The following is a 72,089-nucleotide window of genomic DNA, read 5'->3' on the forward strand; positions in this document are numbered from 1 at the left end:
AGTGCTGGCTTCAACTGCTTTACTAAGATGGCACCTTGCGCTAAACATGGGCTAAACTGGCATTGCAGCTTAAGACCCCATCTTGGCCAGATCTTTACCTCTTTAGTGCCTAAAGTATTTGGCAAAAAATCACCGCCCCCTCCCCCTGGAGTTCATCACATTCAGGACAGTGGAGACAATTGGAAATCTTCAAATGGTGTTTTGATATTGCTTGTGTTTGTCCAATCCATCTTTAAAACTGAACATGTTCAGTGTATTAGTGAAAAACAGCACAAATCGGGTCTCAATGTGCTAAGAATTTATTTTTTTAAAACACTTAATTACATTTTTACGTACTATATAAAACGGCATAAACTGCAGCAAAGATTTTTGGAACAGTATTAACTTTTTAGGTGCATGCTCTACTTTATAAATATGCAGAAACATTGAAATGAAACATCAGAAAATTGCGACTCTACATAGCAATTGGCTTCACTAGTTTCCAGATCAAAATTTATTCTGTTGAATAAATGAAAACTCCAATTAGCATAACAAATGGTGTGCTGGGCTTTGTTGGGGGTGCGGGGTCGTAGCTTTTATTGTCATGGGTCAGATAGGTATGTACCGTGGTGCATCAGGGCCCATTTCTACAAGAGAAATCATGTTCCCATTATTTTGCATATACCTTAAGTCACTGTTACTAACAGATCTTCGTGTCCTCATGTTGGATTTATCCACTCATGAAACAACAGTGCTAAAAACAACCCTTTCCAAAGCCTACAACCAACACAAGATAAATCAGTAAAAAATCTAAGCGCAAATACGATTGAGTTGCCTGTGCCTTGACGAGTGGATTGTAAGGGCTCGGGCCACAGATTGGACACCCTTAGTTTAAGTAATATATAATTAGCGGGGTAAACTCCCATGGGGATTCTCACGATCCGCCTCCATTTCTATTGCAAAAAACACTGGCCCGGATTTTATGGGGCCTATGACAGGGTACACGGTCGTAAGTGCCCCGCAAGTTCAGCTTGACAGATCATCCGCATGCGCAGGAAATGGACATTCGCTGGCGGAGAGTTGGGCTATTTGCCCAACTACTGCCCAGCGAATGCCCACGAAACCCTTAGGCCTGGTAAAAGCAGGCATAGGGCCGCCTTTTGCCAGAATAAGGGTGAAAATAAATATTAAAATAATTTTTTTAAAATCCTGTTAAACATTCAAAAATCTTTAAAATTAGTTTAGGTTATTTTTGGTTCCTTTAAAAATGTTAATTTTTGTTTCAAATGTTTAATTAAATTGTATTTTTATTCATTTTAAACATGTGATTTATTTTAATTTAGGTTATGTGAAAGTGTGTTTTTTTTTTATGTCATTCCTATTATCCTTATGGGGATTCCGTACATAAATGGAATCCCATAAGCATAATGGGAATCCTCCTTTGTGGTTGGTTGGGCCGGCCCACGTGGTGCCAAGGATGTTTGTGAGCTACATGCGACCCTGAGATAGGTCAGCCTTTACGCCGGCCCAGGACTGCAAGGATCCGAAGGTACGGAGGCACCAGGTAGGTGCGTACCTTTCTTGTGGATCAGAGGCATTCGCCCGCAGGAAGCCTCCGACTACGATTTCGGGTCCACTGTTATTCTTTTCTGAATCATCAGAAGATTAAATTTGCATTGATGGCAAGAATTACAATAGCAATTAATGGACACTGATTAATGTTCTCAATCCAAAACTGATAAATTACAATATATAAAATAACATACAGAATAGTGATCTGAATGCTTTATTAAGGTAATCTTGAGGTTTAGATGGCATGTAAAAATAATTCACCATCCTGTCCTGTTTAAAACATTCACTGTACCCTTTGATTGATTTACACCCTGCTAACTCATGTCCAAGTATGGTATGCTATTTCCCTGTACTGTGCAGTGAAATGAAACCCAGTATTATTGCAGTTCAGTTACCTTTTACATGACACCAAGATTTGAGCCAGCTTTAGTATGAAGGCCTCCAAACTTTTGAATTAAAACTGCAATTGTGTGTATGATCAAATAATGATGGGCAGGAGCAATAGAGATAAAGGGAGTAATCCAATCCTAGGGTTCTTGTGACTAGAAGTAATTGTTTAATTTGACGTCATCTAAATCCCTCAATTGTATTACAGTCTTGTATTTTCCTCACAACTATCCATATTCTATATTTATCTGACAACAATGGCCCCAGGGATCACTGAGGTCTACTGAAAGCAACGAGAATCAGGACTACTTAAAAGACATAACCTGCACAAAACAATGGCAGGGCTTCTAACTGAATCACTTAGCACTGTCAGATACTGCTGTGCTGTGCCTCCACAGAGTGAAATGCTAACTTTTTTTTTAAAGAGGTGCTGCAAATGCATGTTTGCAGTTGAAGCTCCAGGGCCTGGTTTTGGTGCCGAGCTACTAAGACATTAGGCTAAAGAAAGGAAAGTCATATTTTGATGAGTGGTGTCCATGATTATAAAAGATGGCCTCTCATCTGGTTCTGGGGAAGGAGGTGAGTCAAGTGGAGCAAGTGTCAGTAGGGGAACATTTAGGGAACAGTGATCATAGGGTTTAGATTAGCTATGGAAAAGGACCGGGAGAAATCTAGAGTAAAAATACTTAATTGGAGGAAGGCAATTTTCAGTGGGTCGAGAACAGATTTCGCCCGGGTAAATTGAAATTAAAGATTGGCAGGCAAAACTGTATACGAACAATAGGCTGCCTTTAAAGAGATGGTTCGGGTACAGTCGAGGTACATTCCCACGAGGGGGAAAGGTAGGGCAACTAAAGACAGAGCTCCCTGGATGACGAAAGAGATAGAGAGTAAGATAAAGCAGAAAAAGAGCATGTATGACAGGTTGAGAATACAAGTGAGAATCAGGCTGAATATAGAAAGTTCAAAGGGGCCGGTTAGGGACCAAAAAGGAGACCTACGCATGGAGGCAGAGGGTATCATCGCTGAGGTACTAAATGAGTACTTTGCATCTGTCTTCACCAAGGAAGAAGATGCTGCCAAAGTCATACTAAAAGAGGAGGTAGTGGCGATTACTGGATGAGATAAAAATTGATAAAGAGGAGGTACCAGAAAGGCTGTCTGTAGTTAAAGTTGATAAGTCACCAGGACCAGATGGGATGCATCCTAGGATGCTGAGGGAAGTTAAGGAGGAAATTGCAGAGGTATTGGCCATAATCTTCCAATCCACCTTAGATATGGGGGTGGTGCCTGAGGACTAGAGAATTACAAATGTTACACCCTTGTTCAAAAATTAGTGTAAGGATAAACCCAGCAACTACAGGCCAGTCAGTTTAACATCAGTAGTGGGAAGCTTTTAAAAACGATAATCAGGGACAAAGTTAACAGTCACTTGGGCAAGTGTGGATTAATTAGGAAAAGCCAGCACGGATTTGTTAAAGGCAAATTGTGTTGAACTAACTTGATTGAGTTTTTTGATGAGATAACAGAGAGGGTTGATGAGGGCCTCAACTGGAATATTGTGTCCAATTCTGGGCACTGCACTTTAGGAAGGATGTGAAGGCTGAATGGCCTCCTTCTGTGCTGTTGTAACCATTCTATGATTTGATGAAAAGGGTCATTTAATTTTGTGATGAAGCCAGACTAAGATTATTGTTTCAACTGCATTTAAGGGGAACTTTTCTGACGGGCAATCTTTTAGTACTCTTAGCAAATTCATGCCAGTGACTGTTAGTGACTGTTCAATCACTGGGGTGAAAACAGCACAACTCAGCCCTAACTTCATCCAACATTTGCACATGGGCAATATCTCCAGCAGCAGATCATTTGATTGTAACCATCAGCAGGAACCTTGGCTGCTCAGCTACAATCTTTTGAACGCTAATGAATTTGCTACTGAGTCCTTGATTTGCCCTGAATTGTTGTCCAAAATCCAAAAGAATAAAAATAGGCAACAGCAGATGGATTCTAAATATGTTACTTAGTCGATTCAAAATCACATATTTACACAACATAATGACATAACTTGACTGTGGTTTGAGGTAATTTAAAGCAATTGTGTTGAAAGCAATTGGCCATGCAGCTTCACAACCTATTTAATGTGCTATGGGCAAAATTGTAATGCAGTTTCACAATGATTCTTTTTAACCCTTTTTACTGTAAACTGGGTCCCTGGAACTCTCCAACTAAACTCTGGCATTAAAATGTAGATTTTGCATCAGGTCTAACTCATTTCAATGGCACATTATTAAGTGTTCCTAAACTTATTTCTGCATTAAAAATGTAAGGGCTATTTTTATTGAATAAAATACCATTAAAAATGTTACTTCAATTATAATAATCAAGCATTAATTGAACCATTATTGTAATGCAAAAAGTATATATAGCAGCAATTTTAATTTGGAAAAACTCGGAAACCTACAAAGAAGATAAAATTACTGTTTAAACACAAATTCCCTTCCTCAGGAAAAAAAATAAAACAAATAAGTTAGATTCAATAAAAATATCGATTAAAGATAGTATTAAACAATGTATTAAATTAAACCACATGAAACTGCTAAACAACCAAATGAACTAACCTTAAAATTAAAAAAAACAAGCTGGTGCTACAGGTTATTCTCGGCTCACATTGAAGTCCTCCAGAGTAATGCTATGTATAATGGAGGTGCAGTACACTTGATGAAGGGGCCCTTTAAAGTAAATTGGCCAACACTAATCGGAAAGTAATTTATTTTAAGTGAAGTGCTTTGAGATGCTTCTCAAAGATGCGATAAGGTTGTATATAAATGCATGTTCTTACTTTCTAAGTGCTGGTCAGAAATTTTTTTAAAATGGGGCAGAGACCTGACAAAACCGCTGAGCTGCTGAGGTGAAGGATAACCGAAAAAACATTCTTTCAGTACAATAAGAGTAAGGGGGCAGTCAGAAAGGAGGTGACATCCATAAATACAATGAAATTGACTTGAATCTGAGGATAAGCACAAATCAGTAAATATTCTGAATGATTATTTCCTCCAAGTAGTCACAAGGGAAGACACAAGCAACATGCTTGCTCCAAACAAAAATATCCCCAGGGATAGATGGTAGTTATCCCAGTGTGCTGAGAGACTAGGGAGATCTGTGAAGCACTGACAATGATTAAGATAGAGTCAATGGACACTGGGGTGGTAGCAGTAGGTTGGAAATAGGCTATGCAGTGCCAATATTCAAAAAAAGTGACAAAATAGGCACAGGCAACTACTGACACAGTCGTTATTTTTCAATAATTCTACATGGGTTACTGTTGGTTTTTGCTAAGTTAGAACACAAAGCAATTTGCCCCAAAACGATGTGAATGAAAGGATTTCTGCATTTGGGTAGTTCCAGTGTGTTAACTCAAGAACTAATCAGAGATTTGATGTATATCCTGCAGTCTATCTGGCTTATTTTCAAGAATACTTGGCTGCTCGCACATCAATAGGTCATCTTCAGTCAGGGAGGAGCTTTGATCTGAGCTCACAAAGTTTGGGATGTTGAATTTGCTCAGGCAGTTCACTGAATCATCTGAGTTGTCACTTTTTTCGCCTCTTTCTTGAGTGGGAAGGTCACTGTTCCCTGGTCCAGACGCTTTGCTTACCAATTGTTGCCTTTCCAATAGTCCAACCTCATTAACATAGCAATGAAAGAGAGACCTGGACCCTTCACTTGCATGGTGGGAAAAGGCTTTGTCTGTTTTGGACATGACATAATTAACAGCAAAGCTGTTCATTCTGTGTTGTTTTGTAGGAAGGTCATTATTCCTGCTAAAAGATATTGCACTTTTAGAACAAACATTTCTCAGATGAATGTACACATACTAAAGAAACTTTACTTTGGCTAAACATTAATTGGAATTCTAGATAAACTGAAATACCAGTTAGCTATTTGTCCATGCTGCTGAAATTGGAAATTGCACATGGCAAGTAGCTTTTTTTAATAATGATGATCAAAGTATATCCATTATGCAATGTTGTCTCTGCTGAGTGCAGATAACTACTTGCTACGAGCAATTTCCACTTCCAACATCATTTCTCTGCTGGATAATTAACTGTAACTGTATTTCATTGTCTCTGTAAAAGGAAAGCACAAACTAAACACTAATAAGACTCCATGGATGAATAATGCCATAAGGGAACAATTGAGGGTAAGGAAAGAGGCATACATTAAGTACATAGACAGCAGGGGAGTACGTGATGAGAGAATGAAGAGATTAGGACAGAAGTCAAAAAAACAATTAGGAAGGCAAAGAGGAACTATGAAATTAAATTATCAAGGAACATAAAACAAAATAGTAAAATATTTTACAGGCACATCAATAAAAAAGGAAGGTTGGGATGGGAACAGGATCATTAAGTAGACAGGATAATACCACAGGTAATGATAGAGAGATGGCAGAAATATTAAATAATTATTTTGCTTTAGTATTTACCAGATAGAACAGGTGGACATGACATTGGGTGATGAGTAATGAGATAAGTGCATTTAAAATAAAAAGGGGATATATTAAATAAACTAATCAAACTCAAAGAGGATAAAGACCCTGGTCCAGATGGATTGCACCCACGCATTTTAAAAGAATCTAGGGAAGAGATAGCAGAGGCATTACTACACATATTTAATAATTCATTAGGAAAAGGTGTAGTGCCAGAGGATGGGCGAATAGCTAATATAATACCGATATTTAAGAAGGGGGATAGAACATATGGGAATTATAGACCGGTCAGCTTAACATCGGTGGCAGGAAAAATAATGGAATCCCTACTAAAGGAGAAAATAGAAGAACATCTAGAAACCAAAAATATAATAAGGAATAGTCAGCATAGATTTCAAAAGGGAAAGTTTTGCTTGACCAACCTCAATGAATTTTTTGAAGAGGTAACAGAGAGAGTAGACAATGGTAATGCAGTATATGTAATTTATCTAGATTTTCAAAAGGCCTTCGATAAGGTACCCCATAATAGACTGATGAACAAGGTCAGAGAATGTGGAGTCGGGACAAGTAGCAGAATGGATAGCTAGCTGGCTTCAAGACAGAAAGCAGAGAGTAGGGGTAAAAGGTAGGTAGTCAGAGTGGCAGAAGGTGGGTAATGGTGTTCCACAAGGATCAGTGTTATTCGTAATTTATATTAACGATTTAGACTTTGGAATCAAAAACACAATTTCTAAATTTGCGGATGACACCAAATTGGGGGGGATAGTCAATACTGAGGAGGACTGCAACAAGTTACAAGAGGGCATTAATAAACTTGCAGAAAGGGCATATAATTAGCAAATGAAGTTCAACACAGATAAATGTGAGGTATTACATTTTGGTACGAAGAATAGGGAGGGCACTTATTACTTGCAGGGTGCGAGTCTAGGTGGGGTAGAGGAACAAAGGGATCTCGGAGTACAAATACACAAATTACTAAAAGTTGCGATACAGGTTAGCAAGGCCATAAAAAAAGCAAACCAAGCACTAGGGTTTATTTCTAGAGGGATAGAATTGAAAAGTAGGGAAGTTATTCTAAACCTGCAACGAACCTTGGTTAGACCGCACTTGGAGTACTGCGTACAGTTCTGGTCGCCATATTATAAAAAGGATATAGAGGCACTGGAGAGGGTGCAGAGAAGATTTACAAGGATGATACCAGAAATGCGAGGGTATACATATCAGGAAAGGATGAACAGACTGGGTCTCTCTTTCTCTTGAAAAAAGAAGGCTGAGGGGTGACCTAATAGAGGTCTTTAAAATTATGAAAGGTTTTGATAGAGTGGATACAGAGAGAATGGGCAGGATTTTCATTGGGCCGTGGAGTCGGCATTGGAGGCATGCGGGGGGTTAAAATCCCGAAATCAGGGGTCCCGACCCCATCCCGCACCCAAACCCGCCTCCATGCCAGTTTCAAAGGAGGCGGGTACCCGCCCCGCACTGGGACCCGCCTACCTGAGGTGGGGAAGGGATTAGTGCCAATTAACTGCCTGTTAACAGGCAGTTTTTAGCCTAATCCCTATTTTTAAGGTTGAAGTGTGGGAATCCCGACGGCTCCAGACCACGCCAAATTAGAGGAGGTGGGCCGTCGGGTTGAAGGACTTGGAGGGGTCGAGATGTCGGTGTTCAGGCGAGTGATGTGTGCATGATTGCAAAGGTAAGTGTGTTTGGTGTGATTAAATAAGTTTTAAATACCTTTTCTTACCTTTACAGCCTTCCTTTCTTTAGGTCTTGGGAGTCCCTCATCTCACCGGCACAGAAAGCAGAATGGCTGTGAACTGTCAAAAGTGACAGCCTGCAGCTTTCTGTGCAGGAGAGATTTCTAACTGAGTCTGTGGAGAAGGACTCATGTTAGAAGTAAGACTGTCAGTGTTTGACAGCTTCAAACAGCTTTCAAACACTGATATTTCATCTGTCAAAACCTCTTGACAGATGAAATTTCAGTCTGTGACATCACCTGTTGCCGGGTGGCCCTTGATTGGCCTGCTGAGCCCACTGGGCAGGCTCAACAAGGTCAATCAAGTTAAAATTGCATGGATTGGCCGCATCTCGATGGAGGCGGGACTACAACCCTGAAAGTTGTAATCCTGCCCAATGTCTCCACTTGTGGGGAAGAGCATAACTAGAGACCATCAATATAAGATAGTCACCAAGAAATCCACTAGGGAATTCAGAAGAAACTTCTTTACCCAGAGAATGGTGAGAATGTGGAACTCTCTACCACAGGGTGTGGTTGAAGCGAAAAGTATGGATGCATTTAAGGGGAGGCTGGACAAGCATATAAGGGAAAAGGGAATAGAGGGTTATGCTGATAGATTTAGATGAGGAAAGACAGGAGGAGGCTCGAGTGGAGCATAAACACCGGCATGGACTGGTTGGGCCAAATGGCCTGTTTCTGTGCCATATATCCTATGTAAAGTTTAATATAATAGCCACTTTGGCCACTTAGAGTTTAATTTATATGCATAAGTGTTCAAAAAAATTGCCGTCTGCATGTAAGACACCACACAAAGAGCCCCCTACCTTGGCTTTTTAAAGAATGATCTTATAAGATGTAAGTTAATAAATCCATTTGGTCGGCCATAATTCAATCTAAAAGAAGCTGGTGTGCTGATACTCATTACCTAGTTAAAGCATTACGGAAAGGGAAATGGTTATTCTTGAAGGCTTTTTATGTACAATAATTAAAGCTTTTTGACGGAAATATATACTTATTTATGTAGAGAAACAGCAACGTGCATTTATATAGTGCCTTTCTCATGGCGCTTCAGAGGAGTTGTTACCATTATCGGACGAAATTTGACACCGAGCCACATATTAGGACAGGTGACAAAAAGCTTGGTCAAAGATGTAGGTTTTAAGGAGTATCTTAAAGGAGGAGAGGTGGAGAGGTTTAGGGAGGAAATCCCAGAGCTTACGGCCTCGGCAACTGAAGGCGCGGCCACCAATGGTGGAGTGCTGAAAATCAGGGGTGCGCAAAAGGCCAGAATTGGAGGAGTGCAGAGATTGCAGAGGGTTGTAACATAGAGATAGGAACAGGAGTAGGCCATTCGGCCCTTCGAGCCTGCTCCGCCATTCAATGAGATCATGGCTGATCTTCGTCTGAGATCATAGCTGATCTTACCAGTTCAGTACCCCGTCCCCGCCTTTTCTCCGTAACCCTTAATCCCCTTAGCCTTCAGAAATATATCCAATTCTCTCTTGAAAATATTTATTGAATTAGCCTTCACAGCCCTCTGTGGCGGGGAATTCCACAGGCTCACCACTCTTTGAGTGAAGAAATTCTTCCTCATCTCTGTTTTAAATGATTTGCCCGCTATTTTTAGACTGTGGCCCCTGGTTCTGTGCTCCCCTGCCATTGGAAACATTCTCTCTGAATTCAGCCTGTCCAGGCTGAAGTGGTTACAGATATAGGGAGGGGCAAGATCATGGAGGGATGTGAAAGCAAGGAAGAGCATTAAAAAATTTAGGCTGACCTGGCTACTCCAAGGTTGTGCAGCAATCTCTCCACAGCAAAGGCAGATTACACTGGACAGTAATGCATCAGAAAGAAAACTGTTGAAAACCAAATATTCTGGCCCCAATAATCCTTGTGGCAGCACATCATAGCACAAGTGCCCAGAAGTCAGCTGCCAATAGTTCATTGTGTCAGGAGAGGTACCACAGTTTACGTGCCTTTGTGGCTGGGGTGCAATTGGGTTCCCTCCTCTCACCGAAGAAGCAAATAAGTCCATTGAAAAAGTACAATGTCAGCTGTGGCTCAGTGGGTAGCACTCTTGCCTCTGGGTCAGAAGGTTGTTGGTTCAAGTCCCACTCCAGAGACTTGAGCACAAAAATCTAGGCTGACACTCCAGTGCAGTGCTGCGGGAGCGTTGTACTGTTGGAGGTGCCGTCTTTCAGATGAGACGTTAAACCGAGGTCCCGTCTGCATCTTGGGTGGGCGTAAGGCCTGCTTTTACCAGCATAAGAATTTTTTTAAAAATAGAAAAATAAAATGTTATCATTCATTTATAAATTAAAAACTCTTCAAAAAGGTAAGATTATTTTTAGCCCCGTAAAAACATTTAATTTTTTTTAAATTTAAATATTTTAAAAAATATTTAATTAAATGGCATTTTAATTAATTTTAAATATGTAATAAAAAAAAAATTATTTCATGTGTTGGTGTATTTTTTAAGTGATCCGCATTCATACTTTTGACAGTTCCGTACGTACGGAACAGTCAAAAGTATGAATGGAGATTCTCTTCTTTTATTGGTTGGGTCGGCCCACGTGATCCCAGAAGCGCCTACGAACCACTTGCGCCCCTGGGATACGTGGAGCTCTGCCTGCGTGGATCCAGAGAGGCCCAGGATTGCAGGCCGCCTTTCATCCTGGGCCATCAGGTACTTTCGTGGACATTTTTGCAGGTCGGATGCCTCCGATCGCAAATGTTGGCCCATTATTGAATCTGCCTCCACCATCCTTTCAGGCAGTGCATTCTAGATCGTAACAATTCACTGCATCAAGAAGATTCTCCTCATCTCGCCTCTGGTTCTTTTGCCGAGTACCTTGATTCTGTGTCCTCCGGTTATAAACCCTCCTGCTAGTGGAAACAGTTTCTCCTTATTTACTCTATCAAAACGCTTCATAGTTCTTTTATTATCTCCTGTAAGTATTCTCAAAATATACAATTGTGGCTATTTCAGGGGAGACTTTCCTGGATCTGCGCCCTTTACGAGTGCGCTCTCATTGATTCGCCCAATTATTCCCTGCGCCCGGGTGATTCTCTAGCTCCTACTCATTGGAAGGTTTAGGTAACTTTTGTGAGGTAAGTGTTATACTATACCTCTAATGTTCTTCCTGACACCTTTAAAATAAAATGTGTTGCAACAGCCTGACTTACTCTTGATGTGGTGCTCCCGTCTTTGTCAGCAACGTCAACACGAAAAACATAAAAATGACAAAGACTGCCAGGCCCACCCAAAATCCAATCACAATGGAATCTGAAAAAAAAGGATTTTATTTTTAGATGCTGGAATCACAAAGTTGGAATATTTGCTTCAAAAGAATAATCTTGTAGATTTTTAATCAAATAATGAGCAGGCCAGAAATACCATTAATGGATGATAAAAGCCAGTTTTACAGTCCAGGAGCTGAGAAACCCGTCTGCAAAGATTCAGGGAGAGAAGGTTATACCGTTTAAAGTACCGCTGGCCAGCTCCTTCTCCAGAAGCACCTGGTGGAGCAGGTGGAGATTGCTTAAATCTGGCAACATAGAAACATAGAAGATAGGAGCAGGAGTAGGCCATTCGGCCCTGCTAGCCTGCTCCGCCATTCAATGCGATCATGGCTGATCATCCAAGTTCAGTACCCGGTCCCTGCTTTCTGCCCATACCCCTTGATCCCTTTAGCCTTACGAAATATATCCAACTCCTTCAATGGCCCAGTAATTCGGGTCGGTGGCTTGCCGCGCGTGCAAGCCCCGTATATGCACTTACCCGACGCGCTGACATTTCACCTCCAGGGACGCCTGGAATTCGTGTTTGAAAAAGAAGAATCCCGGGCAGCGTCTGACGTCACGCCGCCCAGGAGTGCAGCCAGCGCGAAGCCTGTAGCGCGCTGTGCAAGTGAGACACGCCCCTTGAGGTCTCAGTTTAATAGGACACGCCCCCAATGTTTCTCACAAGCTGCTAAGCATTTTTACATGCAAAGCAGCATTTTAAATAGGTTTTTGGTATTTTTATGAAGCTTTTGGTAACTTTTATAAACTTTTAAAAACGTTTACATTATTTTGAAGAATCTGAAGTAGTTTTAAACAGAATTAAAGCAATTTAAAGACTTTTAAAAGCCCTAAAATAATTTTTTTTATTCCATTTATTTATTTACCAATGTCGTCGTCATACGTGTCTTCACACTGTTCCCTTTGGGGAACTGTATGAAGTGGTGGAAGGATTTATGGCCGTGATTAACACTCATTCCGTGACCGTAACCATCTTTGAACCAGCCATTAGGGTGGTTAGTCCTATGGCGGGAGGGTTTTACGGGCTCCCACAAGCTATACAAGGAGGGGGGGCCACCCACACCCACGGACGCAAATATCCCACTGGATGTCAACCCAGAATTTAGAGCCGGAGCTCCGACTCCACTTGCTGGGACTGTCTGGAGCGGGGTTCGAAACCCTACCCCGTCTGGCCCAGCGGCGGGGATCCTACCGCTACGCCAAAGGCCCAATCCGATTAGCAACGTGAAATGGCTGGAATGAGCACAATTCACGGCATTAAAAGAACTCTCAATTGAACTGATGATGACCTCAGCAATCTCCTCAACGAGGTGGAGGCGCAGCGCCTGCTCATCATTGGTAATGAGAAGTCAAAGGCGCCGCAAAAAGGACAGATGATAGCTTGGTCTTTCAAGTGGCAGCATAGGGCTCCAGTCACGGGGAGGGAAAAGGCGCAGGAAACGTATGGGTGTCACCTTTTGCGCGGAGTGGGCCTTTTGCGTAGCGGTAAGCATCCCCGCCGCTGGGCCAGAAGGAGTAGGGTTTCGAACCCCGCTCCAGACAGTCCCGGCAAGTGGAGTCGGAGCTCCAACTATAAATTCTGGGTGGACATCCAGCGGGATACTTGCGTCCGCGGGTGTGGGTGGCCCCCCCCCCCTCAGATGGGTTGTGGGAGCCCGTAAAACCCTCACGCCATAGGACTAACCACCCTAATGGCTGGTATGAAGATGGTTATGGTCACGGAAGGAGTGTTAACGTGGCCAGAAATCCTTCCACCACTTCATACAGTTCCCGAAAGGGAACAGTGTGAGGATACGTACGACGATGACCTGTTGCGCAATGCACCTCCTTGGACCCTCAGTCGCAGATGCGAGGGGGCAAATCGTGCAATTGTTAAATTTTTCATTTTATTGACATGTAAAATGTTGGCCCAGTAATTCCCTTCCAAACGTGCGAGTACGGTCGGGGTACTTACGCGTCTGTCCGGAGGAAATGCCGGTTTTCAGCATGCACAGCGCATGCGGGGAAAACCAGCATTTCCTGTCCTCTGAACGAAGGGGTTCAGAGGCAGAACGCGTGCGACTGTACAGGCAGCGCGTGCGCAGTAAAATTCGCAGCTTTCATTCATGCTTTCAGTGAGGTCAAGTCCTTACAACTTACACATGAAAAAAGCATGAGTACAGTTGCTCCAGAGGCTGCGGTTGTTTGGGAAAGGGAGGAAAGGTATTTTAAGAAATGCTGAGGTAAGTTTTAAAGTTTATTTTTGTTTTTCAAAACGGGTTTTCAGTACTGTAGGTAGAAGGATCAATTGTGGCTATGTGAATTGAATTTGCTGTGTTTATTAAATGTGAAAATGACTCCAACATTTTTAAGAAAGAAACTTTTCATCAGTAATATATTCTTTTAAGTAATTATGTATGTATGTCTGTATATATTCCTTTGCGTGTATGTATATATTCCTTTACTTATGTGTGTGAATGTATGTATTTAATTATGACTTTCAGAGAAAGTAACTTATTGGAAAATCATAATTAAAAACATACATTCATACACATAAGTAAAGGAATATAAAACATACATACATATACGTAAAGGAATATATGCGGACATACATACATAATTACTTATTACTGATGAAAAGTTTATTTCTTAAAAGTGTTGGAAATGTTAGATTACTCATTTTAGAACACTCATTCTCACATTCAATTCACACAGCCACAATTGCTCCTTCTACCTACCGTACTGAAAACCTGTTTAAAAAAAAAAAATTTAAACTTTAAAACCTCAGCATTTCTTAAAATAACTTTCCTAACTTTCCCAAACAAAAATATTGCCTTTCAGAAGCTCCACGATAAAATATATCTTCCTCCGCAGCCTTGGAGCAACTTTACACATGCTTTTTTCAAGTGTAACTTGTAAGGACTTACCCTCACTGAATCCATGAATGAAATCGACGAAGTTCACTGCGCACGCGCTGCCTGTGCAGTCGCACGCGCTGTGCCTCTGAACCCCTTCGTTCAGAGGACCGGAAATGCCGGCGTTCTCCACATGCACGGTGTTTCCTGAGCGCCGGCATTTCACCCGGCCAGATGCGTGAGTACCCAGACCGTACTCACGCATTTGGACCCGAATTACTGGGCCAATATATTTAATGAATTGGCCTCCACTGCCTTCTGTGGTAGAGAATTCCACAGGTTCACCACTCTCTGGGTGAAGAAATTCCTCATTTCTGTCCTAAAAGGCCTACCCCTTATCCTTAGACTGTGACCTCTGGTTCTGGATTCCCCGACCATCGGGAGCATCTTCCCTGCATCTAGTCTGTCCAGTCCTGCCAGAATTTTATAAGTTTCAATGAGATCCCCTCTCATTCTTCTAAACTCCAGCGAGTACAAGCCCAATCGACCCAATCTCTCCTCATACATCATTCCTGCCATCCCAGGTATCAGCCTGGTGAATCTTCGCTGAACTCCTTCCATGGCAAGAATATCCTTCCTCAGATAAGGCGACCAAAACTGCACACAATACTGAAGGTGTGGTCTCACCAAGGCCCTGTACAACTGCAGCAAGACATCCTTGTTCCTGTGCTCAAACCCTCTCGCTATGAAGGCCAACATACCATTTGCCTTCTTAACCGCCTGCTGCACCTGCATGCTTACCTTCAGCGATTGGTGCACAAGGACACCCAGGTCTCGTTGCACTTCCCCTTCTCCCAATCTATTGCCATTCAGGTAATAATCTGCCTTCCTGTTTTTGACACCAAAGTGGATAACCTCACATTTATCCACGTTATATTGCATCTGCCATGCTTCTGCCCAATCACCCAACCTGTCCAAATCATACTGGAGTTTCTCGGCATCCTCCTCACAACACACACGCCCACCCATCTTTGTGTCGTCTGCAAACTTGGAGATATTACAACTAGTTCCCTCGTCTAGATCATTAATATATATTGTGAATAGCTGGGGTCCAAGGACCGATCCCTGCGGTACCCCACTAGTCACTGCCTGCCACTCAGAAAAAGACCCGTTTATTCCAACTCTTTGCTTTCTGTCCGCCAACCAGTTCTCTATCGAAGTCAATACCTTGCCCCCAGTCCCATGTGCCTTAACTTTACACGCTAATCTCTTATGTGGGACCTTATCGAAAGCCTTCTGAAAGTCCAAATACACCACATACACTGGTTCTCCCTTATCTATTTTACCAGTAACATCCTCCAAAAATTCCAGTAGATTAGTCAAGCACGATTTACCTTTTGTAAATCCATGTTGACTTTGTCTGATCCTGTCACTGTTTTCCAAGTGCTCTGCTATTACATCTTTTATAATGGGCTCTAGCATTTTCCCCACTACCGATGTCAGGCTTACCGGTCTGTAATTCCCCATTTTCTCTCCACCACCTTTTTTGAATAGTGGGGTAACATTAGCTACCCTCCAATCCATGGGTACTGTTCCAGAGTATATCGAATGTTGGAAGATGATCAGCAATGCATCTACTATTTCTAGGGCCACTTCCTTAAGTACCCTAGGATGTAGATTATCAGGCCCTGGGGATTTATCGGCCTTCAGTCCCATCAATTTCCCTAACACCATTTCCCTACAAATACTGATTTCTTTCAGTTCCTCCCTTTCATCAGACCCTATGTTCCCCGACATTTCCGGGAGGTTATTTGTGTCCTCCTTTGTGAAGACAGAACCAAAATATGTATTTAATTGGTCTGCCATTTCTTTGTTCCCCATTATAAATTCCCCTGATTCTGACTGCAAGGGACCTACGCTTGACTTCACCAATCTTTTTCTCTTGACATATCTATAAAAGCTTTTACAGTCAGTTTTTATGTTCCCTGAAAGCTTACTCTCATATTCTATTTTCCCTTTCTTAATTAATCCCTTTGTCCTCCTTTGTTGAATCCTAAACTGCTCCCAATCCTCTGGATTTCTGCTTTTTTTGGCCAATTTATATGTCCTCTCCTTGGAGCTTATGCTATCCCTAATTTCCCTCGTTAGCCACGGTTGAGTCACCTTTTTTGTTTTATTTTTATGCCAAACTGGGATGAACAAATTCTGCAGTTCATCCATGCGGTCTTTGAATATTTGCCATTGCCTATCCACCATCAACCCTTTGAGTGACATTCCCCAATCAATCCTACCCAATTCGTGCCTCAGACCATCGTAGTTTCCTTTATTTAAATTCAGGACCCTAGTCTCTGAGTCAACTACTTCATTCTCCATTTTAATGAAGAATTCGATCATATTATGATCGCTCCGACCCAGGCGGCCTCGTACAACAAGATTGCTAATTAATCCTTTTTCGTTACATAATACCCAGTCTAAGATGGCCTAATCTCTGGTTGGTTCCTCGACATATTGGTCCAGGAAACCATCCCGTAAACACTCCAGGAAGTCCTCCTCCACAGTATTGTTACTAATTTGGTTAGCCCAATCTATATGTAGATTAAAGTCACCCATGATGACTGCTGTGCCCTTTTTGCACGCTTCTCTAATTTCCCTTTTAATGCCATCCCCAACCTCCGCATTACTGTTTGGAGGTCTATATACCACTCCCACTAACATTTTCTGCCCCTTGGTATTTCTCTGTTCTACCCATACAGATTCCACATCATCAGAGCTAATATCCTTCCTTACAATTGTGTTAATCCCTTCTTTAACCAGTAATGCTACACCACCTCCCTTTCCTTTTTGCCTATCTTTCCTGAATATTGAATACCCCTGGATGTTGAGTTCCCAGCCTTCGCCACCCTGGAGCTATGTTTCCATAATCCCAATCAAATCATATTCGTTTACCTCTATTTGCGCAGCTAATTCATCCACCTTTTTACGAATGCTCCTCGCATTAAGACACACAGCCTTCAGGCTTGTTTTTTTAACACTCTTAGATCTATTAGAATTATTATTTACTGTGGCCATGTTTGATTTAAACCGTTGATTTCTCTGACTGCCACTTTTGTTTTTCTCCTTCCTATCTTTTGCTTTTATCCTTGTTTCCCTTTCCTCTGTCCCCCTGCTCAGGTTCCCAACCCCCTGCCATTTTAGTTTAAACCCTCCCCCAGAGCACTAGCAAACACTCCCCCTAGGACATCGGTCCCGGCCCTGCCCAGGTGCAAACCGTCCGGTTTGAACTGGTCCCACCTCCCCCAGAACCGGTTCCAATGTCCCAGGAATTTGAATCCCTCCCCCTGGCACCATTCCTCTAGCCACGTATTCATCTGAAATTTTCTTCTATTTCTACTCTGACTAGCACGTGGCACTGGTAGCAATCCTGAGATTACTACCTTTGAGGTCCTACTTTTTAATTTACCTCCTAACTCCCTATATTCAGCTTTTAGGACCTCATCCCATTTTTTACCTATATCGTTGGTACCTATATGCACCATGACAACTGGCTGTTCACCCTCCCCTTCCAAGATGTTCTGCAGCCGCTCTGAGACATCCTTGACCCTTGCACCAGGGAGGCAACACACCATCCTGGCGTCTCGTTTCCAGCTGCAGAAATGCCTATCTATTCCCCTTACAATAGAATCCTCTATTACTATAGCTCTTGCCCTCTTTTTCCTCCTGTCCTGTGCAGCACAGCCACCCCTGGTGCCAGGAAGTTGGCTGCTGCTGCCTTCCCCTGGTGAGCCATCACCCCCATCAGTATCCCTGCACTACCTGCCTGCTCCTACTACTCTGCCTGTTGGTCACCCGTTCCCTTTCTGCCTGTGCCACCTTTACCTGCGGTGTGACCAACTGATTAAATGTGCTATTCACGACGTCCTCAGCATCGCGAATGGTCCAGTATGTATCCAATTGCTGCTCCAGCACCGCAATGCGGTCTGCCAGTAGCTGCAACTGGACACACTTCCTGCACACATGGTTGTCAGGGACACAGGAAGTGTCCGAGTTCCCACATAGCGCAGGAGGAGCATACCACGGCACCGGGCTGTCCTGCCATGACTTACCCCTTAATTAATTGCAATTAAATTAAATCAAATCAATCCCACCAATTACACTACAGTTAAATGGTATATTTAAGGGCCCTGGTTTACAAACAGTCCCCGCTACACCACAGAGACTTTAGAAACTATAAACCACCACTGTCTGAGATGTGACTGATTGACATGTGGGCCTTTGCAATACCCAGCCCACAGCGGGCTAGCGCCACCAGAATTCTAGCAGGCTGTCAGCGAAACTCTGCCACTGGCCAACAAATCACTTAGGAGTGGCAGGTTCGGTGTCACACATTTGAAACAAAGCACAAGCATCAAGTGGCAGCACCACGCTAATTCAAGCTGCCAACATTCACGCACTGCATCATAAAGGAAATGAATCCCTGCATACTAAATATTTATTTGGTTACTTGGATTTGGTTACTTAGCAAATGTGATTTTCCCTTTAAGAAATGGTGTTGCTGTGGCACTCTTTGGGAGGAGCACCAGTTCCCCCGCACTGTGTTACTGGTACTGCTGCTAATTCTTCATTGGTATTTTCACCCTCCAAGTCTGCCATCCTGGTCAAGAAGATGCGTGCTTTTTCAGTCCCAAATTATAGAGCATCCAGCAGATAGCAATTATTCCAGAAACCCTGTGGAGGGAATTGAGGTTAGAGTGTAAAGCTACCTCCAATCAGTCTAGGCACGCGGGGCTGAACTCTTCTTCCATTGGCGGGTTATCAGTAGACCCGGATCTCTACCTATCTACCCAGCAGTGGTTCTACCACTCAAGTTTTGGCGAAGAGCCTAATTAATTACGTAAGGTGGGAGGGATGCGTTTAAACCGCTTGCTAGTATTACTCGGGAGAGGGAAGTGTTTAAAGGAGCCAGCACCTGCACGCATCATCATGGGATGGATGCAGACACCCGAGTGACAAGAAGTGTAAATGGCAATCAGATGCCTCTTTCTTTACAAAGTAAAAGGTAGCGCATAACCAGCACTAAAGAACTGCAACTGGAGGACAAACCAATCCTGAACAGTTTGCGCACGAGGAGGAAGCTTTGCAGGGAAACAGGAAGAGGCTGAAGGAGGTGGGGAAGTAGGAGGTGAGGTGCAAAGATCAGGTTGGTAAAGCTGGACACAGGCTGTTTCAGTATTGTGGACTGTCGAAGTATAGTAAAGGCCATGGGCGCAACCGCCAATGCTTCAAGAGTCAGGCAAGCATTTGGACAGCTAAAGAAGCTTTTGTGTTTTTGAAATCCATTGGGACTTCTGGGAGGAAAAAGCCAGCTGCTGAGGGGAATAGCCAGGCTCAGGAAGATCCATAACTTTTGCCCCACCCTCATTAACACAGCATAACATCTTATCTGGCCCGGCACCAGCCCAAATAGTGGGCTGGATTTTCATTCAGAAGTCGGGAAGGAGGCGGGATTACAACTTTCGGGTTTTAGTCCCACCTCCATCGAGATGCGGCCAATCCATGCGATTTTCCCTTGATTGACCTTGTTGAGCCCGCTGGGCGGGCTCAGCAGGCCAATTAAGGGCCACCTGGCAACAGGTGACGTCACAGACTGAAATTTCATCTGTCAAGACGTGTTGACAGATGAAATATCAGTGTTTCACAGCTGTTTGAAGCTGTCAAACACTGACAGTCTTACTTCTAACCTGAGTTCTTCTACGCAGACTCAGTTAGAAATCTCGCCGGCACTGAAAGCTGAAGGCTGTCACTTTTGACAGCTCATGGCCGTTCTGCTTTCTGTACCGGCTGAATGATGGACTCCCGAAGCCTAGAGGAAGGAAGGCTGTAAAGGTAAGTACAGGTAATTTAAACTTCTTTACACACTTTAGACACACCAAACACACTTACCTTTGCACTCATGCACCCATCACTCACCTGAACACCGACATCTCGACCCCTCCAAGTCCTTCAACCCGATGGCCCGCCTCCTCTAACCTGGCGTGGTTTGGAGCCATCGGGAATCCCACACGACACCCTTCAAAATAGGGATTAGGCTAAAAACTGCCTGTTAACTACCTGTTAACAGGCAGTTAATTGGCACTAATCCCCTCCCGCCTCGGGTCGGCGGGTCCCAGTGCGGGGCGGGTACCAGCCTCCTTTGAAACTTACGTGGAGGCGGGTTTTGGGCGGGATGGTGTTGAGACCCCCGAATTCGGGATTTTTGCCCCCCGCATGCCTAAAAGCCCGCCTCACGGCAAACTGAAAATCAACCCCAGTGAGTCAGAAGGGTGTTCACTAGGTGCCATTACATGACTAGGAGTATTCTATAGGCCACCAACTAGTGAGAAGGTTATAGAGGAGCAAATTTGCAGGGAAATTACAGAGAGGTGCAAGAACTATAATCGAACAATGGGCCACCTTTAACGAGGAGATGGTTCGGGTACAGTTGAGGTACATTCCCATGAGGGGGAAAGATAGGGCAACGAAAGCCAGAGCTCCCTGGATGACAAAAGAGATAGTGAGTAAGATGAAGCAGCAAAAGGCGGCGTATGACAGATGTCAGGTTGTGAATACAAATGAGAACCAGGCTGAATATAGAAAGTTCAGAGGGGAAATTAAAAAGGAAATAAGAGGGGTAAAGAGAGAGTATGGGGGAAAAATTCAGTATCGCCCCGTTTGGGGCGCTATTAGCGGCCGTGCGCTAAGTTTAGCGCCTGGTGCTAATTATCGCCTCCGACAGCAAACTTGGCTTTTATCGCCCCTGGAGGTGATTGGAGCGCTAAATCAGGCGCTTCACATCTGTCTTAAGGCGCAAAGGCCAAGGAGCGAGGCGCTACCTCACAGCACTGGCGAAGCTCATGTGATGTCAGTCAGCAATGGAACACAGACACACTGGCACCGGCCAATTCTTAAAGGGGAGTTCTGACGAATGGTCATCGACCTGAAACGTTAACTCTGTTTCTCTCTTCACAGATGCTGCTTGACCTGCTGAGTTTCTCCAGCATTTTCTGTTTTTATCTTAAAGGGGAGGGTTGATCTTGCTCTCCATCCACATCCTGCTCATTGCAGCCTTGAATCTCGGCCTGGAGAGACTTGTACATCAAATCTGCTGGAAAGAACAATGGAGAGGCCCAGGGAAAGAGCTCGGAGTGCAGCCCCCACAGTCTCTTCTAAATCGATGCAAGGAAGGGGAAATCAAAATGAACCTGCAAAGTGCTGCTCAGTATGCAAAACTCCTTCACACAGTATTGAATCTCTCCAGAAGTCGCTCTCTCTCTTTCAGAATGCGTGATGCAAAAATGTCACCAACAAAAAAAGCCAGGAAGCGGTCGCCTTTAAATAGCGCTCCCCCAGTCCCTTCCTGACTGCAAAACGCTCCCCTCAACCTGTTGTTGCTAGCGGCAGGCGGTAAGGCAGGGGGCGCCACTCAATATCTGGTCCAGGGCGCTACCGGGGCGTTGCGCACTCAACTGACGTCACGAATTTTTCCCCCCTATGAGAATAGACTGGCAGCTAACATAAAAGGGAATCCAAAAGTCTTCTATAGGCATATAAATAATAAACGGGTAGTAAGAGGAGGGGTGGGGCCGATTAGGGACCAAAAAGGAGACCTACGCATGGAGGCAGAGGGCATGGCTAAGGAACTAAATGAGTACTTAGCATCTGTCTTTACCAAGGAAGAAGATGCTGCCAAAGTCACAGTGAAAGAGGAGGTAGTTGAGATACTGGATGGGATAAAAATTGATAAAGAGGTACTAGAAAGGCTGGTTGTACTTAAAGTTGATAAGTCACCTGACCGGATAGGGGATGCATCCTAGGATGCTGAGGGAGGAAATTGCAGAGGTACAGGCCACAATCTTCCAATCCGCCTTAGATACGGGGGTAGTGCCAGAGGACTGGAGAATTGCAAATGTTACACCCTTGTTCAAAAAAGGGTGTAAGGATAAACCCAGCAACTACAGACCTGTCAGTTTAACCTCGGTAGTGGAGAAGCTTTTAGAAACAATAATCAGGGACAAAATTAACAGTCACTTGGACAAGTGTGGATTTCTTAAGGAAAGCCAGCATGGATTTGTCAAAGGTAAATCATGTTTAACTAACTTGATTGAGTTTTTGATAACAGAGAGGGTTGATGAGGGCAATGCAGTTGACGTGGTGTACATGGACTTCCAAAAGGCGTTTGATAAAGTGCCACATAATAGGCTTGCCAGCAAAGTTGAAACCCATGGAATAAAAGGGACAGTGGCAGCATGGATATGAAATTGGTTAAGTGATAGGAAACAGAGAGTAGTGGTGAATGGTTGTTTTTCAGACTGGAGGAAGGTATACAGTGGTGTTCCCCGGGGTCATTACTAGGACCACTGCTTTTCTTGATATATATTAATGACTTGGACGTGGGTGTACAGAGCACAATTTCAAAATTTGCAGATGCCACAAAACTTGGAAGTATAGTGAACAGTGAGGAGGAGAGTGATAGGCTTCAGGAAGACATAGACAGGCTGGTGAAATGGGCAGACACATGGCAGATGAAATTTAATGCAGAAAAGTGCGAAGTGATACATTTTGGTAGGAAGAAAGAGCAGAGGCAATATAAACTAAAGGGTAGAATTATAAAGTGGGTGCATGAACAGAGAGACCTGGGGGTATATGTGCACAAATCGTGGAACGTGGCAGGGCAGTTTGAGAAAGCGGTTAAAAAAGCATATGGGATTCTGGGCTTCATAAACAGGCGTAGGGTACAAAAGCACGGAAGGGTTCGGCCTCAACTGGAGTATTGTATCCAATTCTGGACACTGCACTTTAGGGAGGCTGTGAAGGTCTTAGAGAGGGTGCAGAAAAAACTTACAAGAATTGTTCCAGGGAGGAAGGACTTCAGTTACGTGGATAGACTGGAGAAACTGGGGTTGTTCTCCTTAGAGCAGAGAAGGTTGAGAGGAGATTTGATAGAGGTGTTCAAAATCATGAGGGATCTAGACAGAGTAGATAGAGAGAAACTGTTCCCATTGGCAGAAGGGTCGAGAACCAGAGGACACAGATTTAAGGTGATTGGCAGAAGGTCCAAAGGTGACATGAGGAAAAACTTTTTTATGCAGCGAGTGGTTAGGATCTGGAATGCACTGCCTGAGAGGGTGACGGAGGCAGACTCAATCGTGGCTTTCAAAAGGGAATTGAATCCTGAAGGAAAAAAATTGCAGGGCTACGGGGAAAGGGTGGGGGAGCGGGACTAGCTGACGTGCTCTTGCAGAGAGCTGGCACGGGCTCGACGGGCCGAATGGCCTCCCTCTGTCCTGTAACCATTCTATGATTCTATGATTCAATAAGGAGGAGCATTACAGCTTTAAAAACTTTACTTCTGAAGACTGGGAAGTCCGTTTCCAAGAGCACCTGTTTTATCATGTAGCGCCAGAGGAGCAAACCAGCATGAAATGTGGGGCAGGAATACCCCTCTCTAATTTACATATTTTTGGGTCATTTAACAAGCCAGACACACGGGCCCTCTTGAGCCTCCAGTGATACCCGGTCAGAAGATACTTGCCACCCGATTTTCCATGGCAGGCAAGTGAATGGCAGCAAAATATCTCCCCTAATACGCTGGACATTCAGTTAGTCTGACTATCTTTTGCCTGTGCTGTTACATCTTGGACTTTTATTATCAGCAATTTGCAGAATAATAGCTGATTTTTAAACATTCCTAATTTTTTTTCTTTCTGTTCACACCACACTGCAAACCTGGTTGAGAGGATGGCCAGAAGACATATGCCTGGACCTCTGCCAATGCCGCTCTGTGATTGGCTGGACTGGAAAGTGTAGGATAGCGACCCTGATTGACTCTCTCCTAATTTCCACCCCCCAGCCCTTGCCTCTGGGTAAGTGGCTGTCCTCCTCTTGCACTGCTGAGATTGGAAAGCTCACTGTACATGAATCAGAGTTACACTGAGTCCTGCCGCGCTGTGCAGCACCAGTGTGCTGTACCACGATTGTTTTGTTACACTTGCCACACTGGTGGAAAAAATACCTTTCCCTGCAGTAGCATCAATGATAAAAAAGCTGGGTTTCCAGATTTCTTTTGACGTCACGTGCCATGAAGCGCTGGTTCTTTGCGAGGAAGGTCTGTGGCAAACTGACAGCTCGGAGCAATTCAACGAAAGCTTACGAGTAGATCATCATGGTTGAAGGCTCACACAAAAAAGATCTGCAGTTGGCCGAGGAGGAATGATGGCTGTAATTGTGCATGAAGCTTGCCCACCGGGAGGGCATATCAGGAAATTGGGTACAGTCTCCGCACAATTTTGTATCCATTCATTTTAATAGGCAGAAAATTATGGAGGCGGTGGAATGTGTGCCCAAAGTCCTGTTATATGTTCCCAGAGAGCAAGGCTTTGTGTCAGAGTGAGAACTTGTGAAATTACTCAGTAAATGACCAAGTCACCAAAGCAGGGTAGAAGGAAGTTCTGCTACAAATTCAGTTTTGAAAGAAAAATACTTTTACTTCATTATTTCCACAATATATATACATAGGTAGCTTCACATAGATCTCTAATAGCAACCCTCTCAGTGTACACTCATTCTGTGTAATCTTTATGGTGCAATGTACATTTTGGTATGCATGAGCCTCAGCTGGTGTTTAATGAGGTTGATGCGATAACTTGCATATTCTCCTCCAGGTCACACTTGGGCCAGTAATTCCTGTCCCAACGCGTGAGTACGGACGGGGTACTCACGCGTGGGCCCGGAGGAATTGCCGGTTTTCAGCATGCACAGCGCATGCGGGGAAAACCGGCATTTCCTCTCCTCTGACCCAAGGGGTTAAGAGGCGGAACGCGTGCAAGGTTTCAGGTAGCGCGTACGCGCTGAACTTCCCTTTTTTTATTAGAGTTGCCCGTGGGGAAAAGACTCCGGTTTTTATGCGTGGAAAAAGCAGCCATAAGTACTTACTTTTAACAGGTAAGTGATCTATTAAGTAAAATTAGAACATTTTTCCACAGGTTCATTTTTTTTGAAGACTTTACAGTAAGGTAAGTGTATTTTTAGCCCCGATTTTTTATATAATTTTTTTCAAAATTTACAATTATTGTTTAAAATAGTTTTTTACAGTTATTTATAGTTTATTTAAGTAGTGCGATGTTTTTTTAAATTTTCTTTCAAGATTAAGTAGTGTTTTGGGGCCAGGAGTTTTCATGAGTTTGACAGTTCTTACTATCAAACTCATGAATGAACTTTTGCAACCTCCCATTGGTTGCCCAGTGCTCACGTGATCCCAGCCGGCTCATCGCACTAAGTATGCCGCTAGGTCACGCACACACAGCGCAGCAGGACCTGAAGCGGGCCAGTGACAGGAAATGCATTGCGGGCCAGGATTGAAATGTCAGCGCGCCAGGTAAGTGCACATCGGGGGCTTGCACGCGCGGCAAGCCCCCGAACCTAATTTCTGGCCCAATGTGTGGAACATCTAAATCCTGCTTGCAAATAAGAGACCTTTTAACAGAAACCTCTCTGTGTACGATTGATATAGTTTAAACTGAAAGTAACTAAAAGTAAGGGCTAGATTTTCAGTATAGACAGTTTTGGGGCGCTAACCTTAATGCCCGGCCGAAGTTAGTGCCCGCCCCCAAAGTAGCGCCCCGTTGCCGGAAATTCAGTGGCTTCGCCCTACGAGAGTGGTGGAGCGCTACAAGAGGCGTTCGTCGTCGTCGTCGTCGTCGTCGTCGTCGTGGTGGCGGTGGTGGTTTCTGCGCGCGCATCCGGGCGGCCGCTAAACTTTGCTCCGGCGCTAACGGGCAACTTAATTTGGGCCGGGGCGCAAACTGCGCTGCGCCCGGGCGCTACACGCATAGCACCCGAAAATCACTTCTCTTAAGGCGCTAACTGCTGGCGCAAACAACTGAAAATCTAGCCCATAATCTTTAGCCTTGACCTTTGCCTAGAAACCATAATACTGGCTCATAAGGTCCATTTTAACAGATTGTATTGAAAAATTTTCAGCAAATGTCATGGAAGGTAAGAAACTCAGAGGAGTCGATTTTCTGCCAGCCGTCGGGCAGCTTTTCAGGCGGCCAGGGGCCGAAAACCGGCGAAAAAGCGGGTCGCGACCCCCCCCCCACCCCCCCCCCCCGCCTGATTCCCCGCCCCGTCCAACTTTCGGACCACCGTTTCTCCGCGACCCACTTCAGTCCCGGTCGCCGCTGGCGGGACTGGTCATCGGAACACTAATGACCAATTATTACCTTGTTGAAGTAGATTTTCCAGGGCCGTTGCGATTTTGGGGCTTTCCCCACGTGAAACACGCCTGCGGGGAACCCCGCTGATGAGACCTGGCGTGAAAACAGTTGGCTTGCTTGCTTGCAGCTGCAGGTCAATCGGAGAAGCTGCGATTTAAAGGGACAGCACTTGTATGTTGAAGGACCTTGTTGTTGCAGGTTTGGGGCTACTTCTTCAAGGCTTAGGCAGAGCTGTGGAAGGTTGGAGCCTCACACACTTCTCCAATGCGATCTCCTGGGAAGCCCCTCTCGCCACCCTCACTCAGCGCTTCCTCAGTGGAGGCATCTACGAGAAGCATGGAACGCCTTTTTTTCCTTCCCTTCTTGCCATTAGAGGATCTCCAGCAGCAGAGACGGCAGCAGCAGAACCAGGAACAGCAGGATCAGCAACAGGAGCACCAGGCTGCTGCTCACTCACCTGAAGCTGCACAGGCCAGAAGGGGCCAGCGCTTGGAGGTGGCTTGAGAACACCTTGCTGCGCTTTAGGGGGCCATGGGGACCCGTTTCTGCACTGGCAGTCCTACTCAGAAGGACTTCCATGAAGATCTGGTTTCTCTGTTCAATAGATGGCCAACGCTCCTCAAGAGATGTCATTCTCTTATGAGCACTCACCATGTTTTCCGTACCCTGGCGAGTTATCTCCTCCATGGAGGTTGCCAACCTTTCCATGGTGATGCGTTCATGCGCCAATGCCTCCACAAAGGCTCTGCTCATGGTCGCTATGGACTCCTCCATTCGCTCCACACTCGCAGCGACCCTGGAGACAAAACCTGCCAGAGACTCCTGCATCTGTGCATGGAGATCCATCACCTCTTCTCTTGCGGATGGACCCAGAGGCAGAGGGTCGACATGCAGCGCAGCTGAGCTGAGCTGGCAGAGTCCTGCGCCCTCCGACGAGGACTCTCCACTGCTGTCCCTGTCTCCAGAATCTGCTGAGGCTCACTTGTGAGCTGTGAAACACCAGGTGACAACACTACTCTATGTCCCGAAGGTCCCCCCGAGGCATGAGTGTCTGTGCTGGTGCTGGGTGCGCTTACTTCTGCTGACGCTGCGCCCTCAGAGGTTGGAGCTTCCTCTGAGGAGTCTGGCTGCACAGCCTCTTCCTCCTCCACAGTGAGGACGGGGGCTCTGGATGGTACTGTGGGGGAGTAAAGGAAAGAGTTAGAGATGTAATGCCAAGGTTCTTCTGGTGACCCCCAGCGAGTTGGCATCTGCTGACACCTGCATCCATGCAGCATTGGTCTCAGTGGGAGGCCTCTTCCTGCCTGACCTAGGGAAGAGGACCTCCCTGTGGGCCCTAACCCCATCCAATAATGCCTGCAGTGAAGCCTCGTCTAATTTGAAGGCAGCTCGGAGTCTGGCACTGGCCACAGCTGGTGCAGGCTCCTCTGCCATTGTGCAAGAGTGGCTGAGAAGCCTGCAGAGGTGGAGAAGCTTGCTGGACACTTTGAAAGCACCACGAATGATGACATTATACTGTGGGGATTTCTGACTCGAATTGGACAATTAGCAAGGCTTCCCACATGCTGGGAATTAATTGGCCACTTGAGGGAAAATTGCGTGGAGCTGGCTGACACTTTTTTATGTGTGTCAGAAACCCCACATTCGGGGAAACCCGACCATTTCCCACACAAGCCGAAAATCGGGGCCAGATTCTTATTTGAAAATGCTGCTGACTGACTCCCATAGCATCCCATTAACAGTCAGGCCAATGTGATGGATATGTTATTCCAAAACATTAAGCAAAATAAACCATTTTCTTAAAGCCTAACAGTTAAGCATGCTGGCCACCTTCATGATCGAGGTAAAACTGTGAACCTTGGTGGTAATATTGAGGTTAGCTACAGAAGGTGAAGAATGAACATTTGAATATGAAATCAAGGAGAGAGGCTGCAAATAAATGAGAATATCAGTGTCAGTAAAAGGTTACAACCCCCAATTACCATGCTGTAGGATCAAGAAGTCTCAAAGCTCTATACTCTGGTTGGAGGACTTAATTCATGGTTTACACCTATTCCATAGAAAGCATGCATAAAAAGTATTTGTTTTCAATAAATTTCATGGGCAACTGGAAGAAGAATATTGAGGAAAAGTAATTAAATGTAAGACCCATTACTATTTTAATGAGAAAATCCCCTTCGGTATTACAATTCAAACAAATCACTAGTCTAGTTCCTGTAAAACTCAAGATACCCAAGTATTTCATGCCTCACTCTGCCAAACTGACTCTTAAGTTGTATGTGGTATCAGTTTCAAATGCAGGGATTGCTCTGACGCAGACTAGATGATCTTCTCACCAGAAAGGTCTCCAAAAGGGATCATTGGTCTCCAAAAATCCAACAATGTAAACTGATTATAATTCCAAAAAGAAATGTCTGACTTGGCTTTGCTGGAAGAATTATTTTTTTAAATTACATTGTGAGAGATTGTTCAATACAGCAGAGTTAGATAATATATGGAGGCATTGGTGAGTTATTTTCCAGCTTTTTTCAGTAATCACACATACAAACTGTTCTCTATGCAATACTCAAACTCTGGTGCTTCTATTCTTTCTTGGCTGTCTAACTGCATCTCATCTATAGTAGTAATATTTACAGCTTTTGACACTCTCTTCATTTTCCCTAGCCATATATTTGAGCCTAGCTAAAATACAGTACATAGTATTTGGTTAAATCCACTTAACGTTGCACAGGGGCTTGACAAACGCTTTTGGGAGCAGGTTGGTCTCAACAGGCAAATTTTACAGTTTCATGCTCCCATCCCAGAGTTTCGCTTTTACTGAATGGAAAATGATGTTGAGCTCTGCAGCTGAATTCCCAGTACACACTCCCATTGAGTGAAGCTCTGCAGCAGGAGCACTGAATCAAGCCTGATACTGCTCATGTTAATATCTCTGAATAAGACAGATCTTTAAAATGACAAGAGAGGGAGAATTAGTTCTAATCACAATGGACTTACTCTTATGGAGGAAATGTTTCCCTGTGGACTGCGGTTCAATCAGTTTATGTCACGTCTCTTGCCTGAATACCAATTATTACCATTTATTTGCAGCTTGTAACTTTTTATATTTAAGTCACATTGGGAGCTAAAATACATCCATGATAATAACTCACATCTGTGCGCTTTCAGTCCTTCAAAAGAAACTGGCTCATAGTCGTAATACTCATATCTCCAGATATAATCACTGTTAGATACAGTGGTCTTGTTTGCAACTTGATTATCTTCAGACATTTCACACCTGCAAGTAAGAATAATTGCACGGACTTTTATTTTTGGTTTTTTTGAATTAATTAAATCCTGTAATCAAATTGAAAGCATATTCTAAATGAAATTCCAATTTGCATGTCCAATGACTAATTAGATTTTATTATAGAGACATCTCTTCAAGTACATTCAATGCTCAGGTGCAATCAGATTATTCATCCTCTGACAAAAATCTATTTGAAATCCAGTCATCACCACATTGTCATATCAAACAAGGACATTTGGCGGTCTCCCAGCTTTCATCTGTTGACAACTTCTTTTCCACCTGACCATCTTGGCCAGATCTCAAAGGAAGTTGGGAAGATTTTAATCATTCAAAACAGCTGAACTAAAAAGGAACAACGAGGGTTTCAGACAGTATCCGAACTGATTAAATTAAACTGGTTCAATAAGGAGTGTAGAAGAGCATGCCGGGAGCAGCGCCAGGCGTACCTAAAAATGAGGTGCCAACCTGGGGAAGCTGCAACACAGGACTACATGCATGCTAAAAAGTGGAAGCAGCATGCTATAGACAGAGCTAAGTGATCCCACAATCAATGGCTCTGCAGTTCTGCCACATCCAGTCGTGAATGGTGGTGGACCATTAAACAACTAACGAGAGGAGGAGGCTCCATGAATATCCCCATTCTGAATGATGGTGGAGCCCAGCACGTGAGTGCAAAAGACAAGGCTGAAGCGTTTGCAACCATCTTCAGCCAGAAGTGCCAAGTGGATGATCCATATCGGCCTACTCCCGAGGTCCACACCATCACAGATGCCAATTTTCAGCCAATTCGATTCACTCCACGTGATATCAAGAAACGGCTGAGCGTGCTGGATACAGTAAAGGCTATGGGCCCCGACAACATCCCGGCTATCATGCTGAAGACTTGTGCTCCAGAACTAGCCGCGCCTCTAGCCAAGCTGTTCCAGTACAGCTACAACACTGGCATCTATCCGACAATGTGGAAAACTGCCCAGGTATGTCCTGCCCACAAAAAGCAGGACAAATCCAACCCAGCCAATTACCGCCCCATCAGTCTACTCTCAATCATCAGCAAAGTGATGAAAGGTGTCATCGACAGTGCTATCAAGTAGCACTTACTCACCAATAACCTGCTCACTGATGCCCAGTTTGGGTTCCTCCAAGGCCACTCAGCTCCCGACCTCATTACAGCCTTCGTCCAAACATGGACAAAGGAGCTGAATTCCAGACATGAGGTAAGAGTGACTGCCCTTGACATCAAGGCAGCATTTGACCGAGTGTGGCATCAAGGAGCCCTAGTAAAACTGAAGTCAATGGGAATCAGGGAGAAAACACTCCACTGGCTGGAGTCATACCTAGCACAAAGGAAGATGGTTGTGGTGATTGAAGGTCAATCATCACAGCCCCAGGACATCGCTGCAGGAGTTCCTCAGGGCAGTGTGCTAGGCCCAACCATCTTCAACTGCTTCATCAATGACCTTCCCTCCAACATAAGGTCAGAAATAGGGATGTTCGCTAATGACTGCACAGTGTTCAGCGCCATTCACAACTCCTCAGATAATGAAGCAGTCCATGCCCGCATGCAACAAGACCTGGACGACGTTTAGGCTTGGGCTGATAAGTGGCAGGTAACATTCGCGCCACAGAAGTGCCAGGCAATAACTATCTCCAACAAGCGAGAGTCTAACCACCTCCCCTTGACATTCAACAGCATTACTATCGCCAAATCCCCCACCATCAACATCCTGGGGGTCACCATTGACCAGGAACTTAACTGGACCAGCCACATAAATACTGTGGCAACAAGAGCAGGTCAGAGGCTAGTTATTCTGTGGCAAGTGTCTCACCTCCTGACTCCCCAAAGCCTTTCTACCATCTACAAGGCACAAGTAAGGAGTGTGATGGAATACTCTCCACTTGCCTGGATGAGTGCAGCTGCAACAACACTCAAGAAGCTCGACACCATCCAGGACAAAGCAACCCATTTGATAAGCACCCCATCCACCACCTTAAACATTCACTCCCTCAACCACCGGCGTACCGTGGCTACAGTGTGTACCATCTACAAGATGCACTGCAGCAACTCGCCAAGACTTCTTCAACAGCACCTCCCAAACCCGCGACCTCTTCCACCTAGAAGGACAAGGGCAGCAGACGCATAGGAACATCATCACCTCCAGATTCCCCTCCAAGTCACACACCATCCTGACTTAGAAATATATCGGCGATCCTTCATCATCGCTGGATCAAAATCCTGGAACTCCCTCCCTAACAGCACTGTGGGAGTACCTTCACCGCACGGACTGCAGCGGTTTGAGAAGGCGGCTCACCACCACCTTCTCAAGGGCAACTAGGGATGGGCAATAAATGCTGGCCTTGCCAGCGACGCCCAGATCCCATAAGCGAATAAAAAAAAAAATAAGGAGGTGATGATATTTTGACTGTGGATGATATTTACAAGCCTACTGTCATTAATACCAGTGGATTAACACTTAATATGCTTGCATGACATTTCTCTGTCCACTGTTTAAGCAGAGGAATGAACCCATTTTAAATAGGAACAGGCTAATGACAGATCTAGCAGCCCAAAATTGGGTATCCATGAGGGCTATGTGCCATCAGCAGAATTAAATACCACCTCAATCTGTAGCCTGATGGCCCAGCACATCCCTCACTCCTTGATTACTATTAAGCCTGGGACCAACTCTGGTTCAATGCGGAACATAGAAGGGAGTACGAGGACTAGCACCGAGCACAACTTAGAATGAGTTAATAACCTAGTGAAGCAACTACACAGGGGTAGCTAAAAAACAACTAAACAAAGCTCTGTAGCCCTACCACATCCAGTGTAAAATGATAGTGGACAACCAGGCAGCTAACAGGAAGAAGAGTCTCCGTTAACATCCCCATCCACAATCATGGTGGTGCCCAGCATGAATGCAGGAGACAAGGCTCGTAACCTCAACCTAAAGTGCCAATTAGATAATCCTACTCGGCCTCCTCCCGAGCTCCCCACCATCATAGATGCCAGTGTCCAATCAATTCAGTTCACTCCACATGACATTAAGAAGCAGCTAAGTGCACTGGACACAGCAAAGGTTATGGGCCCTGACAACATCCCCATTATTCATCCTGCCACTCCTCTAGCTGCTGTACCTGCTGAGCTTCTGACTGTATTTCTGATGGTTTCTCGGCTTTATTTTGCTGCTGTGTGGATCCTAGTCCAGAAATCCACTTCTCCTGGGCCGAAGTCCTTTTCTCTGCTGCTCTAGATCTTATATAAATGCAAATTGTTGTTGTTGTTGTTGTTGAAGGTATCTACTGTAATTCTATTTCCCAGCCCTTTCCCCATATTGTTTTATGTCCTTTCCAAATGCCTTTCCAATTCCCTTTCAAATGTCTGCCTCTATAGCATCTTGCAGTAATGGTGTGGAGATGCCGGAGTTGGACTGGGGTGGACAAATGTAAGAAGTCACACAACACCAGGTTATAGTCCAACAGCTTTATTTGAAATCACAAGCTTTCGGAGCGCTGCTCCTTCTTCAGGTGAAGTGGAGAAATGCATAAAGACACAGCTTATATAGTCAGAGAATCATGTCAGATGTTTACAGGTAACCTTTCCAACTGCCATTTATCGCACCTCGGCAGAGAGATAATCACAGCAGTCAAAGGTGTGAATGGTGTCCAAACAGGTCAGTCAGGGAAACATTACATCAAAGAACAATGAGGTGGGGTCACAAGGGGTCAAATATTGCAGATGCTGGGGTCTGTATGAAAAACAAAAAAACAGACAAAAAACATTTTTTTTGGCTGGAAATCACAGCAGGTCCGGCCGCATCTGTGTAGAGAGAACAAGCCAATGTCGACTCGAGTCTGGATGACCCTGCATCAGGTGGGGTTACATGTAGCGTGACATGAACCCAAGATCTCGGTTGAGGCCGTCCTCATGAGTGCGGAACTTGGCTATCAGTTTCTGCTCGACGATTTTGCATTGTCGTGTGTCTCGAAGGCCACCTTGGAGAATGCTTACCCAAAGATCGGAGGCTGAATGTCCTTGACTGCTGAAGTGTTCCCCGACTGGGAGGGAACACTCCTGCCTGGTGATTGTTGCGCGGTGTCCGTTCATCCGTTGTCGCAGTGTCTGCATGGTCTCGCCGATGTACCATGCATCCTTTCCTGCAACGTATGAGGTAGACAACGTTGGCCGAGTCACATGAGTATGTACCATGTACTTGGTGGGTGGTGTCCTCACGTGTGATGATGCTATCTGTGTTGATGATCTGGCATGTCTTGCAGAGGTTGCTGTGGCAGGGTTGTGTGGTGTCGTGGTCGCTGTTCTCCTGAAAGTCTCCAAGGTGGCCTTCGAGACACACGACAATGCAAAATCGTCGAGCAGAAACTGATAGCCAAGTTCCGCACTCATGAGGACGGCCTCAACCGAGATCTTGGGTTCATGTCACGCTACATGTAACCCCACCTGATGCAGGGTCATCCAGACTCGAGTCGACATTGGCTTGTTCTCTCTACACAGATGCGGCCGGACCTGCAGTGATTTCCAGCCAAAAAAAATGTTTTTTGTCTTTTTTTGTTTTTCATACAGACCCCAGCATCTGCAATATTTGACCCCTTGTGACCCCACCTCATTGTTCTTTGATGTAATGTTTCCCTGACTGACCTGTTTGGACACCATTCACACCTTTGACTGCTGTGATTATCTCTCTGCCGAGGTGCGATAAATGGCAGTTGGAAAGGTTACCTGTAAACATCTGACATGATTCTCTGACTATATAAGCTGTGTCTTTATGCATTTCTCCACTTCACCTGAAGAAGGAACAGCGCTCCGAAAGCTTGTGATTTCAAATAAAGCTGTTGGACTATAACCTGGTGTTGTGTGACTTCTTACATTAATCTTGCAGTAAAGTATTCCTGTTTAAGTAACTCTTTGGTAATAAGAGTGAAAGGAGGCTCATGTGGAGTATAAGAATAGGCATAGACCAGTTGGCCTGTTTCTGTGCTATAGATTCTATGCAATTTTATGTAATTGGTAAATGTGAATCCTAAAAAATATTGAACTGCACTATGTGTGCCTGTAAGTGTTTTAAGGGTTTTTTTTGGCTTAAATTTCACATTCAATAAAAACATGCTTTTTGCCCTACAGGCACATTGGATATTTTGCTCAAATGATACTCTGCCAAATGGACAATTGCCAGATATAAAAATTTTAAACTATGTTTATTTTCTCAAATTATTTTTGTTGCTTTGAGGAGTCCTATTCCCCAGCCACAAAACTGCATATCAGAGCATCAAATTATTATGTAATAACACCTCTTAGGACTTTTTTCAGTCACTTACTTCCTGCCAACAATCATTCAAATCAGTTGAATACTTCATTCTTCATTATTCTCAGATGGAGAAGTAGAGTCGGCTTGCACAGAGCTTCTGTTGGGTTAATATGAAAATGCCGCTGCAGTACTCGGGTTAACTAACTTGAAGGGTCCTCAGATTGAAACAATATTCCACTGCTCATCAGACTATATGTAAGAAGTCACACAACACCAGGTTATAGTCCAACAGCTTTATTTGAAATCACAAGCTTTCGGAGCGCTGCTCCTTCGTCAGAAAGCTTGTGATTTCAAATAAAGCTGTTGGACTATAACCTGGTGTTGTGTGATTTCTTACATTTGTCCACCCCAGTCCAACACCGGCATCTCCACACCATGACATCAGACTATACACTAGGATTTTGTTGTCCACACAGTCCTGATATATTAAAAGCCAAGCAATCTTACTAGCAAAGTGTCCTTATTTGGAATCTTACATATCACCCCAATGACTCAATTGCCTTTCCATTTTTCACACAGTGACAGTGTTTTTCAATGAGAAGGTAACTCGGTCATTCCTCAATTACCAAGTAACACATAAAGAGAAGGCCGAGACATGTACTCTTTCAAACAGATGTTATTTCACTAATTGTATCTGACAGTTTCACAAGGAAAGCCATGTTATAACGGCCAACCTCAATACATCAAGGACTAGATGCTGCAAGTATAAAAGAGCGTGACGCCTTAAAACTGGCTGGAGTCATACCTAGCACAAAGAAAGATGGTTGTGATTGTTAGAGGCCAATCATCTCAGCCACAGGGCATTGCTGCAGGAGTTCCTCAGGACAGGGTCCTAGGCCCAACTATCTTCAGCTGTTTCATCAATGACCTTCCCGCCATCATAAGGTCAGAAGTGGGGATATTTGCTGATGATTGCAGTGTTCAGTTCCATTCGCAACTCCTCAGATAATGAAGCAGTCTATGCCCGCATGCAAGACCTGGATGACATTCAGACTTGGGCTGATAAGTGGCAAATAACATTTGCATCACACAAGTGCCGGGCAATGACCATTTCCAATCCCCTTAACAAATGCTGACTGACCTGTTGTGTATTTCCTGCATTTTCTGTTTTGATAAAAGATTTTACAACTATTTTGCTTTGGTGCAGAACTGTCTGCTATTTCCCTGTCTTTCCCCTCTGCACTATTTCCCACTTGCTTCATTAGTTGCTATCTTCCTTGACAAAGGTGCTGCTTCATTCAGCACCTCTACACCTTGTTCACAGATTCTGTTGCTTCCCTTAGTATCTCTTACCACTTTCCCTTGGGCTCTTTCTGCACTGTTTGTCTCGGCCTCTCTCAGCTCTCTCCCTCGTGTTACCACTGACTGTTAAAGCCTGCGGTATGCTTTATTGTTCCTTTTACTTCTTCCCTGTTGAAAGAAGTAAATAAGAATAAAATTAAAGAAATAGAATACAAGAAAACCCATTACAGAAAAGACAAGCAACAGAAGTAGTGAGAAATGCACAAAGAAATCCAGTAATGGAATATGAGAACATAAAGATGTTTATGAGAGAGAGAAATAGATGTAGAAAAGGATTCAGAAAACAAGAAATGATGTTTGTCTGCATATTTTGTCTGTTCTCCCCCGCATCCTTTGCAACCTCCAATATCGCTATCCAGTTATTGAATTACACAGAAACAACACATTCCCGACTGAAATAAAGAGAAAATGCTGAATATACGCAACATGTCTACCAGCATTTGTGAAGAAAGAAACAGAGTTAATGTTTCAGGTCGATGACCTTTCATCAGAACATTCCTTATGGATCCTATTTAATTTGCATAATATAATTATACAATGTTCATATCAATTTCTACACCATAAAGTACAAAGGCTGCAATGATGATATTGGTGACGAGCATCATAAGTTAGACCGTTGTGCTCTTCAATCCACCAGGGGCGAATTAATACTACAATCTATGGGGGAAATAATTAGAATATGCCACAGCGAGCATAGCGAAGGATTGTTAGAAGCACAGCCACTGTCTGATACGCATCCAGGTTACTGGGGGCCCGACACAGAATGGAACAACAGGTTATTTAACAGTGGCCCATTTAGGAGCAATGGCTCTGATCTGATAACGTGGAGATGGGTCGCAGTATGTATGAAACAAATGTTCAGGTCAGGTTTAATTTGATTGATTGAGTTTGTACTGAAACAGTATAAATATATAATTTGACGTTAAGAAGGGTCCAATTCACATAGGGTTTATCTCCCTAACTGCATGCCATATTCTATTACCAGTTGCAATCTATGATTAGCGCACAAGCTCAAATAAATATTGGCCCAGAATGTGCGGTTGTAATGATGTCAAAACTGTCAGCATTCGGTGTCATTACTGGGTAAAACTGACAGCAACTTCTGGCGTCCACACATGTGCTGTTAAACATAGAAATCAGGAAGTTGCTGTCAGTGATACCATGCTTCTCCACAGGATGTGTTGTTGCAGTCTTCGCAGATGCAATCAACAGAAGCATTGATATGACATGAACTTCAACTATTTATGCACTATTCTCACTATTCTCCAGGGTCCTGAGCACATAAATCTAGGCTGGCACTCAAGTGCAGTGCTGAGGGAGTGCTGCACAGTCAGAGGTGCCGTCTTTCAGATGAGACATTAAACCGAGGCCCTGTCTGCCCTCTCAGGTGGACGTAAACGGTCCCACGGCACTATTTCGAAGAAGAGCCGGGGAGTTATCCCTGGTGTTCTGGCCAATATTTATCCCCCAAGCAACATAACAAAACAGATTATCTGGTCATTTTCACATTGCTGTTTGTGGGACCTTGCTGTGTGCAAATTGACTGCCACGTTTCCCACATTACAAGAGTGACTACACTCCAAAAGTACTTCATTAGCTGTAAATGGGGTGATTTATGTTCCTGCAACGCCACTCAATCTTGGAGACCCAGAAAGGAAACAATTGAAACTGTGGAATCTCACTCCTGCAGGTAGTAAATTGTTCTTTGAGGCTTTTTAAAGTTATTTTTTTTCTTACTTTTCCTTTCCATCTCTTGTTATCTCTCTCTTTTAATCCAATCTTTCTTTCCCTCTCTTTATTTCTTTCTGTATCTATTTTGACTCTAATTCACCCTATTTCCTTCTCCGTCGTTCGCTGTTTCTTTCTCGATCTTTACATATAATTAGTTAAGGAAATAAACCATTCGTCCTGTCGTTCACCAAGTGCCGGATGCCCATTGCCCTCGGCGCGCCGTTATCAACTGGCTCGGAGCTGTGATTAGAATGGTCCAGTGATAGCGGCAGAAATGCGCCAGGGATGAATAAATGTTGCTGAAAGTTCAGTTCACTTCTCCACCGTTTGCAGCACTCAAAATATATTTCCAGGATGCAAATTATTAAATATTTTTAACATTACATTCCACCGTTCATCGAGGAGGAACGTGAACTCTGCCTCGGATTCACGGCTCAAGCCATGCTCGGTGCAAACTACCGCATCGACACATAAAACCCTTTCCAAGATCAATTATAAAACAACAAATCGAGCTCATGTTTTCAACAAAGCTCACATCGCCAATGCAATCGTTTAAACCGCATCCCACAACACAAAAGAACCAGCTTTTAATGCTTTTGCTTTTTAAACCTTTACAAGCACCAGGCTTTGTTTTTGCAAAGTTTCTACCACAATATCCTTAACATGTCCTTTAGTTTATCCTTAATCTGGAACATCTCTCGCTTTTATATATATATATATATTTGAAATCCCAGTTTTATCCCTCCCCACAATGTTAAACAAAACATCCGTGAATCGATCATTTTCTCTGGAAAACAGTTGGAATTCTGCTCCCAGGCGGGAGCTGCCGACTTACGGCCAAAGAGAGCCTGGATGGCCAGTTCGCGGAAAGTTGAACGTCTCGCCAGCCCTCGCAGTCTGGCCAGCTCCCCTCCAGCCCGCTGCGCGACAGTCTGCGCCGGGCACTCGGAGCCGCTCACTCCTCAAGCCGCTGGCTCTGGGCTCTTGCTGGGATTCCTGCTGTCACATCATGACTGAGACTCAACCCCAGGCGTTGGATTGGCACAGCAGAGAGAGTCTGATCAGAGAATGAACAGTCACCTCTCCCTCTCTCTCTCTCTGCCTCCCTCGATAAATTTCCAGGCGCGTTAATGATCAGGCAGAAGGTCACTGAGAGTGAGGTTCGCCTTCGTGGTCGCCTCCTCGGGATTGCTCAGCGTCGCTTTCATTCACTCTCCAGGATTTCCACACATGGATATCCGCCCACATCTGGAATTGATCAGTTTCCGGAGCTGATATTGATGCTTTCCCGATCCTTCACCTTGCGGTTGGGGAGAAGGGGCGACAACACACACTGTGCGCGACCCAAACTGTGTTGGTGTTTACAGCGTTTGTAGATTTATTGGCAATGTACAAAATAAATCCCCAGTCAATACAAAGCATTTGATTTACTACAGTAACCTTATACTGTCAGTGGCTGCACAGGCCCGTTTACAGCTTATTGTCACTAAAATTTAATTAAAGAAAAAAGATTCAAAGATATAAAATAGGAAAAGGGACAAGGGTCTCTTTATCTGGGGGAAAAAGTGGATGGACTGAAAATACAAAACTGGAATACTGAATTCACACAGCAGCAGGAGTGAATGCACTCAAAGCAGCTGTTAGGAGGTGCAGTAACATTTACAAAATAAATGGCCCGAATTTTGCAATGGGTAAGCGTTCACCGTCATTACCCCTCTGAAACTGATCGCAACTTCTGGGTTTAGTGCATGTGCAGCCAACCACGGAAATCCTGAAGATGAGTCAGTCATTCACTGCTCCGACACTGGCTGCGCTGTGGATTCCCCCGTCCCCATAGCCAACAATCAGTGAAATCAGTGGAACTGACGAAAACTTATGCTTTTCCATGCTAATATTGGTGTTAAACATTGTTGGAATAGGTCTAACTGGGGTTTAAACAGTGTAATGACTGCTAAACAAAACTGTTCTGGCGCTGAAAAACTAATTTTATATTTGTCGAATGTTAAATTTCTCCATTATTATAAAAAAATTATTAGATTTAATAATTTAAAAAACATTTAAAGTTTGTTCATGATATTTCAGCTTCTACCGTAACCCCATGTGTATGTCCCAATCTTTATTTTGCTCTCTGTAATTTTTTTTTTAAAGTGCAGATAATCAATGCTTTTTATTTCCTGGTTTGCTGTCTGTGAAAATTCTTCAATGTGATTGGCTGCTTAGACAGCCTGATGATGTTACTGTTGCACTACGCTAGGAATCCCCTTTTCACAATCAATTACATGTCAAGGAAGCTAAAGTTCTCGCCACAGAGATCACAAGATCTCTGTGGGTAGCTTTCTTCGCGGTCAGTGGTGATCACCGTCATTTCACCGTTGACTGCAAATTACGGGCCAATGTGATTTTTAAGACACATTGTTGGCACAATGGTTTAGCCAGAAAAGGATTTTTTGTGTAATTTTGTGTACATTAAATCATTTCATCGAAAATATATTGCTATTCATCTTATTCACTATTCACCACTCCATGAAAGATCACCCTTCAACAGACAAGAAAGTAAACACCATATTGCCTGTTCAATTTTATACTGACTAGATTGCTAGGTAGTTACATGGTCAAAAACAATACAAGTTAGAGGAGGCAATGATCAAACTGTCTTGTGCTCTGGTCAGACCACACCTTGACTACTGTGGAGTTCTGGTCACCAAGAAACAAGAGAGAGATTCAAACACTGGAGGCAGTGCAGAGAAGAGCCACAGGCTGATCTCTAGCGTTAGGCCTCTGAATTACCAAGAAAGACCAGAGAAACTTGGGCTTGTCAGCCTCAACAGGAGGCATCTGAGAGGGGAATCTTATAGATGTATAAAAGATGGTTAAGAGAATGGATAAAGTTAACCCAGAATATTACATTAAAATGGACTGCAGGAGTAGAACAAGGAGAGATGAGCTCAAACTAGTACCAGGTCATTTTAGAACTGATATCAGGAAATTCATCTTCACACAAAGAGTGGGCAAAACGTGGAATTAATATCCAGATAGAGTAGTTAAGGCAAAAACCCTGGAATCATTAAAGAAACAATTGGCTGCTACAGTGGGAGGGTGGGGGGAACATTAGGATCTCTTGAACAGGTGAATTAACATGGGCTAAATGACTTTCCTCATCTGTAATTACTTTGTGAGAAGACTGATGGAGACAAGTTAACAGTCAGACTGTGGAGAGTGGTAAAAAGAGCTGACATTTAGGCACAAAGGGATGAGAATATAATTTGTGTAAGTCCAATCCAGCTCATCCCACACCGGGCTTTCAGAAACTCCATAAAACGTAGCTGTTTGACCACTTTTGGGTGGAAAAGGGTTTGTTTAGAATGAGTCAGAAAGAGAGTTTAGAAGAATGAGAGGGGATCTCATTGAAACGTATAAAATTCTAGCAGGGCTAGACAGACTGGATGCAGAGAGGATGTTTCCCCTGGCTGGCGGGTCTAGAACGAGGGGTCACAGTTTCAGGATACGGGGTAGGACATTTAGGACTGAGATGGAGAAATTTCTTCACTCCAGAGGGCGGTGAACCTATGGAATTCTCTACCACAGAAGGCTGTGGAGGCCAAGTCACTGAATATATTTAAGAAGGAGATAGATAGATTTCTAGACACAAAAGGCATCAAGGGGTATGGGGAGAGAGCAGGAATATGGTATTGAGATAGAGGATCAGCCATGATCATATTGAATGGCGGAGCAGGCTCGAAGGGCCCAATGGCCTACTCCTGCTCCTATTTTTTTCTGTTTCTATGAGACCGTTACATTACAGGAATAGTATAAACTTCTTGATAGATGTAGAAGAGGTTTCAAAAATAGTACTGTACTCCATTTGAAACTAATTCTGCTTCAAGAACTCTCCTCACAGATAGGCAATTTATCAATCCCATATGAGTTATGCCAGTTCATAACATGTGCCCAGTGGAAATGATGGAAGATCAAACTCAGGCTGAAATTCTAATGAATGTATAGGGGAGATTTTCGTGGGGCTGTGCCCAGATGTACTGGATTGCCTGGGTGCAGAAAATATTGGAAAATTGAATGTTTGGAGCGCACTCCCATAAAGGGAACTGCCTGATTTTCTTCCATTAATTCAAATGGAGGGAATTTGGAACAGTTTCTTTACAGGTTACTGCTCCGAGCCATACATTTTTCCAATGTTCACGGCATCGAGGCGCTCCAATATACCCAGACGCAGACCCAGAAAAATCTCTCCTTATGTTCTATTCACTGAGGCAGAGCCTTTCTATAAATTAGTGTGGATAAATACTCCTATGGCACACTTTGATTGGCAACAAGGTCAACAAAATCACTACAATAAAGAAAGACAAAGATAATACTTTGCCGGCAGAAACAGTATTTGGCTACAGAGTGAAAAGGCTTCACTAAATTCTGAGAATCTGTTAAAAAAAAACAGAGGTACCTCAACGATGACACAGAATAAAGCCACTGTAAAATTATTGTGACCTTTACTAAGAGTTCATCTGAGATGTAAATACAGGAAACTCTCTTTCAACCGGCAAAATTCAGGAGTAGGTTCAGGTAAGTTTTACTATATATTAGTGGCCATGTAACCGGGGTTCCTGGATCTGTGGCGGTGTAACCGGGGTTCCTGCGCCTGTGGCCATGTAACCGGGGTTCCTGGATCTGTGGCCATGTAACCGGGACTCCTGCACAAGTGCCGTGTAATCGGGGCTCCTGCACCTGTGGCCGTGTATGGGGCTCTAGTACCTTGGTAAGTATACCTCTCTGTAATCCGGACTTTTTGATCAACCGGCACCACGCTGGTCCTGTCGGTGCCGGATAAGAAAGAGTTTCCTGTAGTGGTATGAAGTGCTTATCTTTAAAGAAACACCTTAATAGTGACACAGTGGTGCAAAGCATTAGGATACCAGGAATGAGAGGTTATAGTTATGAAGAAAGGTTCAAAAACTAACTTTTTTCATTGGAACAGAGAAGGTTGGGGTGGATCTAATAGAGGTTTCCAAAATCACTAGTTGACCTCCCATGGCATTAGGGTTAGAGGAGGAGACCGTGGGAGAAGTGAGGGGGAGAGGACGATGTTTTGGGGAGAGTAGAAAGGTGAGAGGGAGGGACGGGGAGAGGAGAAGTGAGTTTGGAACAGAGGGGGAGAAGGAGAAAAGGAGAGAGAAGAGTGGGGAGAGGAGAGCATGAGGGTTGAAAGGGAACTCCCAGAGGTGGGAGTCTCTGCCCCATGTCTTCTTACTCTGCTGGCCCTGTTTGGGGTGTCTCAGAAGTAAGGCTGGGATCCAGCACACCTATGCCGTGGCCTAATTTGCAACCTTTGTGACACACTCCTACTGGAATTATGGAAATATGTCAGGAGGGCTGTGGATCTTTTGGCTGCTATAACATTATTCAAAAGGGATGGTGCAATATAAACACAATTTGTTGTTGTTGTAACTGTTAGCATGGGTATTCCAATGTACTGTACAATGGAGTGGTAGGAAATAGATTAACATCAACAACTCCCCCAATCTCAGTCATGACATTGTACGATATGGAAGTACATGCTCTTCCACAATGAAGGAAAGAAAAAATAAAGGGAGTGTCACTCTGAGGCATTCTTGCACAACTCCTATCAGTTGGTTGTCTCAGCCTCTTAACTGATGCATTGGGGGGAATTTTAACCTAAAAAAACAGGTGGGTTTGGAGCGGGGGTTAGTTAAATTGTTAAAAATCAGATGCCCAGCCTGAGCCCACCTCCAACCTGCCCACGTCCGGTTTTAATGGAGGCGGGACAGGAGGCGGGACAGGGCAGGCAGCCAACCCACTGCCAGGAGGCAGGACATCACTTTAAATATTATGATGAAGCTGTAAGCCTCTTCTTTAACCTCCATTTTGTTTTTATTGTAGCTGGTCAGGTTTTAACACACCCCATAAAACCCAGCAGTTACAGCAAGGCACGGACTGCTGCATCCAGGAGGTAAGTGCCTTTACACCTACCTCCTGGGTCCAGGGTCACTGCCTGGCCCACCCCCCGCATTCAGAGACCCCCTCATGAGGCCTCCGATCGCCTTCCTGGACTCCCCCCCTCCCCACAACCGATGATCCTGAGGCCAGCCACAATACTCCGGTGGCCGGCCCCAATCTTCCCTCCCGATCCTCCAGAGGCCCCGATCTTCCTTCTCCGCACACGCCCCCCCCGCAACCTGATCCTCCGGAGGTCAGCCCTGGCCCCTACCTGATCCCTCCCTCCATCCTCGATGCGACCTAGTGCCGCAGGCCCACCCGCCCGGAGTCAGCCAGCCTCTCCATCTGGCTGGCTGCAGGTGGGAAACAGGTTGCGTTTGCGCCCAATTAGGAGCGAAAGAGTGGGTTGCGCCGGAAGTTGCATCGCGCCCGAAATTAGGTGGGCCCTAACATCGGCGTTAGCCGGTAGCGCTGCGCCGGCACCGATGACGTCATCGGTGTGCGCAGTGCCCCGGTACCGCCTGAAACCACACCGATCCCCATCTTCAGTAGCGGCCGCCTCTTCCGTGGCGGGCGCTAACAACATCGGGAGACCGGGTCCTTACTGCAGCCTTAGCGGCGCAAGTTAAGGTGGAGGTGCGGGGCGGCCGCTTTTTCGGCGGCCGCCTGCCCGCACCTCCTTCCCCGGCCTCCTCCACCCCCGCGGCATTGCCGGCTGGTTTCCGTGGAGCCCGACACTTCTCCGTTGTGCCGGGCTCTTTTGCCGGCACTTGCAATCGGGGCTCCGGCCGTTGCAGGCACCTCCCCCTTAAGAGAAGGGGGAGGCCTGCAGTACAGCAGCCTGCCGCACCGCATCGGGTGGCGTAGCGGGACCGGGAGCGCTGAAATTCACTTTCAGCGCCCCAAGCGGGGCGGGCACACCCTGTACCAGTGCCCGGTTCCGCTTTGGGGCACTGAAAGTGAATATGGGGCGGGCACAACTGGCTCCGCGGCGGGCGCAAAATTTTCGGCGCAAACATGCTGGCGGGGCTATACCCAATTTCTAGGCCAGGGTCTTCAGACACAAATCAGGCCCTGCTGTTAAAGTTGGCAGGGCCTGCGGGAAACCCGCTCTCCCGGGTTTCCTGCCCGCATTGGAGACCCCAACACGCCTTTCCCATGAAAATCCAGCCTGAGAAAACTCAGGAGTACACAAATAGGAAGGAAAAAAAGTGGCACCTTAACATTCAACTCATTTTCGAGCTGCACACTGAAAAGTCTAGTGTATGGGTTATGGGCAAGTGATGCTGAACTGACAAGTTTTACCTGATAAATTATTTTTTGGCAATTAGTTTAAATGAATAGTGCAAAGAAATTACACACATTAAAAGCCACTTGTAGATTCCTAGGAGCTGAAATTTGACCGGGGGTCCCACTAGTCTCCTGCCCTAATTCCAGAGCAGCAGAACCCCCAGGGGAATGGTGGAAACTGCTGTAAAATGGCAATTTCTGCTGTTTCCCCGGGGTTCCACCACTCCCCTATCAGGGGGATGAGTAGAACCCGCTGTGGATTTTCAACCCCTCGGTGTTGAAGTTTTCTAACAACGTGAAACAGTTAGACAATAATGAAGAGAGAGTGGACATTAAGGGAGGCGATTTTCCAGATTTGCACTACTTTTGGGGAGCCTTGCCAGGCTGTGCATATCAGACAATTTTCTAATATTGCAGTGGGCAGGTGCAGCTGCTCATCAGTATTGCTTTAGCATGCAGGGGCGTCTGGTGTATCAACAGTGATGAACATATACCTATAATCATTAGATAATGGCTGTGTATTTTTCCATTCAACTTCAGATCATTCTTTATTTTCAAAGCACTTCTGGTTGCTGCTTCAGGTTTTTTTTTGATCGCGCATGTATAAAGCAATAATTTTGAGTCAAGCCATGTATTTATTCCAGGATTTACAACAACTCTCTGGGGATTTCCCTTTGCTATCCCTACTCAGGATCTAATAAATAGTGAACAAGTCGTAATGTTGTGATTACTACCCAGCTACAAATAATGTGTCTTCTGGAGGGTTAACACCTATAGCACAGGGTATGATTTCCAGACTGCTGTCAGTGAACAGCACCAGCATCACCATTTGCTGTTCTATTACTATTTAGCAGTATGCTTCTTCCTACAGCATAAGTGCCACAACTAGCAAAGCACCGTGTTCATTCAGATGAATGAAAATGGTCATGACCTAGATGGGAAAATACATCTAAATTTACCAATTGGCTCCATCAGTGAATAAAAAATGTATTTTGCACTCAGGTTAATCCATTCAGTGTGGTGTGTAAGGTATCCTGTTATGAATGTATAAGAGAGGGTGGATGAATTATGTTGCTGTCCAACGAACCTGAGGAGTGGAAAAGGGAAGAGCGTGTAAGATTCTCAAAATTAACAGATCCCCAAAATGAAAGAAAACCCTATTAAAAATGATTTTGGACCCTTGCTAAAAACTTCAGGAGTGATAAAAGGGCATGTTGGGCCTAGCAAGGGCTCTCAATGTCAGGAACAGACTTGGCATTTTAAAAGGCATGTTCAGGCATGTTTGGGAAAAGGCTGTTACAGAATTTGGGATCTACCTCTGCAGTAGACAGTTTGAGTATTCGAGATAGTCAAACTGTTTGGGGGAACTATAAATGTCACTCAGCCCCTATCAGCAAATTTACATGCTAACAATAGACCCACGGAAAACCAGCCTCACAGGACCCATCCAAAAACATGCATAAAACAAATCACTTCACCAACCTACAAAGAATCTCAGGCCCCACAGGAAACTCAAAGCCTGAGGACAATTCACTACAATTAAATAAGAGCTCAACAGCTCAGGAAAACCATTCTGAAACCACATCTCACATTTTTAAACAACTTCAACAGCTCAGGAAGCCATCCCGAAACCGTTTAAACATTTTACACAACTCAATGTTAACGAGCCCGCCAAAATCTAACATTCCGGCAATAGTACTGAAGACTTGTGCTCCAGAACTAGCTGCGCCCCTAGCCAAGCTGTTCCAGTACAGCTACAACACTGGCATCTACCCGGCAATGTGGAAAATTGTCCAAGTATGTCCTGTCTACAAAAAGCAGGACAAATCCGACCCGGCCAATTACCGTCCCATCAGTCTACTCTCAATCATCAGCAAAGTGATGGAAGGTGTCGTCGACACTGCTATCGAGCGGCACTTACTCAGCAATAACCTGCTAACTGACGCCCAGTTTGGGTTCCGCCAGGGCCACTCAGCTCCTGACCTCATTACAGCCTTGGTCCAAACATGGACAAAAGAGCTGAACTCAAGAGGTGAGGTGAGAGTGACTGCCCTTGACATCAAGGCAGCATTTGATCGAGTGTGGCATCAAGGAGCCCTAGCAAAACTGAAGTCAATGGGAATCAAGGGGAAAACTCTCCATTGGTTGGAATCATATCTAGCACAAAGGAAGTTGGCTGTGGTTGTTGGAGGTCATTCATCTCAATCACATGACATCACTGCAGGAGTTCCTCAGGGCAGTGTCCTAGGCCCAACCATCTTCAGCTGTTTCATCAATGACCTTCCCTCCATCATAAGGTCAGAAGTGGGGATGTTCGCTGATGATTGCACACTGTTCAGCACCATTCGAGACTCATCAGATACTGACGCAGTCCGTGTCCATATGCAGCAAGACCTGGACAACATTCAGACTTGGGCTGACAAGTGGCAAGTAACATTCGCACCACACAAGTGCTAGGCAATGACCATCTCCAACAAGCGAGACTCTAACCATCTCCCCTTGACATTCAATGGCATTACCATCGCTGAATCCCCCACTATCAACATCCTGGGGGTTACCATTGATCAGAAATTGAACTGGACCAGCCATATAAATACTGTGGCTACAAGAGCAGGCCAGAGGCTGGGAATTCTGCGGCGAGTGTCTCACCTCCTGACTCCCCAAAGCCTTTCCACCATCTACAAGGCACAAGTCAGGAGTGTGATGGAATACTCTCCACTTGCCTGGATGAGTGTAGCTCCAACAACACTCAAGAAGCTCGACACCATTCAGGTTAAGCAGCCCGCTTGATTGGCACTCCATCCACCTGCAACGTTCACTCCCTCCACCACCGACGCACTGTGGCTGTAGTGTGTACCATCTGCAAGATGCACTGCAGCAACTCGCCAAAGCTCCTTCAACAGCACCTTCCAAACCCACGACCTCTACCACTTAGAAGGACAAGGGCAGCAGACGCATGGGAACATCACCATCTACAAGTTCCCCTCCAAGCCACACACCATCCTGACTTGGACCTGTATCGCCGTTCCTTCACTGTCGCTGGGCCAAAATCCTGGAACTCCCTTCGTAACAGCACTGTGGGTGTACCTACACCATATGGACTGCAGCGGTTCAAGAAGGCGGCTCACCACCATCTTCTCAAGGGCAATTAGGGATGGGCACTAAATGCAGGCCTAGCCAGCGATGCCCACATCCCATCAATGAATAAAAAAAAAAATAATAAACCTAAACTGATTTGGTGCGCAGATTAGCAGGCCTTGATTGGTATAATTGCAGGCCTGTTCAAGAAGTAAAAGAGTTCAAGGAGGTCAAGGAATCAAAAACAGTTCCAAGTACAAGTTCAAGAAGAGCCATCGTCGAGTAACATCAAGATCAAGGAGCAAGCATCTCGAAGCAGTTCTCTCTCGAAGAAGTAACACACCATCGGACATCTCGCGGCACCAAGGGCCCCACGAAACAACCAACCGAATATTACCCTCAGCCAACCGGGTAATATTGGGCCACCGCGACCAACGAAAAACCAACTTGGAAGAAACCGAAGATTCGCAAGTTTTTCCACTCTACAAACTATCCTGACTTACCCCTGGGTAAGATTTTGTTCAAAAGACTCTAAGCCCTACTTCTAACCAAAGAAAATTGGGTACTCACCTGATAGATCCAAAACGCACCCTACCGCATCAGCGGACTCGCGAAGACTGACCAGATACACAGGTGAAGTCCTCTACCGCGTCCGGGGTACGGCAGGCCCCAACTGACACATCTAGCAAACCCCGAAATCGCGAACCAGCTCAACTGTCAAGGAGTCGTTTTGGTGAGCATTATCCCTGGTCCCTTTAGAGCCTAACTTAGCTAGTAAGGTGGGATTGGGAGGGGTGAGGTATTTATCTACTGTAATTTTCCTTTGTGTATGTCAAAGTGTTTCCCCATTTTATTAGAGTGTTAAGATTATTGTGTTGTATTTTCTTTCTCAAATAAAATTCAAAGTTCTTGCACCAAAACCAGTTGTCTGCTGCAATTTTATCACAACCCCCAAATAAGTCCAAGGTCTAGAACCAAGGGAGTGGGAGTGATTCAAACCGCTCATAAGTCAGAGGTGAAACTGACCCCACACACTACCCCCTACATAATGGCCACCGCGGCACGAGCTTGGCAAAAGGGATGTGATGCAGTAGAGACTGTTTTTGAGGAAAGGACGAAAATGGAAGAGAGGATTTCCTCTTACGTGTTCGAGAAAGTAAATATAACAAAGAACTGTGTGCTCAGTCTGTTGCGCGCTGAGCGTCCGATAGACACTGCAGCCAAATGGACTGAGAGCAAGGATCATAAAAAGTCTGTGGAGAAGGCCATCTGGTTGGTCTGCTCCCACCGACAGATCCAGCTTTTAGACAAACGCGTTGAGGCACTGGCAGAAGAGCTGCGGGAATCAGCTCAATTGTCTCAAGCAAGGGCTCTAGCAGGGGAAAGGTTGTTAGCAGAACTAAACATCCAAAACCAGGAAAAAATGCAGATAGTAGAGAAACATAGGAACAGACAGGAATACTTGCGGTGTCAAGTCACCGAAGGAAAAAGTAACGAACTAGTGTTACGGGAAGAGAATGCCCGCCTTGCCAGGCAAGTAAAAGAACAGGAGGAGAGGTTGAGAGACGTACAGGCAGCTTACAAGGTAGCAAGCACTAGGGGGTTTGAGGCAGGAGATCACGGCCCCTGCCAGAAACAAATCGAGAGTTTGAACCTTGCTCTGTCCAGGACCAAAGGCATGGTATGCCTAATAAGCCCGGGTGCGGCCCGGCTGGACCTGAAAGTGCAAGCGGAAACTGTTCGGATGCCACCTGTGGCGCCGGGGAACGATCTGGTTTGGCAGCAGGAGGGATGGACGATTTGTGAGGCCGGCAGGGAGTGCACACCACCACCACCTGTGGCGCCGGGTTTTAACTCAGTTTGGCAGCAGGGAGGGGTGGGCGAACCAAAGCAGGAAAGGTCGGAGCCGGGGCCGATGTGCCCGGTCCAGCAGCAAAAGTTTGGCCCGCCCGGCAGTGGTGAGGGTCAAGGACCCCTTGAAAGCCAATTCGTGGCTCCCCATGGCAACCAACAGTTTAGGGCTATGATAAGCCACCTGAGTAAGCTCACCCAAAAGGGGGACCCCTTGGTCCACTTCATGGAAGTGGAACAGGCAGTGGGCATTAACGAGTGCGATGACTCCGAGATGGCAAAAATGCTCCTTTTCACCCTGGATGGCAAATTGTACCAGTCCCTCTCTGCGGAGAGAAAGAAAGGGCAGGGCGGATACGCTGCTATCCGGGAGGAAGTTCTGGAGGCCATGGGTATGAACGATGATAGTCCTTTCTCCCGGCTGGAGAGGACAACACAGCTAGCAGGGGAGACCCCACAGGCTTTCACAGACCGACTGTGGCCTGTGTACAAGAGTGCCTGTAACGGGGTTCTCGACCGGGCTCACCTGAATCAGGACGAGCTGACCCACTGGCTCCGAAGCCTCGTGGCAAACAGCTTGCCATGGATCAGAGCCAAGGCTTGTAAAGTCTGTGGGTTGTTTAGTTAATTAATACACAGACTCCAAGAGTAACTTAAAACAGGACTTTACTATTCGAAGGTCAGGGCGAATCTGCCCAATAAATCCTGACACAACGCTTATATACTGGTGTGGTCACCGTCGGTATTACAGTATACAGAAGCCAAACAAAGTAGTGCCACACCTAAAATAGTTCTCTTAAAGGTGAACGGTTACATACAATAGTTCTCTTAAAGGTAGATGGGTACATACACTACAATCCTCCCTTTTTAGCTTACAACATACTTATTCCCCATTAAACATAACATATAATCAACTTCATGTAAAACAATTCACAGATATAGTCTCTGCGGGAAACAGTTCACAGATTCAGTCTCTGCGGGAACAGTTCACAGATTCAGTCTCTGGTCTTGACTCGGTCCGAACAACATCTCTGTGGTGTAGCCGGTTCACATTTCTAGCGTGACTCATCCAATAGTCTTTCCCTTGGCTTAACAGCTTGAACTTCCGTCCTGCTGAACCAGCAGTGCTGACTTTTACAAACAGCTGGAATGCCTTGGTAATTTTTCCTACTTTCCAACTGATTTGGCCCCCTTCGTAGGGCCAACGTGCATGATCTGATAGAAGTGATAATGATTTAGGTGGTTATCATCTTCTGCTTCGTCTTTTTCTTTTCTGCTTCTTGGAGACTCTCGGGGCTCCCTTATCCGCTGCCAGCTGTAGCGCCACCATCTCCCTATGTTCCTTAGACTTTAAGTGCTTCATCCTGATTTCTGCACTTTGGGAGTTTTCATCACAAGCTGGGCAGACCAAGTCATCGTAATATTCCGTGTCACTCAACAGGTCATGGTAATATTCGGTGTCGTCCTGAGCTAGTCTAGCGAGAGGGCCTGCTACTTCTTCCTTACCCAACTGGACGTTAGCCGACTGTTGTTCCCTCCCTAGACATCTTTCCTGAAGAGACTTCTTCATGCGTTCATATTCATCCCGCTCTTCCTGGGTTTCCTGCCAATCCTTCACTAATGACCTCATTTGTGATTCCAATACTTCCCCTTCCATCGGGGATTGATTGATCGGGCTATTCAATCCTTCTACTGGAGCAGCTGTTTCAACATTCTGTAGTTCACATTGACGTGATTCAGCGTACTTTCGGCAGCCCCGTAAAATCTGTGTCGCAACCTCAACTATTCCCCAAACTTTTGAGAGCTCCGAACCCCTTCCCTTTGAAGATTGAAGCTCGTGTTCAAATGGTTCCCATTGCAGAGTCTTGTCTCTCAGCATATGAAGGAGTTGGCTGACCGTTAACTCTTCCACGGGGACCCTGTGGATCAGAGTCTTCTCCATTTCATCCACCTTTTCCTCCAATGCTTCCACCTTTTTTTCCTCTTGTACTTTGGCTTTAAGCGCTCGGAGAAGTTGCGCCTTGATGCTCTCTAGCTCATGTTCAGGGGCCATTCTTACAGTCTCTGTGTTTCTTACAGTTGCCTTTTCTTTCACTGAAAGAATTCCCAGTTGAATCTGTTCTTCAAGTTGTTGAACCTTGGTCATTGCCGCCTCATATTTGTCTTGGGTTTCCTTCAATATTTTTATGAGTTCTTGGACATCTTGACTTTCATGTTCTGCCATGTCTTTCACCTCTAATTTCTCATCTATGGATGGAACTTCTACCGATGAGTCTGTCTTGGCCTTGAGCTCATCAAGAATTTCCTGCAGCCTTTGGACTTCTTGCTCATGTTCAACCTTTAGTTGCTCATAAGCTTCCACTGAAACTAGCTTTTCGGAGGTTGCCGAGTTAACCCCCTCCAGGATTGTAGCCTGGGCCTGTTCATACTGTTCCTTCAACTTCTCAAACTCTGCTTGTAAGGAGTCGTAGAGAAGAACTGGAATAAAATCCTGGCTTCCTGAAGATTCCTCTTCATTTGCTTCTTTCTGCAAATATTCTAACTCCTGAACATCATAAGGGAGATGTGATCGGTGATTGGTCACGATGGCCCTATGGTCGCTCTCTGCTTGAGCTAGCTGCTTCTGTTGTCTTTCCAAATTCTCCCATTCGGTGTCATAGAACTTTTTCATTGTTTTCATCTCTTGTACGAGACAGTAACTCAATTGTTCTAATTGTTGTCGTAATTTGAAATAAAGTTGAGTCCGAGCTCGGTGTTCTTCCGTCATGGATATGCCCTTAAACTGAACAGACTCAGAATTCTCTGTCAAACTATGTTGTCGTTGTTCGGTGGAGATCTGTTCTGAAACTTTGTTCTTCTCTGGAGCATAAGCCTTTCTGCATGCCTTCATTTTTCCAACCTTAGTCGGCAAGTCCATTTTAGCCTTGTCTTTCACATTTGGGTTGGTCTTATCGTCATCCGATTCAGAATCTGAGCTGATTGTCTGCACCGAGTCCTCACTCGTTATGGCTTTTAGATAGGGCCATTCCATGTCTATTTTCTTGATCCACTCCCGTCCTAGAAGTGGTGGTCCTCCCTCAGGTAGTACGTATAAGTTCATTCTTGGGTGTTCTTTACCCCTATCTCTCACCTTGACTCTTATCTTTCCCATGGGGTATACTTTATGCCCCGTGTATGTCTGCAATACGAACTTGGTATCTCTTAGGGGTATATGTGAGAATAGCTGGTGGTAATCCCTTCGATTTATGATTGATAGAGCTGATCCAGTGTCCAACTCCATTTTCACTTGGACTCCAGCTATTTTTAGCATGACCCAGATAGTTTGTAGGTCAGCTTCCTTACTCACATTGTGAATTCTCAGACTACCCAGCTCCTGGCCGTTTGGGTCTGAGTCCGAATTCTGTTCGTCTGAACTCTTCTCAGCCACCTTGTGTACCTTGTTGTACTTTTCCTGTGATGGCTTCCTTTGGTTGTTGGTCCTTTGGTTGTTGGTCTTCTTCCCTGACCGGCATACCTTAGCTATGTGACCCAGTTTGCCACATTTCCTACATTCCTGGTTCTTAAACCAGCATTGGTTCTGGTCGTGTGTTGTCTTCCCACAACGATAACATTTTGTTGTTGTCGAGGTAATTTGATCCACACTGAGTGCCGCTGTCTTTAGCTGCATTTCCGCAGTTCCCTTCGCTGCGGCTTCGTGCAATGCTGCAATAAGGACAGCCCTGTCAAGTGTAAGGTCGTTCTCTTCGAGTAGTCGCTTTTGCGTTCCTTCCTTTGCCAATCCGCACATGAACTTGTCTCGCAATGCCTCTGTCAGATTCCCTCCAAACTGGCAGTATTTCGCTAGTCTACGCAGTTCGACCAAGTATTCTGCGTTGCTTTCGTCTTTCTGTTGCGTTCTCGCATAGAACTTGAATCGTTCCGCCAACATCAACGGTGTGGGGTTCAAGTGATCCTTCAGAACAGTCACAATATCCTCGAAAGTCTAATCCGCCGGTTTAGCTGGTGCTAGTAGATGCTTCAAGAGCCCGTATGTCTTCGCGCCCATCGAGTTTAGCAAGGTTATAGCTTTGTCATCTTCTTCTATTTTATTGGCCTCACAATAGATCTCAATGCGTTCCACATACGTGGCCCAGTCTTCTACCTCGGAATTAAAATCGTTGATGTTACCACGCTTAGGCATCTTCCTCTCTTCCTGATAACACCACGAATTATTTCTTTAAATTTTCTTTTATTTTGTTTTCCAAGATGGCGGTTCCCGCGAAAATGGCGGTTTCCCGCGCTTATCTTCTCTCCCCGCCCACTTCAATGGCGGTTTCCCGCTTCTGTCTTCTTCCCCGCCTAATGGCGGCTTCCCGCGTTTCTTCCCTGGCGGGAGGGGTACACTTTCCCCACGGGCGACGGCCGCTGGCTTTCAGGTTCACAGCCTGCGCGTCGGCTTCAGTGCTTTCCCTTTTCTCGGCAGGGCAACCGGCGCTGGGTACACCCCGTTGACGGAGAACAGTTTCAGCCACTGGACTGGCTCTCGCTCAGTCTCCCTTGCTCGGGCTCTGTCTCTGTCCCGCTCGCTCGGCTCTACCGGCGCTGGGTACACCCCGTTGACGGAGAACAGTTTCAGCCGCTGGACTGGCTCTCGCTCAGTCTCCCTTGGTCGGCTCTGCCTCTCCCACTCGCTCGGCTCCCAATCGCGCCTCCCAGCCCTCTCGCAGTCCGGTGCTTCCCTCCCCGGCTGCGGCTGAGTTTATCTCTTCCCGCGCCTACGTTCCCGGTCGCAGCGCTTCGTGGCTTCGGTCGCTGCCCGGCCTTTTACACCGGTCGCGGTCCAGCTGTCTCACGACGCCGTTGCGTCCCCCAGCCTGTCTGTACCGCGGCTTCCTTGCTCCATGCTGCCCCAGTCTCAGCGCCTCTGGACCCGACTTCTGTCCGGCTCCTTTCCCCCTCGACCGTGGTTGAGTGCACCGCCCTTATCCTCCGGTTATTCTTTTTACTTTCCCTTACTCACAGTCACCGTGGCCGCCTTGCTTCTCGTGCTGATCGGCTCACTCCTCACCGTGGCAGAAGGGACAGTCAGTGCCTGTTGCTGATGGGAGTCTTTGTCTCTGAATTCTTCCTCCTTTCCAGCTCTGCAGACTCGAGTTTTCTCCCAGCAGAATGACGAGGGCGGTTGCCTCTTCTTGACGCTCGTTAACTGCTTCGGAAGTATTGTTGCCGCAGGGTACGATCGGACTCGTCGCCACTGTAAAGTCTGTGGGTTGTTTAGTTAATTAATACACAGACTCCAAGAGTAACTTAAAACTGGACTTTACTATTCGAAGGTCAGGGCGAATCTGCCCAATAAATCCTGACACAACACTTATATACTGGTGTGGTCACCGTCGGTATTACAGTATACAGAAGCCAAACAAAGTAGTGCCACACCTAAAATAGTTCTCTTAAAGGTGAACGGTTACATACAATAGTTCTCTTAAAGGTAGACGGGTACATACACTACAAGGCTAAGCTGTGGTTTGACCCAAAAGGCCCCCAGGTCACCGAGAAGACAGTGGTCAGACAACTGACCCTGGCTTACCGCAGTGGTAGAGGGATAGAAGAGCACCCACCAAAAGGAAAAGTACATGAAATGAAACCTAGCCATAATAAGAAAGAATGGCACCAGGAATGGGGTAACCCTTCCAACATGAAGCGTAACTGCTTCGGGTGCGGGAAGAATGGGCATTGGAGAAGGGACTGTAGGAATCCGTGGAAGGATAACGTAGGAAAGAACTCCCCAGCTCCTGCCCCAAAAACAGAAACACCGACTGTGCTGCCTTCCTTTAGGAATTTATGTTAGTTTTCAAGTTAATTCAGGGGTTTGAGTAATTTGGGTCGATTTCCATTGTGTGCCGCCACCTAGTGGATACTTGGTACCTAGCAAGTGCAGTAAAGCGCAGTAAAGTAAACTACTGTATAGCACAGACCTGCAGCTCGACACATGGTCTGGCAGTTATTTTCTTGTTACGCTCCGGCCTTGGACACTATTTGTCTGTAAGTACTTGAGAATGTTATAGATGATTAGTGTACACTATATTTTGCAGAAAATGTTTAGTTTGTAACCTTTCTCTGTAAGCAAACTTACACAGCTAGCCGCAAAGTGCTCGCTCTCTGCATCTAGCTGGTTAACTTGTAGCTGTATTTTGATGCACTATGTACAGGGCTAATTTAAAGTGAATGTAAGAGAATGCCTTTCAGTTTGCTAAATGTATATTCACAGTAAGCTGTGTTTCCACGTGTTTTGGTAAGTTACATGCCAAATGTACTGTGTTGCTCAGGCTTACCTAAATTTGTGTATGCATATCAGTTATGTGCTTGTGTACTAATGTGTGCTTCCATTTCTGTATTGTATTTCAGTTTCACAATAAGAATCTTTCAGTAAAGTTTACAAGAAAAGTCAAGCCTTGTGATTTTTATGGGAAGATATCAAGTTGTTAGCTACCTGTCTAGCTCTGCATAGGAACGCGCTGCAAGGGCAGAATACCGACCTCTCCCCCCACGCTTGATTCAATAGTAGCTGCACTCCGAGTTTTATTAAATAGCCCAGGGAAGGTAGCCACCGCCACTGGTGTTTTAACCCCATCTGCTCCACCCAACCCAGACCTATGAATGGAGCCAGCGCAGCCTGTCCACCTGTGTCCCCTTGAGTATGATGCATGGAAGAGACCGCTTGTTAAGATGGAGGTGGAAAAGGTGAAAGGGACCTATCTGTTAGACACGGGAGCATCGAGCACCATTGTCTATTCAGCTAACCCCGCCACCTCACCTCTGTCTAACGGGGTCCCGTACAGCTTAGTGGGGTTTACAGGTAACGAGCAGGCTGGCTCATTCTCCATCCCGCTGTCCATTCATTTAGGAGCACTCCACACCAAGTGGACCTGTGTTTTAATGAAATGGGAGCAGGAAGGGAAGGGGATCCTGGGGGCTGATTTTATCATAGGCCACAGGATTCTAGTGGATCTTAGGAACCACTGTCGGTGGGGAGCATGCACCGGCAAGGAAAATGAAGTGGCAGTCATCCCAGAGAAACAGGGCAAGGGGACCTTGTGCACCTTAAAACCAAAGGAGGGTTATGACCTCGAACTAATGGTCAGCAACACTCCGATGGAGTACCAGGCATTTATGCGAGCACACCTTGCCGCATTTGCCACTCACAAGCACGATTGTGGGAGGGTAAACGGGGTCGAGGTTAGTGTGAGTGGGGACCCCATGACCTGACCACAAAAGCAATACAATTTCCCCAGGGAGGCGGAGGCAGACATGGAAACGGCCATGACTTCTCTGGTCAAACAGTGGGTATTGAGACCGATAGCCACCCATGTAAACTCTCCACTGTGGCCGGTTAGAAAACCGGACAACTCCTGAAGGGCCACAGTGGACTATCGGGTACTCAACCGAAACATCCCCGCCTGCGCACCCACGGTCGCAGCCGTCGCCGACCTCATTGGAAGTATCCCAGCCTCCGCAACCACCTTCACGGTGCTGGATATTTCTAACGGGTTTTGGTCCATCCCTCTGCGGAGAGAGGACCAGTACAAGTTCGCCGTCACTTTTAAAGGCCAACAATACACCTGGAACTGCCTACCTCAGGGTTTCCACAACAGCCCTAGCATTTTCCATCAATGCATGGCTAATTGTTTGAAGGGTCTCAGCCGGCCCCGGCAGGTAGTACAGTATGTGGATGACCTGCTCCTATTTACCGATGAGGGAGAGGAACATGGTCCACTAATGGCTGAACTGCTGGAGCTGCTCAGGCAACAAGGTTTTAAAGTAAACCCGAAGAAGATACAGATCGGCCAACAGGAAGTAAAATTCCTAGGGCTGACTGTACGCGCTGGGGAAAGGGCCATCGATAAAGCTAGGAGGGAAGCAGTGCAGGAGTTACCAGCCCCCAACACAGTTACAGGAGTGAGATTTTTTCTAGGGCTAACCGGGTACTGCAGAGATTTTATTGAGGATTACGCCGCCACAGCAGCCCCTCTGCTCCGACTCCTACACAAGGGAGTGGAGTGGGTTTGGGATGAGGGTTGCGAGGCAGCATTCATAAAACTCAAACAAAATCTGCAGACCGAGCTGGCTCTAGGGGCCATTGATGGGGAAAAAGAGTTTTTCCTGGAGGTGGCAGCCAGCGGGGACAGTCTGAGTGCAGTACTGCTCCAAGAGCGGCATGGCCAGCTGAGACTGGTGGTTTACTCCTCCAGGATACTCACAGATGTGGAGAAGGGCTATTCCAACTGTGAGAGGCACCTCCTCGCCACTCACTGGGCTGTGAAAAGATCATTGATCTTCACGGGTACCTCGCCCATCACCCTCCTCACCCATCACACGCCCACCCAGATGCTCCTAGATGGGAGAATTAAAGATGGGACAGTGAGCAGTGCCCGCATTGCTCATTGGACCCTGCTTCTCTCCCAGATGGCCCTAAGGGTGAAAAGTCTCTGCGAGCCGAAGCTCGCGGCTGTTGTGTATGTACCTTTAAGAGAGGACTGATTTTATACTGTAGTACCGGCAGTGACCACACCTGTATATAAAGCCATAGCAGGCTTCTGTACTTTCAGTTTAAGCTTACCCTCTGTTCAGTAAATACCTGTTATTATTGTTCTCCTGCAGTCCGTGTATTATTGATACGCGGACACTACAGCGGCCAACATGATTTATCCAGGGACGGCCCTCCGGTGTTCCATTGAAGGGGTATGGGAAGTCAACATAGGTTTTCGGGCTGGGATACACCCCACAGGCCGTGGAATCTATGTGGGCGGTTCGAGCACAGTATCTGCTGGCGAGCGACTTACAGGGTGTGGAGTTTATGACCCGGGGCGGACATTGCCCTGGCAATTAAACTCCTCAGCACCATGAGCGCCCAGCAAGCTGAACTGTCTGCGGTATTGTACGTGATTACACACCCCGAGAAATTCCCTACCGCATACACAATTTGCTCGGACAGCATGTTCACATGCAATTCGTGTATGGAATACCTGGCCATCTGGTCCTGTCGCGGATATACCTCCGCTGACGGGAGATCCCTGGCAATCAAGCCTCTGCTGGAGAAAATCATGGCAGCCGTGGGGGAGGAAGGAAAGGTCTATATCCATAAAGTTAAAGCCCATTTAAAGATAGATCCCATGCGGGAGGGCAACCAAAAGGCAGACGAATTGGCCAAGCAGGGGGCCAGGGAAGGAGAGTTCTGGGATCCCTACCAAACAGGTTCAGTAGCCGCAATCTGGGACAAGGGAGGCACACAGGGGGTAGCTTTGGTCCCGGACTTAAAGTACGCCCAAGCCCAGGATCCCATCCTCAGAACCGTCCTGAAAGCACTCACAAAAGGGGAAAAGGTAGAGGGCCCATACGGCACAGCAGCCATCACCGTTAAGGAAGGCATGCTGTTCAGGGGGGAGCAATGGGTAGTGCCGCAGCAGCACCAAAGGGAATTCCTCCAACTGGCCTATGAGGGTCCAGGAGCAGGGCATCCCGGACCTGAGACCAACTGGCAATGGGTGGAACATGCAGGATGGTGGCCAGGACTGAGGGTACAGGTCCGCGAGTTTTGTGCCGGCTGTCTGGTGTGTGCTGCCAACAACCCTGACCCCCAGAAAAGGAAGGTATCTTTGGGACACATCAGGAGGGTAGAGGGACCATGGCAGTCGATCCAGATCGATTATATCGGGCACCTACCCACCGCTCAGGGAGGCTACAAATACTGCCTAGTCCTGGTGGATGTGTTTTCAAAATGGGTGGAAGCTTTTCTCTGCTGAACAGCTACCGCATTGGGTACAGCTAAGATCCTGGTCAGGGAAGTGTTCTCACGATGGGGACTACTGCAGTATGTGGAGTCCGACCAAGGGAGTCACATTACCGGGCAGGTCATGCAAGAGACCCTCATGGTACTCGGCATCGAGGGGAAATGGCACGTCGCCTACAACCCACAGTCATCAGGTCCTGTGGAGCGTTTAAACCTTACCATTAAAGAAAGACTGCGCAAGGAGATGGGAGACTCACCCAAGAAGTAGGTAAAAGTCTTACCATTGGTCCTAATGGGGATTCGAGCCAGCCAGTCAAAAAGCACGGGGTATTCCACACTCGAGCTGATGACTGGTAGGGTTATGCGGACCCCCACCCATGTGCTAGCCCCAGTGCTCACGGAGGGTCAGCTCAGAGAGGTGAACCAGGACAGCTTCGTCAGGAATCTGTTTGAACACCTTAAACAGGTTCACTGGCAGGCTGCTAGCAACATGGGAAAACAGCACCGGAGTAACCAACTGCTGCTAGAACCCAACAGGCACCATGAGTGGGAGATAGGGGATCAGGTCATGGTGAGGAGCTTTGCCTGGTTAGGGAGTTTTGAACCATTGTACATGGGGCCGTACAGCATTGTAGACAAGGCCAGCCCCATGGTCTATGCCATAAAGATGCCCCGCCGCACAAAGTGGTTCCACATTAATCAATGTAACCTGTTTAAACCCGAGAAAGGGGAATGGCCAGCAAGGGTGAACCGCACTAAAGATAGAGATCCTCAGCCAGCAGCTGTGGCAGACTCACAGACCGCACCGGAGGGGGCAGTGGCTTGTGTCACTGGAAGGGCCATCCCACCTATTATTTGGGACTCAGACACACCCCCAGTAGCCGGAGCCCTAAGAAGGTCTCCTCGCATACCACAGCCGAAACTACCATGGTCACCTGTGTACCAGTTTAAACGGTTCAGCCCCGGAGGGGTCGCAACCCGAAAAAGAAGGCCCAAGGCCAGGGATCAATCTAAGGACAGGGATCCCTAGCCTGCAGCCTCCAACAGGGAGGGACTCACAGGAGAGGTAGCATTGGGCAAGGAAAGCAAGAGGGATCCCCAGCCTGCAGCCTCAGGCTGCAGGGAACCCACAGGACAGGACAGGGACTCGGCAGCCACACAGAAAGGGGTAGTGTGCTGCAGTACAGGAGGGCACATTCCCCCGATCATCTGGGATTCTGGGAAACTCCCAGTTGTTTTAAGAAGTGTGGTGTATGTAACCTGTTCCACCTTAAGAGAACTACTTTAAGAGATGTACTACTTTCTCTTGGCTGCTGTATACTGTAATACCGGTGGTGACCACACCGGTATATAAGTGTTGTGTAAGGATTTGCTGGGCAGTTCAGCCCTGACCTCCGAATAGTAAAGACCTGTTAAAAGTTATTCTTGTTGTCTGTGTCCAGTGATTGATCCTAAACATAACTGGGACACACAGACTCAACAGTGGCGACGAGTCCGATCTTACCCTGCGGCAATTTTACATCCAAGACAGCTTTGTCCTCAAAACGGGCGCCGAGAAGAGGCAGCCGCCCTCATCATCCTGCTGAGCACCATCGCATGGGAGGCATCGAGAACCCGGGTTAAAAAGAAAAAGAATTCTGACCACGAAGCCCTCCATCAGCGACAGGCAGTGATCATCCCTTCTACCATGGTGGTGGGTAAGCCGATCAGCGACACGAGCAGAAAGTCGGCCGCGTTGACTGTGGAGTAGGGGAGGGAAAACGGAGGAATAAGGGCGGAGAGCTCGACCACGGCTGGTAGAAAGGGCCGGGCTGCAATCGAGGCCGAGAGGCACAGCGACTGGGGCAGCTTAAGGCTCAAGAGCCGCGGAGAACTCAAACGCAGCCGGTGTACAGGACCGGGCTGCAAGCGGGGCTGCGAGGCAAAGCAGCGTCGGGGAGTTGAGAAGCTTAAGGCACGAGAGCCGCGGAGAATTAAAACGCAGCCGGTGTAAAGGACCGGGCTGCAAGCGGGGCTGTGAGGCAAAGCAGCATCGGGGAGTGAGAACCGCTGGGGAGGCGAGAACGGCAGCAGCAAGGCAATCGCCATTGCAGCCAGCGGGGGAAGAAGGCAAACGCGGGAATCCGCCATTGTAGTCGGCGGGGGAAGAAGACGAGCGCGGGAAAGACGGCCAAGCGCGGGAAGCCGCCATTTTAGTAGGCGGGGGAAGAAGACAAGTGTGGGAAGCCGCCATTTTGAGAAAAAGAAAAAAAAATTAAAAAACTTGCAAGGATGCCTAAACATGGGAGCATTAATACCTTTGATAGTGATATCGAAGATTGGACCACGTATGTAGAACGCATGGAAGTTTATTGTAAAGCAAATAAGGTACCAGATGATGAGAAAGCACTAACCTTATTAAGCTCAATGGGTGCGAAGACATACGGGCTATTGAAGCACCTTCTATCACCAAATAAACCGACGGATCAGACTTTCGCGAATATTGTTACTGTCCTGAAAAATCATTTAAACCCCACGCCGCTGATGATAGCGGAACAATTTAAATTTTACAGGAGAACGCAGTTGAAAGACGAAAGCAACGCTGAATTTTTAATTGAACTACGTAAGCTATCGAAGTACTGTCAGTTTGGAACAGGACTAGCAGATGCGCTGAGAGATAAATTTGTGTGTGGATTGTTAAAAGAAGGAACACAAAAGCGACTGCTTGAGGAGAATGATCTTACGCTTGATAAAGCTGTCACTATTGCAGCATCGCAAGAAGCCGCAGCGAGAGGCACTGCGGAAATGCAGCTACGGTCACCGGAACTCTGCACCAATCAAATGGTCTTGAGTACAGTAAAATGTTATCGTTGTGGAAAGGCAATGCACGATCAGAACCAGTGCTGGTTCAAAAATCAGGAATGCAGAAAATGTGGCAGGCTTGGTCACATAGCTAAAGTATACCGGTCAGGAAAGAAGACCAGCAACAAAAAGTCACCGCAGGAAAAGTACAGAAAGGTACACGAGGTGACAGAGAACAGTTCAAATGAACAGAAGTCAAATTCAGACTCCAGCAGTAATGAACTGGGTAGTCTAATAGTACACAATGTTGGTAAGGAAGCAGACCTCCAAACAATTTGGGTCACACTTCAGATAGCAGGAGTCCAAGTGAAGATGGAATTGGACACTGGATCGGCATTGACGGTCATGAATAAGAAATATTACAAAAGGTTATTCCCACATATTCCCCTACGGGATACGGAGATTGTATTGAAAACATACACGGGGCAAAGAGTATACCCCATCGGGAAGATAGAGGTAAAGGTGGTCCACAAGGGCAAAGAAAGCCGAGGAATGGACTTATATGTGCTACCTGAGGGAGGTCCACCACTACAGGGACGGGAGTGGATTAGGAAAATAAATATGGACTGGCATTCCTTAAAAGCACTAACGGTAGATTCCGGTACAAAAGATGTCAAACCTAAACGAATGTCCAGAATATTGGACGATGCTAAAGAGGTGTTCCAACAGGGACTGGGAACACTGAGAGGAATTACGGCAAACATCAAGGTTGAAGAACATGCAAACCCGAAATTTTTCAAAGCCAGACCGGTACCTTATGCGATACGACCTGCTGTGGAAGCTGAGCTGGAAGGGCTAGAACATTCAGGAGTACTGTCTAAGGTAGACTGGAGTGAGTGGGCCACGCCCATTGTCCCCGTCATGAAGCGTTCATCGAGCAACAAGCCGGGGGAACCGGGGAAGGTTCGCATCTGTGGAGATTTCAAGATCACTGTTAATCCGGTGCTTCACATGGTGCAGTATCCGCTTCCGCGGATTAAGGATATCTTCGCTTCGTTGTCTGGCGGGAAACACTTCACCAAGATAGACCTGGCGCAGGCGTGCTTACAGATGGAAGTTGAGGAAGAGTCACGCCAGTATCTCACGATCAACACGCATAGAGGCTTGTACCGGTATAATAGACTGGTTTTTGGAGTGGCATCGGCTCCAGCAATTTGGCAGAGGGCCATGGAGCAGGTATTACAGGGAATTCCAGGTACACAATGTTACCTGGACGATATTCTGATTACAGGAGATGATGACGAGGAACACCTTGCAAACTTGGAACTGGTGCTCACCAGATTGAAAGAATATGGTCTTCGAGTTAATCGCCAGAAATGTGAATTCTTTCAGAAGTGGATCTCGTACTGTGGTCATGTCATTGACCAGGAGGGGCTTCATAAGTCTCCTGACAAGATCGAAGCTGTTGTGAAGGCTCCCGCTCCAGATAATGTATCCCAATTGAGGTCGTTTCTAGGGTTGATTAACTATTACCATAAGTTTCTGCCAAATTTATCCACGGTGCTGCACCCGCTGAACGCTCTTTTGCAGAAGGGAGTACCATGGAAGTGGAGCGAGGACTGTAAGAGGGCCTTTCGCGAAAGCAAGGCATTGATCACCTCAGAGGAAGTGTTGGCTCACTTCAACCCACGCTGCCTATTCGTTTGGCTTGTGATGCTTCTCCATATGGTATTGGGGCAGTACTCTCACACAAGTTGCCAAATGGCCAGGAGAGGCCAGTTGCGTTCGCATCCAGATCATTGACCTCCACTGAGCGCAACTATGCTCAGATAGATAGGGAGGCTCTCAGCCTTGTGTGGGGAGTAAAGAAGTTTAATCATTACCTGCAGGGCCAAAAGTTTACGCTTCTGACAGACCACCAGCCGTTGGTATCCATTTTTAACCCTAAGAAGGGTGTTTCGGTGATGACAGCACAGAGACTCCAGAGATGGTCCCTTTTCCTAGGGGCACATCAATATCAGATAGAATTCAAAGGTACAAAGCAGCATGGTAATGCTGATGGGCTGTTGCGCCTGCCACTACCTACAGAGGAGGAGGCACCGACGGTTGACCCTGTTGAGTTATTTCACTCGACCATCATCGAATGTTTACCAGTCACCAATGCAAGTATTGAAAGAGAAACCAGGAACGACCCGACACTGTCCCGGGTCTACGAAGTGACAGTGAAGGGATGGCCAGCACATGGTGATCCACTGTTACCGGCATTCTCAGCAAGACGAGAACAGCTGTCCGTCTGTCAAGGAACATTGATGTATGGAACAAGGGTGATTATTCCTCCTAAGTTAAGAGAGAGAGTTCTAAAGGAACTGCATGAAGGTCATCTGGGGGGAGTCAAGATGAAAAGCCTTGCTAGGGCTTATGTGTGGTGGCCGGGTATCGACCAACAGATAGAGGAGCTGACGAAAAGCTGCTCAGGGTGCCAAAAAGTGCAAAATGCACCTCCGATTGCACCGCTGCATCCATGGGAATGGCCTTCAACCCCATGGCAACGTGTACATATTGATTTTGCTGGTCCTTTCATGGACTCCTTGTTTTTAATTGCGGTGGACGCACATTCTAAATGGCCAGAAGTGATTATGATGACTACCACTACCTCGGAAAAGACGATTGCGGTGTTAAGAACGATATTTGCAAGAAATGGATTGCCAGAACAAATATGTTCAGACAACGGACCGCAGTTTGTGTCAGAAGAATTCCAGAGATTCATGAAGAAGAATGGGGTGAAACATTATACCTCTGCCCCATATCATCCGGCGACAAACGGGTTGGCCAAGAGATTTGTACAAACGTTCAAAAAAGCAATAAAGGCCATGAGCGAAGATCAGATTCCACTACAACACAAGGTGGACAAATTCCTACTGGCATATCGAAAGGCCACCCATGCAGTGACAAACCAAAGTCCTGCCATGATGTTCTATAACAGGAGGTTGCGGTCCAGGTTGGACTTGTTAAAACCAAATGTGCGGAGGGAAGTTGAAAACAAACAGTTCCAGCATATAAATAACAAGACCACTCGGAGTTTCGAAATAGGACAACCAGTGTTAGCCCGGGATTATAAAAACGAGAAATGGCAATCTGGAACAATTCGGGCCAGACAAGGACCCCTGATGTACACAGTAGATGTTGGTGAAAATGTAATACGGCGTCATGCTGACTAACTGGTAGAATCGAGAACAAGGGTCGAACCCATGGTTACGGCAGAGACAACCGTGGAAGAAGTTAGTGAACCTGAAGCATCTACCTCAGAAGTGAATGTACCTGATGATGATGTCCAATCCATAAGAGACCAACTAGATGAGTCACCCCAACAACGAGAATCAGAGACCCCTGAAAGGCGTTATCCAACTCGAATCAGGAGGCCTCCTCAGAGACTGAATCTTTGAACTGTTTTGCATGAAGTTGTATATATGTTATTATGTTATGTTAAATGGGGATATAACTGTTAAGCTAAAAAGGGAGGATTGTGGTGTATGTAACCTGTTCCACCTTAAGAGAACTACTTTAAGAGATGTACTACTTTCTCTTGGCTGCTGTATACTGTAACACCGGTGGTGACCACACCGGTATATAAGTGTTGTGTAAGGATTTGCTGGGCAGTTCAGCCCTGACCTCCGAATAGTAAAGACCTGTTAAAAGTTATTCTTGTTGTCTGTGTCCAGTGATTGATCCTAAACATAACTGGGACACACAGACTCAACAAGAAGGACTCTTCGGGTCCGATGGCACAGACCACCTTACGTCCAGGCGTACAAGCTGCCCACAGGCCACAAAAGGCAGAGGCCATGCAGGAATTAACCTGGCCATCTGGAGACGGGCGGCGGATGTACATAGCTTCTCTGATGAATTTTAAGTGTGTTTTATAGTTTTGATAGTTCTAGGTTTACTATCGTTTAATTAGTTATGATAAGTTTAAGTTTTCGAAACTCGGTAACTGTGTCAAGCCAGAGAACCTTCTCGGGACATGGCTATCTGTTTTATGTGTTCCTACAGAGAGGAAATCAGCATGAAGAGGGTTCTGCTCCTGCTCACCCTGGTAGGGGTGAGCATCGGTGACCAAGGTGACGTGGAGAACTCCCACATTTATGGGTGCTCGGAAGAGAGGACGCCGATCGTTACTGTTATGTCTGTGTGTCCCAGTTATGCTTATTATAAATCACTGGACACAGACCACAAGAATAACTTTAACAGGTTTTTACTATTCGGAGGTCAGGGCTGAACTGCCCAGCAAATCCCTACACAACACTTATATACCGGTGTGGTCACCACCGGTATTACAGTATACAGCAGCCAAGAGAAAGTAGTACATCTCTTAAGGTGGAACAGGTTACATACACCACAATCCTCCCTTTTTAGCTTAACAGTTATATCCCCATTTAACATAACATAATAACATATATATATACAACTTCATGCAAAACAGTTCAAAGATTCAGTCTCTGAGGAGGCCTCCTGATTCGAGTTGGATAACGCCTTTCAGGGGTCTCTGATTCTCGTTGCTGGGGTGACTCATCTAGTTGGTCTCTTATGGATTGGACATCATCATCAGGTACATTCACTTCTGAGGTAGATGCTTCAGGTTCACTAACTTCTTCCACGGTTGTCTCTGCCGTAACCATGGGTTCGACCCTTGTTCTCGATTCTACCAGTTGGTCAGCATGACACCGTATTACATTTTCACCTATATCTACCGTGTACATCAGGGGTCCTTGTCTGGCCCGAATTGTTCCAGATTGCCATTTCTCGTTTTTATAGTCCCGGGCTAACACTGGTTGTCCTATTTCGAAACTCCGAGTGGTCTTGTTATTTATATGCTGGAACTGTTTGTTTTCAACTTCCCTCCGCACATTTGGTTTTAACAAGTCCAACCTGGACCGCAACCTCCTGTTATAGAACGTCATGGCAGGACTTTGGTTTGTCACTGCATGAGTGGCGTTTCGATATGCCAGTAGGAATTTGTCCACCTTGTGTTGTAGTGGAATCTGATCTTCGCTCATGGCCTTTATTGCTTTTTTGAACGTTTGTACAAATCTCTCGGCCAACCCGTTTGTAGCCGGATGATATGGGGCAGAGGTATAATGTTTCACCCCATTCTTCTTCATGAATTTCTGGAATTCTTCTGACACAAACTGCGGTCCGTTGTCTGAACATATTTGTTCTGGCAATCCATTTCTTGCAAATATCGTTCTTAGCACCGCGATCGTCTTTTCCGAGGTAGTGGTAGTCATCTTAATCACTTCTGGCCATTTAGAATGTGCGTCCACCGCAATTAAAAACATGGAGTCCATGAATGGACCAGCAAAGTCAATATGTACACGTTGCCATGGGGTTGAAGGCCATTCCCATGGATGCAGCGGTGCAATCGGAGGTGCATTTTGCACTTTTTGGCACCCTGAGCAGCTTTTCGTCAGCTCCTCTATCTGTTGGTCGATACCCGGCCACCACACATAAGCCCTAGCAAGGCTTTTCATCTTGACTCCCCCCAGATGACCTTCATGCAGTTCCTTTAGAACTCTCTCTCTTAACTTAGGAGGAATAATCACCCTTGTTCCATACATCAATGTTCCTTGACAGACGGACAGCTGTTCTCGTCTTGCTGAGAATGCCGGTAACAGTGGATCACCATGTGCTGGCCATCCCTTCACTGTCACTTCGTAGACCCGGGACAGTGTCGGGTCGTTCCTGGTTTCTCTTTCAATACTTGCATTGGTGACTGGTAAACATTCGATGATGGTCGAGTGAAATAACTCAACAGGGTCAACCGTCGGTGCCTCCTCCTCTGTAGGTAGTGGCAGGCGTGACAGCCCATCAGCATTACCATGATGCTTTGTACCTTTGAATTCGATCTGATAGTGATGTGCCCCTAGGAAAAGAGACCATCTCTGGAGTCTCTGTGCTGTCATCACCGAAACACCCTTCTTAGGGTTAAAAATGGATACCAACGGCTGGTGGTCTGTCAGAAGCGTAAACGTTTGGCCCTGCAGGTAATGATTAAACTTCTTTACTCCCCACACAAGGCTGAGAGCCTCCCTATCTATCTGAGCATAGTTGCGCTCAGCGGAGGTCAATGATCTGGATGCGAACGCAACTGGCCTCTCCAGGCCATTTGGCAACTTGTGTGAGTGTACTGCCCCAATACCATATGGAGAAGCATCACAAGCCAAACGAATAGGCAGCGTTGGGTTGAAGTGAGCCAACACTTCCTCTGAGGTGATCAATGCCTTGCTTTTGCGAAAGGCCCTCTTACAGTCTTCGCTCCACTTCCATGGTACTCCCTTCTGCAAAAGAGCGTTTAGCGGGTGCAGCACCGTGGATAAATTTGGCAGAAACTTCTGGTAATAGTTAATCAACCGTAGGAACGACCTCAACTGGGATACATTATCCGGAGCGGGAGCCTTCACAACAGCTTCGATCTTGTCAGGAGACTTATGAAGCCCCTCCTGGTCAATGACATGACCACAGTACGAGATCCGCTTCTGAAAGAACTCACATTTCTGGCGATTAACTCGAAGTCCATATTCTTTCAATCTGGTGAGCACCAGTTCCAAATTTGCAAGGTGTTCCTCGTCATCATCTCCTGTAAACAGAATATCGTCCAGGTAACATTGTGTGCCTGGAATTCCCTGTAATACCTGCTCCATGGCCCTCTGCCAAATTGCTGGAGCCAATGCCACTCCAAAAACCAGTCTATTATACCGGTACAAGCCTCTATGCGTGTTGATCGTGAGATACTGGCGTGACTCTTCCTCAACTTCCATCTGTAAGTACGCCTGCGCCAGGTCTATCTTGCTATCTTGGTGAAGTGTTTCCCGCCAGACAACGAAGCGAAGATATCCTCAATCCGCGGAAGCGGATACTGCACCGTGTGAAGCACCGGATTAACAGTGATCTTGAAATCTCCACAGATGCGAACCTTCCCCGGTTCCCCCGGCTTGTTGCTCGATGAACGCTTCATGACGGGGACAATGGGCATGGCCCACTCACTCCAGTCTACCTTAGACAGTACTCCTGAATGTTCTAGCCCTTCCAGCTCAGCTTCCACAGCAGGTCGTATCGCATAAGGTACCGGTCTGGCTTTGAAAAATTTCGGGTTTGCATGTTCTTCAACCTTGATGTTTGCCGTAATTCCTCTCAGTGTTCCCAGTCCCTGTTGGAACACCTCTTTAGCATCGTCCAATATTCTGGACATTCTTTTAGGTTTGACATCTTTTTTACCGGAATCTACCGTTAGTGCTTTTAAGGAATGCCAGTCCATATTTATTTTCCTAATCCACTCCCGTCCCAGTAGTGGTGGACCTCCCTCAGGTAGCACATATAAGTCCATTCCTCGACTTTCTTTGCCCTTGTGGACCACCTTTACCTCTATCTTCCCGATGGGGTATACTCTTTGCCCCGTGTATGTTTTCAATACAATCTCCGTATCCCGTAGGGGAATATGTGGGAATAACCTTTTGTAATCTTGCTTATTCATGACCGTCAATGCCGATCCAGTGTCCAATTCCATCTTCACTTGGACTCCTGCTATCTGAAGTGTGATCCAGATTGTTTGGAGGTCTGCTTCATTACCAACATTGTGTACTATTAGACTACCCAGTTCATTACTGCTGGAGTCTGAATTTGACTTCTGTTCGTTCGAACTGTTCTCTGTCACCTTGTGTACCTTTCTGTACTTTTCCTGCGGTAACTTTTTGTTGCTGGTCTTCTTTCCTGACCGGCATACTTTAGCTATGTGACCAAGCCTGCCACATTTTCTGCATTCCTGATTTTTGAACCAGCACTGGTTCTGATCGTGCGTTGTCTTTCCACAACGATAACATTTTACTGTACCTAAGACCATTTGATTGGTGCTGAGTTCCGGTGACCGTAGCTGCATTTCCGCAGTGCCTCTCGCTGCGGCTTCGTGCGATGCTGCAATAGTGACAGCTTTATCAAGCGTAAGATCATTCTCCTCAAGCAGTCGCTTTTGTGTTCCTTCTTTTAACAATCCACACACAAATTTATCTCTCAGCGCATCTTCTAGTCCTGTTCCAAACTGACAGTACTTTGATAGCTTACGCAGTTCAATTAAAAATTCAGCGTTGCTTTCGTCTTTCAGCTGCGTTCTTCTATAAAATTTAAATCGTTCCGCTATCATCAGCGGCGTGGGGTTTAAATGATTTTTCAGGACAGTAACAATATTCACGAAAGTCTGATCCGCTGGTTTATCTGGTGACAGAAGGTGCTTCAATAGCCCGTATGTCTTCGCACCCATTGAGCTTAATAAGGTTAGTGCTTTCTCATCATCTGGTACCTTATTTGCTTTACAATAAACTTCCATGCGTTCTACATACGTGGTCCAATCTTCGATATCGCTATCAAAGGTATTAATGTTCCCATGTTTAGGCATCCTTGCAAGTTTTTAAATTTTTCTTTTTCTCAAAATGGCGGCTTCCCGCGCTTGTCTTCTTCCCCCGCTGGCTGCAATGGCGATTGCCGTGCTGCTGCCGTTCTCGCCTCCCCAGCGGTTCTCAATTCCCCGACGCTGCTTTTACTCCCCCGCGGTTCCCGTGGGCATTCACGCTTCCCCTGCTGTTGCGCCTCTCAGCCCCGCATGCAGCCCGGTCCTTTACACCGGCTGCGTTTGAGTTCTCCGCGGCTCTCGTGCCTTAAGCTGCCCCAGTCGCTGCGCCTCTCGGCCTCGATTGCAGCCCGGCCCTTTTCACCGGCCGTGGTCGAGTTCTCCGCCCTTTTTCCTCCGTTTTCCCTCCCCCACTCCACAGTCAACGCGGCCGACTTTCTGCTCGTGTCGCTGATCGGCTTACCCACCACCATGGTAGAAGGGATGATCACTGCCTGTCGCTGATGGAGGGCTTCGTGGTCAGAATTTTTCTTTTTAACCCGGGTTCTCGATGCCTCCTGTGCGATGGTGCTCAGCAGGATGATGAGGGCGGATGCCTCTTCTCAACGCCCGTTCTGAGGACGAAGCTGCCTTGGATGTAAAACTGCCGCAGGGTAAGATCGGACTCGTCGCCACTGTTAAGTCTGTGTGTCCCAGTTATGCTTATTATAAATCACTGGACACAGACCACAAGAATAACTTTAACAGGTCTTTACTATTCGGAGGTCA

The 72,089-nt window shown here is 46.0% G+C and overlaps 1 protein-coding gene across 2 annotated transcripts; it reads right to left on the reverse strand.

The window, feature by feature from the left end:
• Positions 1 to 283: 283 nt before the first annotated feature.
• On the reverse strand, positions 284 to 36,567 carry mrap2a (melanocortin 2 receptor accessory protein 2a). 2 transcript variants are annotated; one of them, XM_085997705.1, is made up of 4 exons: positions 36,457 to 36,567; positions 29,706 to 29,830; positions 11,352 to 11,451; positions 284 to 5,756 (listed from the first exon to the last, which is right to left on the reverse strand). In XM_085997705.1, exons 2-4 carry the CDS (start codon positions 29,821 to 29,823, stop codon positions 5,360 to 5,362), a joined length of 615 nt encoding a protein of 204 aa, XP_085853831.1. In that variant the 5' UTR covers positions 29,824 to 29,830; positions 36,457 to 36,567; the 3' UTR covers positions 284 to 5,359. The 2 variants fall into 2 exon arrangements, with proteins under 2 accessions (XP_085853831.1, XP_085853830.1); XM_085997704.1 differs by having other exon boundaries at positions 284 to 5,759.
• Between the last annotated feature and the right edge of the window lie 35,522 nt (positions 36,568 to 72,089).

Source organism: Somniosus microcephalus, chromosome 9 (genome assembly GCF_052327205.1).
Source record: "Somniosus microcephalus isolate GS21.2 chromosome 9, FLI_Smic_1.0, whole genome shotgun sequence".
Taxonomy (NCBI): domain Eukaryota; kingdom Metazoa; phylum Chordata; class Chondrichthyes; order Squaliformes; family Somniosidae; genus Somniosus; species Somniosus microcephalus.

Excerpts from the sequence above, each read along its gene's own strand:
- mrap2a (XM_085997704.1), bottom strand. The coding sequence starts at position 29,823 with ATGTCTGAAGATAATCAAGTTGCAAACAAGACCACTGTATCTAACAGT. Across the intron at positions 11,452-29,705 it reads AGGACTGAAAGCGCACAGAT|ATTCCATTGTGATTGGATTT; the intron begins GTGAGTTATTAT and ends CTTTTTTTTCAG. Across the intron at positions 5,760-11,351 it reads ACGGGAGCACCACATCAAGA|CAGGAATAATGACCTTCCTA; the intron begins GTAAGTCAGGCT and ends AATATCTTTTAG.